The 61,018-nt window shown below is 38.3% G+C and overlaps 1 protein-coding gene across 6 annotated transcripts; it reads right to left on the reverse strand.

Moving 5' to 3' along the window:
- LOC109229468 (ultraviolet-B receptor UVR8-like) lies at positions 24,291-34,948 on the reverse strand. Of its 6 annotated transcripts, none has more exons than XM_019394918.1 (11): positions 34,621-34,948; positions 27,915-27,988; positions 27,739-27,820; positions 27,427-27,558; positions 27,086-27,319; positions 26,676-26,915; positions 26,345-26,388; positions 25,810-25,998; positions 25,353-25,443; positions 24,786-24,829; positions 24,291-24,712 (listed from the first exon to the last, which is right to left on the reverse strand). In XM_019394918.1, exons 1-11 carry the CDS (start codon positions 34,844-34,846, stop codon positions 24,590-24,592), a joined length of 1,479 nt encoding a protein of 492 aa, XP_019250463.1. In that variant the 5' UTR covers positions 34,847-34,948; the 3' UTR covers positions 24,291-24,589. The 6 variants fall into 6 exon arrangements, with proteins under 6 accessions (XP_019250463.1, XP_019250461.1, XP_019250462.1 ...); XM_019394916.1 differs by having other exon boundaries at positions 27,739-27,823; XM_019394917.1 differs by having other exon boundaries at positions 27,915-27,991.

The raw sequence follows: 61,018 nt of genomic DNA on the forward strand, positions 1-61,018 counted from the left end.
AACGCGGGTGGAAATGCTATGCAGGGTGGGGCGGATTGAAATTTGCGGGTTAAGGCAGAACCTGCCCCGCCTTGCCCCACTTGCCATTCCAAATGGAAGCACTATATTTTTATGATTAAAAATAATTAATTTTGGTATCCATTTTTACCATTAATTTAACATTGTAATAAGCATTACGTAAAAATATTTTATGCATATTCATCTTATGTGTTGAAATTCCTTCTTCCTCAGACTCCGTATTCAATCAAACAAGGGGGAATGACACAGTTACCCACAAAAACAAAACTATTTACCCTTGTCTATCCATTTGTTTTTCTACCCATAAACTAATTACATTTCCTACCCATAATAGTTTTTGTGGGGAATTTTCTCTTTTTTCTCCAATTCTTTTTTATTTCTATGCTTCTTTTCTTTTTTTTCTTTTTTTCTTTATTTTCTCCTTTTCTTTTTTCTCATTTTCTTCTTTTTTTTTTCTTTTTTCCTTTTCTAATTTCATTTAACTTTTTTTTTCATATTCTTTTTCTCTTTATAATCTAATTTCATTTACTGTTTTCACTATTTTTTATTATTCTTTTTTTTATACAATAAGAAAAAATAATTAATATAGTAAATATTTGTTCACCTTTTTTTTTTTTTAATATAACTAGTATAATATACCTTTTGTCTTTTTTCTCATTTTTTAAATTCAATTATTAAACTGAAATAATATCAGTTGTCACTTGATCTAATTCACTGAATATCACACTGACTGTTGCTGACCACCATAAATTACATAATCAGATTCTAAGAATCAACACGTGATTGTCATGCAAACCTTGATCTCCTTCCCTACAAATATCAGTACACACTCTACCATTAGTAGTAACACAACCAATTATGGAGAAAAAAACATAATCTATGGCCACCAAATCTCCATATATACTAGTTAGAATAGAAATGATAATAAAATATTGAAAAATGCAATAAAAGTATAAGCAGCAAAAAAGACTTCTAGTATCATATGATACCAATATGGTATACATGTATATCAACAGAGTATATGATTGCTCTATAATATTGCTACAACTATCTACGACTATACTACTGTACCAAAACTTTAAAGGATGCAATAAAAGTATGAGAAAATTACATGCTCGCATTGCAAGCTAAATATTCGTAAAGCAACTTGCTCATTCTGCATACTAACAGGGTATATAGTTGTATGGGGTCATTCCAACAATTGCCTATAACTATAAAAACTATTATATAATACACATAATCTATGTCCATCGACACAAAAAAAATTTCCAGCACCGCAAATCATGTTCATATAAATAATTTCAGAATAGTAATCACTTAAAAATGTAGCTAAAACAACCAAAAAAATATTCAAACTACCATACGATACCAATATGGTATATAACTATACCAACATGGTATACAGCTTTACTGGTTAATTTCTGGCAATTATATGACTATACTATACTATTTCATAACACACATGCATAAAGAGAAAAAAAAAATAGTGTACCAGATATTAATAAAATAAAGTATTTCAAGATATTGTACTATATTACTATTATTAAAAGAAAATCAAATAGTCTACCAATTAAATGCAGCTAATACAACCAAGAAATGATTCAACTATCATATGATACCAATATAGTATATAACTATACTAATAGTGTATATAGTTGTACGGGGTCGTTCCAACAACTGCACATAACTATAAAAACTATTACATAATACATAAAATCTATATCCATAGGTACAAGAAAATCCAACACAGCAAAACATGATCATATAAATCATTTCAGAATAGAATTCACTTAAAAATGCAGCTAAAACAATCAAAAATATTTCAACTACCATATGATACCAATATGACATATAATTATACCAATAGGGTATACAATTCTACTAATTAAATCAGGCAACTATATATGACTATAGTACTATTATATAAAGAGGAAAATCAAAAAATAGTGTACCACATATTAATATAAGAATGTATTTCAAGATATTGTACTATAATACAATTATATAAAACAAACGCATAAAGAAAAAATCAAAATGATTACACAAAAAAAATGCATAAAGGAAAACTAAAAAAAATTCAAGATAGTATACTATTCTACTGTTATTAAAGAAAAATCAAATAGTGTATCAATTAAAAGTAGCTAATACAACCAAAAAATATTTCAACTAACATATGATACCAGTATAGTATATAGCTATACCAACAGAGTATACAATTGTACGCAAAGAGTTTAATTTTTTTTAATTCAATTATTAAACTGAAATAATATCAGTTGTCACATAATCTAATTAACTCAAAGAGAGCTTATGCGATGAATAATACCTCCATGGAATTCCATTAAATAGTACATTTAGAAAAGTATTTAAAAAACAAACGAGAGCTTCGTCTAAATTTCAATATGAACTTTCCAAAAGGTACTATAAATAATATTTTATGATACCCAGTTAGAATCAAACAACAAAAATTCAAAAAGGATTTTTAAATTCAAGAGTTTCAAGCTCAACAATGGTGGGTCTTCAAACACACACAAAAGTCCAGATCTGGAGTTTGTAAAAGAGTTTAACAAGAAAATCTCTGAAAAATAACTTTGAACACAACATCCAATTAAGTAATTGGGTATTTTTAGGTAATTAGTACGAGGATCACGCGTGACGTTGAATAAAAATCTCATATAGAGAAAGCCAAAATCTATCGAACTCAATGAAATTGAGAATTTTGAGAAGAAACTATTGAAACCCTAATTTTTTTTATAGATTTACTTTCTAGCTTTGTTTTTCTGGAATACATGAAAAAAAAGAGGATAAAAAAAGTGGATTGATCAGAGATTATAGGGAGGGATATAATCCAATTAGAGAAAGTGAAGAAAGAGAAAGGGAGAAGAAAAATATAGAGAAAAAGTACAAGGCAACTTTAAACTGCATAGTTGCAGTGGAAGAATAAATAAGAAAAATGGGTACACGGGTAAATAGTTTTGGTCGGCTAGGTGTATAGTGTAACTATTTTGAGAGTAGGTAAAAGCGGATAATTAGTTTGTCTTTAGTAGGTATATAGCATAAATTGCAAACAAAGGAAACAAATTAGAAGATGTACTTTTAATAAAAATGTGCCACTTCAAACATATGTTAAACAAGTTTTCTTACGGACCCATTCAATCCTTTCTTCAAGAAAGAATTTGGGACTTTGACTAGGTCAAAGTTAAATAAGTAAGTTTGCGGTCTAATTATGATTTCCAAACTATCGGGAGCAAGAATCAAAGCATCCAAAAAAAAAGGGAAAAATGCTAGATTTGTCCCTCTACTTTAGTAAATTGTCCACGTTTATCCCTAATTCTATTATCCGTCTAAATATGTCCCTACCGTTAAGAAAATAGACAAAAATATTCCTAACCCTAACAGATGTCCACTGTGACAAGGGACCCCCTCAATTAAAAATGCCACCTAATTAAAAAAAATGCCACGTAAATCTCTCTTTTTCCCTACCATCTAAATCCATTGCCCTCCACCATTACGGCAACCTCTGCCAACCATCTTTCTCAAAAAGATAAATCTAGACCATCATCTCTCTCATCAATAAACCACCATCCTCATCTTCACCACCATTCATAGACGTCGTTTTCTTCTACTTACTGACCACTGCAACACTTTCTTCAACTTAGGTCGATCCACAATACTTCTCACTATGTCATGAATTCCATTAAGAAATTGAAGCCCATTTTTTCAATTTCAGTTCATATGTGACAAAATTTCATCGCAACCTCAATCTCGATCCTGCACTTTATATTGGATGTGTCGCTGATATGTGGGTCAATTAAGGAGCTCAGTTCATCATTGGATTTTTTTTGGTCAGTGGTCACTGATAACAAGATGGAGCGAATCAAAGTTTGAAGAACAACCGGTACCACTATCATCTTCAACTTTCATAGCTTTAGATGGTCAGAATTATCCTTGATTTTTATAGTGGTGGCCACCATTTTTTTGGTTGGCGGATGAAGGTTGGTGTGAAAATTTTATAGTTAGATTGAATCTTATTCTGGTCTAGCTATGGTGTTTGCAAAAAGTTTTAAAATTTGGGGGTGTTGCCACATGGTTGTGTTTGGTGATGGCAATTAGTAGGTGAAAAAGAGGTGGCAGATCTATGTATTGAGAAAGTGTAAGTCTAGGAGGTGTTTGTGGTGGAGATGGACTTGAAGTGGTGTTTATGTCTACAGACTCTACACCCCAGGTATATCAATAATTTGCAGCGGCGCCAATACTATTTTTTCCCGCGAAATTTCATTACTAGCTATTGGTGGAGTGCAAGAGAGAGAAAGTGGAGGAATTCTGATGATAGGTAAAATGAGAGAGAAAAAAGAGAAAAGGAAAAGAATAAATATTTGGAATAGAAAAGATAATTATGTGGCATTTTTAATTGAGGGGGTCCTTTGCTACAGTGGACATCCGTTAGGGTTGGGGATATTTTTGTCTACTTTCTTAACGGTAGGGACATATTTGGATGGATAGTAGAATAGGGATAAACGTGGACAATTTACTAAACTAGAGGGACAAATTTGGACCTTTTCCCAAAAATAAATTCATCTTCTCTTTCATTCTCTTCCTCATCCTCCTCCTCCTCTTGAAGATTTTTGTGAAAATAAGAAAATAGCGAAGGGAATTCTGTAGTCTGTCAAAAATCAAGCAAGAGTTGTTTAAACAAACTCATGTTATTAGTTCAAATTCGAAACATTGAAGAAATTCTACCGTCCGTAAGAAAACAACCAAAAGCCTCAAGTTTTTTAGCTCAAACAACCCAAAAATGTTAAAACATTCTTAAGTTATTACGTTAATATTATTTAAAGAGATGTTTAAGCATCTGTTAGTTGTTTGGAGGTAGTGGGAGGAGGAGCTGAGGAGCCGACAATGGCAAAGGAAGCGACATGTAATGGACTTCAAGGAATTCAATTAAAAACTTAACTATATTTTAGCAACTCTGAAATAGAACTTACAATCAAAAGTTCAACAAATTTCCAAACAACACCTTAACTATTGAAATTTATCTACCGAATTCAACAATTCGAAGATGTAATTAAAAATAAAAAAATATCTACTAATCCAGCAAGATGGATTCAACTCTAGCTCTGCGACCCAGTCAAATAATTCAAGAAAACATACCTAAAATAGAGATCAATTCACAACTCTCAGTGAAAGTAGTAAGAATATCTAAATAGTGACTTCAATTAGGGAAGAAAATGAGAAAGTATATGAAGAGAAAATGAGAGGCAGGATTCAAATTGAGATATAGAAAGAGAAAGAGTGGAGAGCACGAGTAAGGAGTGAACATACCCTTTTCCCTGCTATTTCTATCAATTATATTTTAGTTATATAATCCTTCTTTAAATGAACCTGAACCATCCGATAGAATTAATAAAGACCCTCCGCGTCACCAAACTACCATTTGAATATTCCAATTTTTATTAATTCTTTCACTTAATTAATAGCTAAACGACATCGTCCTCTCCTTAATGAACTCATGACCAGTTCATTACATTTAGCCCTCCTTCGATACATTCTTGTCCTCAAGAATGTAGATAGAGCTGTTGTATAGGAAATTACGCTTTGATGAAAGACCAATCTTCCCAGGTGAACTCTTCTAGTGCAAGGTTTTCCCAATGTATCAAGACTTTGATGGCGACTGCATTACTTTCTCTTACCATCCTCCTCTGTAATATTGCTACAGACTTGACAAATATCTGTCCATCTTCTTTAATAAGGACACATAAAATACATGATGTACCAAGGTAGTGCTAGGTAACTTCAGCTTGTATGCCATATTTTTAATTTTCTGCTCCACTAGTTAATGCCCATAATATTTGGGATACAGTTTAAGTTGTTTCCTGAGGGGAAGGGATGTATACCTGTAGGGTTGTATCTTCAAGTATACCCAATCTACCATATTTAACTATCTCTCAATTCTCCTCTAATCTACATACCTCTTCATTCTTGCTTATGATTGGATGGGGTGGTCTCTAAGTACCTGTTGGAACTGGATCCTTTGTTGTATCAGGTCCTGCACAGCCTTCACTAAATTTTGTAACATTGGCCCCATGGGAAGCTGTGGTGGATCATAATCGTAGAGAGCATGAAAAGGGGTGCTTTGCAAAGAGGTATGGCAATTAGTATTGTACCACCACTCACCGAATGTAATCCATTTTCCCATTATTTAGATTTGCTTATTGCCATAGCTCGGAGATATTCTTCTAGGCACCTATTCAACCTCTCAGTCTATCCATTTATCTCTGGATGATGGGCCTCATGCTAAGTGTAGTCCCAGCTGCTTTGAATATGTGCTACCAGAAAACACTAGTGAAAATCTTATCTCGATCAGAGTCCATAGTGTTTGGGAACCCATAAAGCTTGTAGACCTCTTTGATGAATAAATATGCTAGTTGCACAACTGTGAAAGGGTGTTGTACAGTTAAAAAATACAATTACTTAGTAGCCCTGGATGAGCCGCATATCACACCACAAACCTGGGGAGGCGTGGCCGGCACCCGGTGCCTTACTCGAGCATACCACTCTGTAACTGTGAACTTTGGAGGGGTATCCCTCAACTTAGGCCGACGAGGCCTACCTGCAAGCCGACAATACCAATCGAGGCCGGTGGGGCCATATTTTGAATCATCTAAAAATAATATCTCTCTCATTTGAGGGGTAAACATACCCAAAAGCTCATATACATAACTGTACAGGACGACGAGGCCGCCATGAATATCTCCAACCAGCAATACCAAACTAAACATATACACAGGGCTGGAAAGGCAATAATACTGATATACAAAATATACAGGACTCGTCTACAAGCCTCTAGAGATAACTGAACTATATCATGGTCGGGACATGGGTCGACCTACCCATCAAACCCGTATATATAAAATAGACTCCAAGGTCTAGACCTGGTAACTCCGAGGAAGTGGAGCTTACCAACCAAGATACTGTTTGACTCTATCTACTGGGAAGGTCTATCTAGTTGTCTATCAGGACCTGCAAGCATGCAATGTAGCGTCCCCGGCAAAAGGGACGTCAGTACGAAATAATGTACCGAGTATGTAAGGCAACAGAATAACTGAAAGCTGAAACTGAACTGATAATATAATAATTGAAAGTAACTGGGAGTCAAAGACAATCTGAAGATATGGTTACCTGCTGATACTGACTCAACTCTCTCAATATAGTAAGTAAAATAGTTGTCCGGCCCTATAAGGCTCGGTACGTGTAACTGCTCTATCGTAGTAGGCTCGCTCATAGGCGCTCGACCATACTAGGCTCTGTATCTCGGCCATTTTGGGCTCGCTCATAGGCGCTCGGCCACAGTAGGCTTGGTATATAACTTACCATCTGATCAGAGGTTGCTCAATAGGGGCCGGCCCACCGATTATACCTCGGTAGTGGTGAAAATACTGTAATACTGTATATATATAGACCCTCTACTCTCTTGACCGAAAGAGACAATACTTAACTGAATAGAAAGTCCCAATAAGGAAAAATACTGTAACTTATGAGACTAGGATAATGTGAATAAATTCAGGATATGAACTTCTCTTTATGTCTCGTTATCAAACACATGTAGTAACGAGATCATGCCAAAATGAAGAAGAGGTTTAGCATTAACATACCTTATCACAATCTGTCCAATAACCACGTTGAAATCATCTCGTTGCACCTTAATCTACAACAACTATAACAACACTATCATCACGTTACGAAAGGTACAACTATCGCACAACTAACGATAACCTTATTTTATAATAAAGCGGGCAACATCTCCCCTATAATTTTTACTTCCTCCCAATTCGACATAACACCACCAACAACAAGAATACAACAATAAAAACATGTATACATTATTTTTCAACCTTATATCCATTACAAAATACCACAAAACAGCCCATACCCCCCAATCAGTTCATACACAAAACGACAATCCTAGTGGTGTAAACAACCCGAAAATGTAACGACGACCGACCAGCCAACCACCCTGCCATTATGCGGTATTTCTCCACACTCTTTCTCCTCCTAAACTCCATAAAAATAGTAGCAAAAGAGAAAACCCAACAGCAACACGAAACAGCCCACAAAACAGTCCCACAAGTTCAATAACTCAAAACTGATTTTTCAGTTTAATAAAACACGTTTCGACTAGTCTTTTCTTTCAAATTAAGCAACACAACCAACAATGCATAATTAAGCCTCTTATCCTATAAACCAGCCATGAATTCAACTTAAAAATAAGTTCACAACCACCCAACAGTGACGGAACAACAAACAACATACCACTCTTTCGAAACTCGCTAGATCTAATCTTTACGATTGAGTTACAACTCGTAGAAGCATAGACAATGAAAGGAGAAGCATAAATTTACCTTGGACCGAGTAGAACCCACGAAACCTAGTCCTTATTCATCCAAAATCAGTCCCCCAATGCAGCTACAAGAAGGAGAAAGAGAAACTAGCAAGCTGTCCGGGGTTTTCGCTACTAGAATCACATCGTATCACCTGAAATTAACTAGGGTTTGTGTGGGATTTTTGGGGAGGAGTTGCAGGGATTATTTTGTTGGTCTGATAAATGAGTGAAAGAAATGAGTTAATAAATCCTTAAAATTCCCCTCTTGGCCACCCCTCTCTAGTCACTTTAGGAGCTTTTAATTGAGGCCTCTCCTTTTGGCAAGTAGGTGATGCACCTACTTGTTACCTACCAGTCTACGTGGTCTCGAGAAAATACAAATATTTATATACTCCAATGTTGTAACAATAAAAGGTTTAATCCGTTGGAAACTAGACTCGTAGTTCTTCAATTTGGTATCCAGATCATCCTGTAATTCCAAGTACATTGGGAGAAATGCTCAGCTACATTTGACCTAATTTTCAGCATATTTATGAATGTAACTTGTGATGACCTTTGCCAACTTTTGTTCCACAACTCGCTTGACTTCAAACATAACACACGACTATCATAAGACTAAAATAAGTCATAACATAACCTCCTTATCACTTTGAACACCCTAGTCTCACCCCAAAAGTACATGTTATAACATTCCCAACTTGTCGACTTTCGACAAAACTTTTTTTCTTCAATTCGTTTAGCTTCTGAGCCTTCCACCCCTCTTGGTACTTGTTATTCAAGATCTTAAATATTTGTAACCTCCAAGGTAACATGATTAACTTAATTTATGTACTTTCAAAGATGATCTCATTTCCGAGCTTACATCAATTGACTTACGACGTACTCTCACGTACGAAAACATGTGGTGTAACACCACAGTTTTATCTGTACACCTTTGGCAGATGTCATAAGTTGATACAGATTCTTGTACATCCTTCTCCACCGCAGGCCATAAAAAATAGAGTTGCAATCTTTTTAAGGTGCCTTGATGGCCTGAATGTTCTCCTATTGCTGAAGAATACATAGTATGTAGGATTTCCCGTCTAAGTATTGTAGTTTTCCCAACATAGACGTTACCATTGAACCTCAATATTCCTGAAGAAATGTTGTAATCAGGTTGTGTATCTGGATCTACTGACAAAGCAGTGATGAGGTAATCTGCTTAGGTGTCATCCTCATTGCTCTTCTCTATATCTCTCATCCAGGCAGGTTATATACCAGTAATGGCTTTCACTTCACCATGCTTTTCTATAACCCTGGAGAGTGCATCTACAACTCTATTCTTAACCCCCTTCCTGTACTGAAGCCAATCCCAATAGTCTTGTAAGGCTCTTATGTTGAATTGCAGTAGTTATCTTTTGCTCTATTAAGTACTTGAGGCTGAAGTGATCAATATTAATGATGAAATGTGCCCCTTGAATGTTATGCCTCCATTCGTCTATGGTTGCGATGGCAGCCATATACTCCTTCTCATATACATACTTGCTTAGATGCCTTGGTACTAGGGCCTTGCTGTAGTAAGCTATGAGTTTTTTCTCTTGTATTAACACAATTCCAATGCCACGGTTGCTAGAATCAGTCTCAATATAAAGGTCTTAGTGTAATATAGAATTGCTAGCATATGAGTATTGTTCATGGCCTGTTTCAACTGAATAAAATCTTCTCCTGCTTCTTGTCCCACTAAAAAACATTCTTCTTAATTAGTGAAGTCAGATATTTATTCAGATTCCCATAGTTATTAAGAAATCTTTTATAGTATCCTGTCAGACCCAAGAATCCCCTCAATCCTTTGATGTTTCTAAGCCAGGCCAGTTCACCATGGCCTCCACCTTGGCTGGATCAGTGGACACTCCTTTGGTTGTGATAATATATCCCAAATACTCCACCTGGAATATGAAAAAGGTACACTTGGACCTTTTGGCAAACAACTGATTTTGCCGAAGTATGTTAAAGATTTGTTTTAGATGCTCCACATAGTCTGATAGTGTCTTTCTGTACACTAGTGTATCATCGAAGAAAACGAATATGAATTTCCTCAGGAATGATCCAAATAGTGAGTTCATCAGCGCTTGAAAGGTAGCTGGTGCATTTATGAGTCCAAAAGGCATAACCTTAAACTCAAAATGACCATGATGTGTTCTAGAGCTTGTTTTATGTACATCCTATGGATTCATCCTGATATGATGATAGCCTGCCCTCAAATCCAATTTCGAGAAATACTAGGACCCTCCTAACTCATCCAGGAGATCATTAACAATAGGTATCAGAAATTTGTCCTTCACAGTTATTTTGTTAAATTCTCTTTAATCTATGCAGAACCTCCAGTTTTTCTCCTTCTTCTTGACTAGTAGCACATGTTTAAAATAAGGAGAGTGACTAGGTTGTATGATGCCCATTTGCAACATGTCTGAAACTTGCTTCTCTAATTCAACTTTCTGATAATGGTTGTACCTGTAAGGTCTTTGTAATACTGGTTTAGCTCCTAGACTAATAGGTATAGCATGATCATAATCTCTTGGTGGAGGCAATGACTTGGGTTCTTTAAAATAGCTATATGATATTCCAAAACCTGTTGCACCTGTTCTGGTATATCCTCAATTGCCTTCCTTGCTTTCTATGGTGAAAAAATAAGTAAGAAGTGCTCGTACTTTCCTTAGGAACTTTCCCATGGACTTGGTGTCATGACCCAAAATCCCACTTTAAGGATCATGATGGCACCTAGTCTCTAAAACTAGGTAAGCCTATCATTACAACAGCTAAACCAATTAAACATGACATAATAAAAGCAGGGTTCAATATAAATACCAAAATAAATGTGATACAAGCCAACGCGGCAATAATCACAACAATATTCGCAAGACTAGGTAGTACAGAGTCACGAACTCTAGCTGAATACATAGAAATATCTCAAAACAATAATACAATACTGTTTGGATAGAAAGTTGACAGTATAATTTAAAGGAAAGGACTCCAAGGGACTGCGGCAATCGAGCAGCTCTACCTTGAATCCTCGCGATCAAGAAGCTAACACTGCCTAGGTCCACCGCCTCCAACACCTAGGTCTGCACAAAAATATGCAGAAGTGTAGTATGAGTACACAACGGTCAGTACCAGTAAGTATCAAGACTGACCTCGGAGGAGTAATGACGAGTTTCAAGTCAAGACACTTACTAATCAAATAACCTGTGCAGAATATCAATATAAAGCTAACAACGGAAAGCAAAATAAATAAACGGTACAAAGAGAAGTCATGTGAAAAAACATCAAAATAATCAAACGGCAGATAAAATACAAGTGAACGCAATTAAGGAAAAACAACGACAGTTCTAATTAACAAACTGTTCCGACACAGGATTTACAATAAGAGTCATTTCGAGGCACCACACCTCATAACCACAAATGTCAAGTCACACATTACAAATCTTATGCATGGCACCCCATGCCTACATTATCAATCATACTCGCACGACTAAGACCTCGTGCCAAAACATAAGTTACAGTCGCACGGAAAACTCACGTGCCAATATCACAATCCACCTGACGTGGTCACAGGCTCAATATCACAATTTGCCCGGTATGGTCACATGCTCAATATCATAATCCGTCCGGCGTGGTCACATGCTACTAGTCTAAACCACATCGCAGAGAAAGTAGTTATACAAGAATACATGTACATGATCAATGAACATCAAGTTTCATACTCCTAGACTGGTATAAATAACATATTACCGTGTAAGCATGTGCATGTATACTATCATAGCTCAAATCATCAAGTAATATCAAAAATACCGAGTAGCACATTGGGAACAATACAACAAATTACGTAATATGCAAGACACACACAAGGAGGTCAAAAGCAACAACAAGAATACTTCTCTTTCATCAACAACAAGCTCCCAGTCCATCACATTACATCCCCATATAGCCACCCTTATCTGACCATGCTGACAATATCATAATAGCCACCCATATCGCTCCGTCAGACAATATAGCAATAGTCACTCGTATCGCTCCACCTTGACAATAACACAGTAGTCACCCGTATCACTCCGCCTAGACAATATACACAATAGCCACCCGTATCACTCCGTGCAGATAATATATCAATAGCCACCAGTATCGCTCCGCCCAGACAATATACACAATAGCCATCCGTATCGCTCCGCATAATCAACAATCGCGAAATTCCACCCTTATGATCCACACAACAACAACCAATCCACACAACAAGTCTACATATGCCATAATATTGCCAAAATAACAATACCAATATCACAATAAATTATAGCCGATGGCTCAACAACAATGTGTACAATAATTTCAATAACATCACAATGAAACGGCAAATAACTCAACAATGAAAGATATTCCATATAACAACTTCAGTTAAAAGCATATTAACAGCCTAATGTCATGACCCGCCACATCATCATGCCACGTAGGTGCCATTTTGCATATATTAATGCCACGTGGAAGCTTACATATAAAATAGAGTAGCACTTGTGAGAGGGTTCTAGAGAAATTTAGAGGTTTTCATAGGAAGACTCTAGAAACCTATGGATTTGCTAGGAAGTCCCTGGAAGATTCTAGTTATGTAGAGAATTCTAGAGAAGCGACTTACTTGTAAATAATAAGGGACTTATGCAACAATTAATATTTACATACTAGCCCCTAGGAGACTAGTATATAAAGGGGGCCATTCATTTGTAATTCACCAAGCAAAACAATGAACTTCTCTCTAATACAAAAGCCTCCTTTGGCAATTCTCCTGTGTTCTAACATTCTCTTAGCGATCTTGAGTGTAGTAAGGCTGACTTGGCATAGCAAGAACGTGAGCAAGTTGTGGAAGATCGTGAGCGAGTTGTCAAGTGTCGCACATGTACTTAGTTAACGACTAAGAACGTGACAACGTGGTATTAGAGAAAAGGTTATGACTAAGGAATTTTAGAAAGAATACAAGAGATTGCTAGAAGGAAGCTTTGTAAGGAACCATGGCCGGAGTTACCAAAGGCGTGGTACTTACAAAAGGGACCAATGTGAAGGTCCCTAAGCGAAAGCAGTATGGCGGTGCACGGGACGCACGTGAGGTGGCAGACTTACTTTGGAGGATGGACAAGTACTTTAAGATAGTCAAGGAGGATGACGAAGTTGTTAAGGTACACAACGCCTCAATGTACTTGACCGAGGTTGCCGCGTTATGGTGGCGTCGGAAGTGTGCCAACATGGAAAACAAAGGACTATGCAAGATTTATATGTGGGAGCAGTTCAAGAAGGAGTTGAAGAAGCAATTCTACCCCATGAATGTGGTGTATGAGGCTAGGCGGAAGCTAAGGGAGCTCCGACAGAGGCCACAATTCGGGAGTATGTGCGCGAGTTCACTACCTTAATGCTGCAAATCTCGTCATTGTTAGAGGAAGATTCCCTCTTCTACTTCATGGATGGGTTGGAAAATTGGGCAAAGCGGAAGTTAAGAAGACATCAAGTAGCCAACGTGAATGAGGCCATAGGAGTAACCGAGTCACTTGTTGACTTCAAGATGGAGCCTACCAAGTCCAAAGAAGGCAACACCGAGAGGGATGAGGGAGATCATGACGAGGACAACGGGAAAGGCATAGCTGAGGTATACAAGGGCAATGGCAAGGGGACATCCCATAACAGATATGGGTCCAAGAGAAACGGCAAGGGGCCGGAAAACGGTAGCGAGTGCGTGCCTAAGAGAGGGTGCTACTTATGTGAAGGATCACATCGGGCAAGTGAATGCCCAAAGTTGGGGAAGCTTGCATCAATGATCGGGAACTTCTCTCAAGCACATAAGGGTGACACAGGAGAAACTGCCTGCATTGGAGGGATGCGCTTGGAATCTAAGTAGAAAGTAGGGGATTACAAAGCCTATCTTGGCGCCATGCAAATGGAGCATGGTGGAAGCAAGAAAAGTTGGACGGACATAGTTGAAGAGGATGGCGAGTTACAAAGTGATGGCATGATATCAGACTCAATCGATGCACAAAGCAGAGGGTTAAAGTTTGCCAGTAAGGCTGGACCACAGAGGGCAGCCAAATAGGGAGTACAAGCATGAACTCGATGCTTGAGAAGCTGCTAGACTTGGTTGAGTCATGGGAAGATTCAGGCCAATAGCAAGGAGGGCCATCTGATGGGTAGAGGATCGAGGCCATCATTACTAGCCGTCCAAAGTACAAACGGGGTAAAAAGAAAGGTGACCAGTACCTTGTGACATGGGAAGGCGAAACGCTTCATAGAGCATCATGGCTAATGGACAAAGATCTTCGGGGACACCAAGGTGAGGTGCGCGCATACGTGTCGATGCTTTGTGCCGAGGGCGGCACAAAATTGGGTGGGGGAGAGTGTCATGACCCGCCACATCATCATGCCTCGTAGGTGCCATTTGGCATTTATTAATGCCATGTGGAAGCTTACATATAAAATAGAGTAGCACTTGTGAAAGGGTTCTAGAGAAATATAGAGGTTTTCATAGGAAGACTCTAGAAACTGATGGATTTGCTAGGAAAGTCCTTGGAAGATTCTAGTTATATAGAGAATTCTAGAGAAGGGACTTACTTGTAAATAATAAGGGACTTATGCAATAATTAATATTTACATACTAGCCCCTAGGAGACTAGTATATAAAGGGGGCCATTCATTTGTAATTCACCAAGCAAAACAATCAACTTCTCTCTAATACAAAAGCTTCCTTTGGCAATTCTCCTGTTTCTAACATTCTCTTAGTGATTTTGAGTGTAGTAAGGCTGACTTAGCATAGCAAGAACGTGAACAAGTTGTGCAAGATCGTGAGCGAGTTGTCAAGTGCCGCACATATACTTAGTTAACGACTAAGGACGTGACACTAAGATTCTAAACCGGTCAATTTTCACATATAAGCCTGGGTACACACTCGTCACCTTATGTACACGTCTTTCACATAATTCAAATAATGCAATCAGATTAAATCCTACGGGGTAGTTTTTCCCACAAAGTTAGGCAAGATACTTACCTTAAAGAAGCTAAATCAATACCATAAGAAGCCCTTCCCGTGTGAAACAACCTCCGGACGGCTTAAATTTAGCCAAAATAACTTAATATCATAATTAAAATCCATAGAAAATGGTTCCGAATAATAAAGCTTCGATCATTAATAAAATCAAAAAGTCAACCCCGGGCCGCACCTCGGAATCCGATAAAACTTATAAATTTCGAACACCAATTTTGCGAACGCGATGTACAAAATCGCCTGCCACCAAATTACCCTACGTAAACGCGACTCCTTACTCGCGATCGTGATGAAGAAAACTAGATACCGGCTGACAACAATCCAAAATAAGAGAAAATGGCATGTAGCCCATCCGAAATACACTCGAGGCCCCCGGGACCCCGTCCAATCACACCAAGCACTCCTAAAACATAACAGAAACCTACTCGGGGCCTCAAAGCACACCAAACAACATCAAAACTACGAATCACACCTCAATTTAAGCCTAATGAACTATAACATTTAACTTCTAAAACTCATGCCAAACTATATCAAATCAACTCGTAATGATCTCAAATTTTGCATGCAAGTCTTAAATGACACAACAGACCTATACCAAATCCCGAAACCATAATCCGAATTCGATATCAAAAAAGTCAACTCTGGGTCAAACCTATCAACCTTTCAAATCGCCAACTTTCTAACTTTCGCCAATTCAGGCCAATAACTTAGGAGCCTCCAAATCCACCTCTAGACATACGCCTAAGCCCAAAATTACTATCTGGACCTAACAAAATTCTGATTCGAGATTAAATACGCAAAAGTCAAATTTGATTAACTCTTCCAAATTAAAACTTCTAAAACCAACCATACACGCAAATCGTAATACTTCATTTGAAGCTACTGCGACCTCGAACTACCGAACAAAAATACAAATGATCAAACGACCGATCGGATCATTACACTTGGCTGTGATCTGATGCATATTACCTTGTCCTGTATCACCCTTCAATGTTACCATCCTGCTAGATTGTTTAATTCTAAACAAATAGGGCTCATAGTCTAATGTGAAAGGAGTGTGAGCTCTCATCCAAACCCCTCCCAGTATTATATCACAGTTGCCTATATTCAACATCCTTAACTTGTCTTCGAAGTCTATACCACTAGTTTTTTGTTTGACTTTAGTGACATTCTGGTGATTATATATCTGTTGGCCATTTGCTATTGTCACCCTCAAGGGAGTATCTAGCTGTGGTACTACCTCCAAGTACTTAGCAGTTTGACTATCCAAGAAGCTATGAGTGCTACCTGAGTCCACTAGTATAGTGACCGACTTCTTCTTAATCATTCCCTTAAGTTTGAAAGTGTTAGGAACATGTGTACCAGTCATAGCATTCAGACACACAACTTCCTTTTCCACTTCTTCATGTTCTTCTTCTTCTTCTTCTTCTTCTTCTTTTTCTTCTTCTTCTTCTTCTTCTTCTTCTTCTTCTTCTTCTTCTTCTTCTTCTTCTTCTTCTTCTTCTTCTTCTTCTTTATTCATAGTGTTTAGCTACTTATCCTTGCATTCATGCCCAGGGTGGTATCTACCCCCACAGTTCCAGCATGTACTAGTGATCTTCCTGTAGTCAGGTTTCACCTCTGTTATTAATTATTCTTTCCTGCGTCTTAGCAAAAGACAGAGCCTGAGTTAGAGTGTAGGGATCATGCATCTTCACAGTCTCTCCAATTTCTTCCTTGGGCCCACCAATGAAACATTCCAACAAGAAATCCTCTGGAACCCTTGTATTTCTCATCAACACCGATGTCATAAGGTCTTCAAACTTTTGAAAATAGGCATTCACTGTGTTGGTGAGAACCCACATCTTAAATTAAGTCACAACCCCATCACTATTTGCATCATCATACCTTAGGACTAACTATTCACAAAACTCTTCCCACCTTACTTGTGTTCTAGTAAGTGTGAATGAGAAATACCAAGATTCAACTTCCTCTTCTAAGTGCAAAGTAGTCATCTCCAGCTTCTTAGCTTGGTAAGTGATTTTGTACACATTGAAATACCTCTCACACCTTTTCAGCCAAGCTCTAGGCTCACCCTCACTACATAATGAAAAATGCAACTTAGGCGAAAATTTTTCCCATCCCATTGGTACCTCCCTCCATAACCTCAACTCCTCTAGGCGTAGGTAACTACACATCACCCTTGCTACACTCCTCACGATCAGATGGTGATTTGTTGTTCCCTCTCTCAATCAACTTTATTAACGCCATTTGTGTGCTCTCCATCATCTGTTTCATGTCAGACTGAGCTGAACTCATTTCAGCCGCTTTGCGTCTAGGGCGCTAAACTTAGAATCAGTTTCTAACTTGTTAGATTGGATCTAGCCTTTCAGTTTTCTCATTTGTTCCTCTGTTTGTTTCGGCCTAGTAGCTTCAGCCTATCTTTTCCCCATAATATAATCAAAATCATCGCTCTGATACCAATTGCAATGTACTTCAAGGAATTCAATAAAATTCATCCAGCAATATAAGTATATTTCAACAACTCTGAAACATAAATTACAATCAGAAGTTCAACAAATTCCCAAACAACACCTTAACTACTGAAGTTTATCTATTGAACACAACAATTCAAAAATGTAAATAAAAATAACAAAACATCTACTAATCCAGCAAGATGGATTTAACCCGCGGCCTAGTCGAATACTTCAAGATAACATACATAAAAAGGAGATCAACTCATAGCTCTCAGTGAAAGTAGTAAGAAGAACTAAACAATGACTTCAATTAGGAAGGAAAAGAAGAAAGTATCTCAGAAAGAAAGGAGAAGAATGATTCAGATTAAGATTTCGAGAGAGAAAGAGCGAAGAGCACAATAGAGGAGTGAACATACCATTTTCCTTACTATTTTCCTCAGTCAGATTTTAGTTAGATAATCCTTCTTTGAGTGAACCTAAGTCCTCCGATAAAATTAATCAGGACCTTCATGTCATCCAACTACTATTTGAATGATTCCCATTTTCTGTTGATCCTTTTACTTAATTAATAGCTAAACAACGTCGTCCACTCCTTAATGAACTCATGCCTAGTTCATTTATTATGGCTTGATTCAGTTTAGCACTTAATGACAATTAAAGAATCAAAAAGGAAAATTGGAACTCTTATTCAATATCAATGAATGGTAATCACCATCGTTACATGCAACTACTAGAATTGAAGAATTGGGAATTAAGAAATAAAGAAGAAGAAGAAGAAGAAGAAGAAGAAGAAGAAGAAGAAGAAGAAGAATCTAGAAGAAAGATTAAGAGAGAAGAATTGGTTGAGAGTGTAACTGATTATCCAACTAATTGCCTAACTCCTCTACCTAACTAATGGTATTTATTCATTTCCTTTTGGGTTGAATAAGAGTCAACGAAATTGGGCTTCATACTTGGACCAATTCACTGATCTGTCCGCCTATAGTGGCCCAGCCTACTTTATTACACAGCCTTTACCTACTTTCCCTTTCACCTACTTCCCAATTCATAACATTTCCTATCCCTTCGAGAATGATCTTGTCCTCAAGGTCGATGTTGAACCTGTTGAGCCACAAAATCTGGAAAATGACATTTGATATACCCCCAATCTTCCCATGTAGCATCCTCTTCCTTAAGATTTGCCCACTGAATCAACACTTTAACCCCCATACCATTATCAATCTTTACCATTTTCCGCTGCAAGATGGCCACTGGCTGAATCAGTACTTGACCGTTGGTATCACACATGGGTGGATGAAGTTGAGGTTCAATCGTTGGACCTATTCTCTTCTTAAGCTGAGATACATGAAATACTGGGTGAAGTTGAGAGCCTTCAGGAAGCTCCAAGAGGTAAGCCACTGTTCCAATTTTCTTCAATATCTTGTAAGGACCAAAATAACAAGCACACAACTTAACATTCTTACGAACCCCTATTGATGATTGTCTATACGGTTGTAGCTTAAGATAGACCTAATCCCCCCCCCCCTCCAAAGTTCTTTCTAACCTTGATTTGTCAGCAAAGAATTTCATGCGTGATTGTGCTCGAGTTAGGTTGTCCTTAAGTGTCTGCACCATGTGCTGTTGTTGTGCTAGACTCATACTTGCCATAGTCTGCCCAGAACTAGGTAATGAGCCCAGTGGTAGCTGGGGAGGTGCATACCCATATAATGCTTCAAAAGATGTGATCTTTAAAGCACTATGGTAGTTGGTGTTGTACCACCACTCTGCCATGTGAAGCCACTTAACCCATCGTTTTAGGATTATCAAAGACCATAGCTCTTAGGTAAGTTTCCATACACCTGTTGAGTCTCTCCGTTTGGCCACACTCTAAGGGTGATAAGATGAGCTTAAATTGAGTTTGGTGCCCATAGATCTGAAGAGATGCTGCCAAAAGTGGCTAGTGAAAACTGGATCTCTATCAGACACTATGGATCTAGGAATGCCATGCAATCTATAAATTTCCTTGAGAAATAATTCTGCTACATCCTGCTGTAAAAGGATGTTTAAGAGGCAAAAAATGACCATACTTAGTGAATCTATCAATCACCACCAAAACTGCATTCTTCTGATTTGAAGTAGGAAGTCCTTCTACAAAATCCATAGTGGTGTCCTGCCATGCTTGTTCAGGAATAGGAAGAGGTTGTAGTAACCCAGGATAATGCACATTTTCTGATTTCACCCTTTGACATATGTCACATTCACTGACCCATTTGCAACTGTCTGCCTTCATATTTGGCCAATAAAAGTTCATCTGTAACCTCTTGTAAGTACCTTGTTGTCCTGAGTGTCCCCCCACTGGTGATTGATGCAATGCTTCCCACACTTTCCTCCTCAATGTGTTTCCCTTCCCTACATATATCTTCTGTTTGTTCCTAATTATCCCTTGGTGTAGTGTATAGTCTGAATTGCTCTAGGAAGTTGCTATCAGTTCAGCCAATATCTGAGTAGCCTTAGGATCACCTTCATAGGATTGACTAGTTTCCTCTAGCCAAGCAGGTTGTGTAGTGGAAATAGCCAATAAGGTTGAGCTGTCAGAATCTTCTTGTCTCCTGGATAGAGCATCAGCTGCCCTGTTTTCAGAACCTTTCTTGTACTGAATTTCATAGTCAAGCCCCAAAAGTTTAGTGAGACCCTTTTGTTGCAACACTATGGTGACCTTCTGCTCTAATAAGTATTTAAGGCTCTGGTGATCTGTTCTCACAATGAAATGGCCACATTGTAAGTAATGTCTCCATTTATCCACTGCTGTTAGGACTGCCATGTACTCTTTTTCATAGGTAGATAATCCCCTATTCTTAGTAGCCAAAGCCTTACTTATAGGTTTGTCCTTTTGCATTAGTACAACTCCCATTCCTGTAGAGCATGCATCTGTCTCTACAATAAAGGTTTTGGTGAAGTCTGGAAATGCTAGGACAGGTGCCGTGGACATGGCCTTCTTCAGATTCTGAAAAGCCTCTTCTGCCTCTTCATTCTATTGGAATGAATTCTTCTTAAGTAGGTTGGTTAATGGCCTACTAATAATGCCATAGGACTTCACAAATCTTCTGTAGTAACCTGTAAGACCTAGAAATCCCCTAAGTGACTTGATTGACTTAGGTGTAGGCCAATTCATCATAGAGTCTATCTTGGCAGGATCAGTGCTACCCCTTGACCAGAGATAATATAGCCCAAATACTCCACCTTATCTTGCCCAAAGGCACACTTGTACAGTTTAGCATAGAGTTTTTCCTTCTGTAAAACTTGTAGGACTTGTCTAAGATGATCTACATGGATGTCCACTGTTGGACTGTAAACTAAGATGTCATCAAAGAAAACTAGGACAAACTTTCTTAGAAAAGGTCTGAAAACATGGTTCATCAGACTTTGAAAGGTTGCAGGGGCATTTGTCAAGCCAAAAGGCATGACTTTAAACTCATAGTGTCTCAGATGTGTCCTAAATGCAGTTTTATAGATGTCAGACCTCTCCATCCTAATTTGATGATACGCAGCCTTTAGATCAATCTTGGAATATATACAAGATCCCTTAAGTTCATCCATCAAATCATCTACTAAAGGTATAGGGAATTTATCCTTTATGGTCATCTTGTTTAGCTCTCTATAATCAATGCAGAACCTCCAACTCCCATCCTTTTTCTTCACTAATAGTACAGGTGAGGAAAAAGGAGAATGACTAGGCTGTATAATTCCACTATTTAACATTTCATTGACTTGCTTTTCTATTTCATTTTTCTAAAAGTGATTATACCTGTAAGGTCTAATACTCACTGCTGTTGCATCAGATTTGAGAGGAATGGAATGATCATGGCTCCTCTGTGCTGGCAAAGTCTTTGGTTCTTCAAACACATCTGGAAATTCCTCTAGCACTCCACTGATCCTTTGAGGTATGTTCCCTTGTATTTCAGCATTCTTAGTAGTGATTGTAAATAAATGAGCCCACAGCACCTTCCCCTTTTTGAGAAGTTGTTTCACTCCACCAGCTGTCATTCTATGGAGTTTCCCTTCTTCAGAATATCCCTTAAGGTCCACTCTTTTCCCCTTCACACTCACGTGTAACTTGTATTCAATGAAATCAAATAGAATGGGATTATGTTTTCTCATCCAATCCACCCCCAAGACCACATTACATCCCCCAATATCTAGTAACCTTAGCTTGTGTTCAAAATCTATCCCTTGAGTCTTCCAGCTAAATTGAGGACAAGATTGGTAACTCATCAGGTAGCCCCAATTAGCCACAGCTACCCTCATAGGTACATCATCTTTAACTATACACCCTAGGTGTTTGGCAGTCTCACTAGCTATGAAACTGTTGGTGCTTCCACTGTCTGCTAATATAGTCAACATGTTCTTCCCATACAGCCCTCTAAGCTTAATGGTAGTAGAAGTTATGGTGCCTGAAAGTGCATTGAAACTGATGGCCTCATCCAATATCTCTTCCATCATCCCATTAGGCATAGTCCCACCTTCTGTACTTAGCTCTGTAATTTCTTCCTCTTGTTTAGTACTTCCAGGTAGTGTATTCAGCTGCCTATTCTTGCACACATGGCCTGGGAAATACTTTTCTCCACATTTGTAGCATTCACCCCTTGCTTTCCTAGCTTCAAACAATTTAGTCCCTGATAAAGTTGTATTAGAACTGCCTTCTTTTTGTGAGTTTCCCACAGTTTTGTTCCCTGCTGCTAGATTAGAGCCTTGATACTGCCCTACACTCCTCACTCCACTGAACCTATTTTTCTTGGCCATGGTATCAATCAAGTTCTCATTGTGCCTAGCCTTTTCCACAGATGACTTAAGGAATATGGGTCAAGCATCTTCACAGTGTGCCTAATTTCTTCTTTCAAACCTTCAATAAAGAACCCTAGAAAAAATTCTACAGGCATAGTTGGGTATTTTATCAACACCCAGGCCTTCAAATCTTCGAACCTCTCTAAGTATTCATTGACAGTCCCTTTTTGTTCTACCCTTTTAAACTCCCCCAACAACTTCAAGTTACTATTATCATATTCATTAAATCTCTTGCAGATTTCTTCAATAAAATCTGACCATCTCACAATCCCTCTACTCAATTGATAAGAAAAGTACCAAGACTCAGCCCTCCCATTAAGATGAAGAATAGCTGATTCTAATTTCTGTTGTGGGTCTGTAATATGGTTGTAATGAAAATACCTTTCACATTTGCGCAGCCACGATCGAGGATCTCCTTCCTCAAAGTATGGGAACTCCACTCTAGAAGCAAAATTGTTCACCAGATTTCGCCCAGTCTGTTGCTCCGGTGGTTCTGCTCTTCTCACTCTGCTTCCAGAACCTTCCAATTGAAGACCATCAGCTGGTGGACTCCCCAGAATGTCGTCCCTGTGTGAAAAGAGTTTCTCCATCATCACATCAAATTTTCTGTTCAGATCATCCATGTTTGAGTCATTGTAACTGATTTTCCAATTTCTTTACATTCTCCTCAGTTGTTTTAGCTCTCGTCTCTGTAATAGTCATGGCACCAGGATACTGCTCTGATACCAAATTGTTATGGCTTGATTCAGTTTAGCACTTAATGACAATTATAGAATCAAAAAGGAAAACTGGAACTCTTATTCAATATCAATGAATGGTAATCACCATCGTTACATGCAACTACTAGAATTGAAGAATTGGGAATTAAGAATTGAATAAGAAGAAGAATCTAGAAGAAAGATTAAGAGAGAAGAATTGGTTGAGAGTGTAACTAATTATCCAACTAATTGCCTAACTCCTCTACCTAACTAATGGTATTTATTCATTTCCTTTTGGGCTGAATGAGAGTCATCGAAATTGGGCTTCATACTTGGCCCAATTCTCTGATCTGTCCGCCTATAGTGGCCCAGCCCACTTTATTACACAGCCTTTACCTACTTTCCCTTTCACCTACTTCCTAATTCATAACATCATTAAACGACGGTGGAGGAGGAAGATGGGCGTAGAAGGAGCGGGAGGGAGGGGGGAGGGGGGGAGAAAGAGGAGTACATTAGTTTTTAGAAAATAAGAAACTTTAGAATTTTTAATGTGTCATTAAAAATAATTAAAACAGAGTATCATTACCCAATTTTTGAAAACTCTGAGTGTTTGGCTCTTAAATAAAAGCTTCAAAAGACTCTTCTAATTCAACACCCCTATGCAGCTTTAAATGCTTCTCTTTGACCCAGTCATCGCCTTCTCCTGCAGCCACGTTGAAGCGTTACATGATTCTTCAGATCGCCACATTTTTCTTTAACGTGCTAAGATAATCATCCACATCATCTGACTCTAGAAAAATTACACCTGTATAAGATAAATTGTCCAAGGTAGTCATTGTCTAAACATGCAACTTGAGAATAGGTCACACCAGGTCTATACCAAAAGAGGATAAAGATCTTCATAAAATAAGTCCTGTTGAGACTATGAAATACATCAGATTTAAACTCGAAGACAATAGGCCAGTGAAATATATGTTACATTCAACATACTGTACATTGGTTCAACAAATACTGCAACTCTAAAAAAAATTTCTACAAATGTCTCTGGAATCCTTAAAGTGGACCTGAGACTTATGATAGATCCAGGTGACCACATGCCACTCCCTGATCTTGTGCAAATTCACTGTCAGTGGGTTACTTAAACAACAGACGTTCTCTCCAAATACTGGGCAGATCACTGATGGCTTTGAGCAAGTAATAGTGTGTGCCACCACCCACACGCTACATTTTTTGGTGTACAATCATCGATGGGTACTTCACAAGGATTGTTACGGTCAATTGTATCACTTAGGCCAAGCTGGAATAAAAAGCAACAGGTTAGATTGAATACTCATGTAAAATTCCTTAAAGAATAATAATCTTTCACATACCTGACCATACTTGTTCCATCCCCAGCTATACACTTTGCTATCCTCTAAAGGTTAAAGCAAAAGGTTTCTTTAGATACTAACATATAGCAAACGGATATTAGAGAAATTAACGCGTTACCCTACTAGTGACAGTTTAGCAATAGTAGACATATTATTGTTTTACTAGCAATAGTTTCACAATAATAGACACATTTAAGTGCTAGTTGCTTCCTATTGTTTAATTCTTGCCGCAGCTGATCGATTTAACACACATTTGATAATGACCAACAGGAAAAAAAGGTGTACCACATGGGTAAGACATAAGTATATTCAAACTCACCATCAAAAGTATACTTTGCTACTCATAAAATTCCAAAGATTCAGATATATATTTGGACAAGACTAGCTAGTCATAGTTATGCAAACAATATCTCCACCACAGATCACCACAAATGGAATAGGTGTGTGAGATCAAACTAAGAGAACTAAAGTTGTCCTCTATGAAAAAAAAAAAAAAAAAGAACTCAGGTTGTCCAGTGGATTAGAGGCCGAAATGCACTTCATCTTCTTGATAGTCGCGACACTTACCTGTCATTATGGCACTATGACGAGCTCCACAAGACACTACTTTGACATTCTTGTTTTCCAGTATTGAGTCATCCACAAGCCTAGGTGATGTCTGTAACAGAAATCTCCTGTTGAGTTTCTAGAGCCCTCAAACAATAAGGTTTAGAATAATGCAGCAGCAAAACTGCAAATATATAGGGAATTATATGGTCTAACTAATTGGCTGTCAGAAATTGACAATAATCTCTTCCTCAAGTGCTAGGTATATTTAAAGCCACCACTGCTGGTTGAAAGTTTCTGGACTGTGATTTCAACAAATCCTACTTCTGGGCACATCTCATGGTACGACTAGCCAAACTCTTAGATGACATCATAATTCAGCCTCAACTAGATATTACTATTGGACATTGAAACTGTTGAGTCCATAAACAAGAGTTTATTAGAAAGACACAAAACAAGTGATAAATCTTGGACGCACCTCTGCATGGTCCGCGCCTGTACCTAGACCCAATTGGCCAAACTGATTTCCCCCAAAAGTATACACACGGCCATGATCACATAAGCACACAGAATGCCATAGTCCACCTGCCACGGCTTCTATTCTAGTGTTCAATAGAGAAGAGACACAAGTTGGCCTCAGCACGTCGTTTGTATTACCTAGTCCACACTGAATACAACGAATGAGACTAGAGGACTTATAAAGAAAAGCAGTGAACAGTGAACCAGGCACACCAAGTTGATATTGCAGGTGTATATTTTCTGGTGTTTTAGATCAATTTCTAACAAGATTACAATTGTCTGCTTGTTTGAAAAAAAAACTGATATCAAGTGTGGACTTTCTATTCCGGCAACAAACATGAATAGAACTCTAGTTGAGAGAGTTGATGCTTACTTTAGAGGCTAAACGTCCCAAAATACATTTTGGACGGTAAGCACTTAAACACAGTTGCCTATGTATCAATTTGTCTCTGCTGTGCTTTGGATGGTGANAGTGTGATGATATAAACACTCACCTGCCCATACAATCCCCAGCCAAATGTAAGCAGCACCCCAGCATCTGACAATTGAAACAAATACCCAGGTGAGCAGCAAGATAATCGAGGATGAAGTATCATTTTAACTTCAAGGAGCAACAAGTAAAGACAATGATTTGAGATGGAGTCTGACTTTGTTGTAAACGGAGTAACTCAAAGCCATTCAAACTTGAAAAACTTAAACATATTTCCAAAAACATTTCTTCTTTTCTTCTCACAATGTGAAACTTAAATTTGAAAAGTGTCCTTATTAAAAGATATTGTACCCTATGTGGTCAGCAGAAGTACTAAAACTGAACTCAGTGCTAACCTGTGATTACTGCACTATGCCGGCCACCACAAGCAATTCTCTTTATGTAGCTCCCCAAAGCTTTACGTGTCTGATTCCCTGGGGTAATGCTTCCTTGAGGACTCCCAAGACTCCGGTCTGCTCCATGTGAAGACGTATCCAGACATGGTATAAGATGAGGGGTAGCCACTATTTTAATCCTGGAGCCTAAACCAAGCTGCCCTTCACCTCCATAGCCCCAACCCCATACCTGTCCCACATCTAAATCCGGCAAAAATATGATGCATCAGGTGTCTTGCTTTATATTAAAGTTCTTCCATATCTTCGTACTTCATAAGACCTAAAAAACTATATGGCGTAACCACAAAGCAACCGACCTCACTTCAAAATGACAGTAACAGGCTACAACATGCATGGAGGAGTGAAGTTACCTGACAATGCTAATGTGTGGCGCCCTCCTGCAGCAACTGAGGTTATCTTCACCCCAGGATCCAGTTCTACAATACAAGGTGGTGCAGAAAGGGATTCGTCAGCAGGTGGCGGGCTTTCAAGTTCTTGTTTAGCTGTCACTGTTCTTCTCCTCTTTGCAGTTTCTTCAGCTTTTTTATTATCTTGGTGAGCGACTGAACTACCAGTTAACTTGGAGCCTTGAGACTGAGGGCTCTCTGCAAAAATTAGTCTTTGTAGTATTAGTTAACTCTCCAGAGATAAACATGCAGATGAACTTACCAAAATCTTAACTGGTTCAAATTGGAAACCGAACTTCCATTACCTTGCTCAGTTAATACTGAACTTTCTTTCCGAAAAGCATCCCCTTCAACACTTCCTCCAGCAGCGAAATTTGCAACAAGCTTGGAAGAAGGCACGCATTCTTTCCAGCCCCATGTGTATACATCATTCTTTTCTGTACAGAAATATAAATATTTTATAAGCATATGTCTCCGCAATCTTTCTTATGGTTTGAAGTAGAAAAAAAAGAAAAGAAAAGAAAAGAAAAAGAGATTGAGAAGGTTCCTGCAAATAACATTCTGAATTAGCTGAAGGGTGACTGACAGCTCAGAAAGACTGGCAAACAGTATATCACCTGTAACAGATACAATATGTGCCCAACCAGCTGCAGCTTTCACGACTGGATCATCAGTTGGAAGCAGAAATGGCTCTGGAGTCTCCTTGATAAATGCAGTAATGAAAGAAGATAGCAACATCAATTTTATGTGATCTATATAAACGAGTCCACACAAGAAAGATTTGCCACAATACCCCATGTTTTCCTGAAGTCAAGTAGCTTTGGCCTTGATCATCTGCAGAACCCCACGTGATAAGTTTTCCAGACCCTGCTGCCATTTCATCATACTGTTAGAATTATGTTTATAAGTATGCTTAGTCCCACATTGAAATAGGTGTAGTATGTATTGTGTAGAGTATATAGGGATCCTTGTGTTACAGTATGTACATCAATAATATAGTTTTCCCGTGCTATTTCTCACATAAATAATACATAGGTAAACCACATAAAATCAACGTTCGTGGAGCTGTCATCATTTTAAAGAAGGAAATCACTGAGAAGATGTGGAAAAAGGAGTGAGATTGGAATGGATGGAGAGATCCAGTGAGGAATCTTTCCTTTTTTTTTCTCAAGATTATGTCCTCTGTGCCATGTTAAATATACCAAAACAGTGACCAATGGAGGCTGGAAAATCAATCAAGGCTCTGTAACTCAAACATAATTTATAGTGTTCATGATGGAACACTAATCTCAAAGCACAAGGATTAGTTGTTTTCCCTTGGTAGGTGCAATTCGAACTGTCTCTTATAGCTTGTGTATGTTCATAGACAGCTTACAAAGAAGCATCTCTCTCTTCTAACAAGCAACAATGCTCTGCTGAGTTGTGCTTATGTGAACTGCAATTCTTATCTTATGATAGTAGACATTGATGAATCAAAGCACAAGGATTAGTTGGTTAGCGTGGTTAGATGCAATTCCGACTGTCTGATTTGGTATTATAACTAGTATCTCTTCTATTGATCAAAAATGTTTCTTGAACAAAAATGCATCTCTCTTCAATTTTTACCTCCATTATTTTGCTAGCATTCCTTATCACATACTTATTGTAATACAGCATGTACAACAATAACTGATTGGGAGGGTGATCAGATGTCATGATGTATACATGTCATAATCATGATGTATACATTATAATTATTATGTATCAACGACACTTGAGTGCCAAGACGAGTCACCAAGGCTTACAAGCTCACTTATGTTTTGAACAGTCTTCAAAATTCAAATGATGATTTGAATGTTTATCTTATATGAAGCATTACATTGGAAATGCGAAATTTTCTTTAAAAAACTTGATTCAACTTTTAGAGGTGGTATATTTGACAAACTGAATTTTATACTGGCCCCATGCTTTTATGTCATACAGATTCTGTCAGCCTCGAACACCAGAGTTGAGCACCACATCCATAGTTTCAGCGGTAAACCCCATACTTGATCCATTGTGGCACCTTCCAGGGGCAGCCCAACGAATTTCGTGGCTAAAGCCAAACTTCATGAGGGGTCTTATCTTTTAATTTAAAAAATAATTATTTTTTATTTGAAGTCTAGTTTTTTTAGCTTTTTTAAGATGCAAAGTTATTAATAATTTTCTTATAATCAATTTCTCCTAATAAGTTTTTCTTAATTACAATATAACTAATTCATTTAACCTCTCTTGAGACATTGTTAATCTTAGGTAAGATTTTATCAAATTTAATTTTGAAAAACTTCTTTCGTCGAAGCAACAATAACAAGAGTTATTAACATTATTCTACAAGCAATATAGGCATTTAGAAAAGAATCAAATCCTTTATTTGATTGAGTATATCAATTAAACTGTCATCTTCTAATTGTACTATTTTTCTTAACACTTTTAATTCAAAAATAAATTTAAATGATCAATATCAAATTGATCATTATACTTTAAGGAACATTCAAAATTAAGTCAATATTTTTTCAAATTTCCATCATCTAGTGATCTGAGTTTTTTTACCGCTACATAGAAAACCAAAAATATTTTCATATGCTTCGAATTATTCAAATCTATTTTGAAGTGAAAAAATAACCTTGTCTACTATGTATAAAAAGTAATCAATTCTAAAAGACTCTTCGAGAGATTTTGAGATTTCATTATCAACATTCTCATCACATTGTTTCTTCCAATATAGCACATGTTTCTTACGAAATTCGGGTTCAATATTCATTTCAAATGCAATTTCCTTGATAGAAATCATAGCAATTGCAAATCTTTCTTCTCTATATTTGTTAAAGAAAAAAATCAAACATTTTTACTTCAGATAAATTTTCTTTTTAACTTATATATAGCCTATATGAAGGTATGGAGGTGGAGGATTAGGGTAGTAGAGTAGGTAGTCTAGAATGTTCATAACAGTAGTATTGGCACGCAGTCACACAGTCTCGCTTTCTGTTTGTAATAGGTTTTTATGACTAACCGTTGTTTTCTTTCATTGTTGATCACCTTATTATCTTGTTGTTTTTATTCTGCTTTTATATGGCTTGTTGGTACAGTTCCTTCTTGTCTATTTTTTCATTAATATGGTGCTCGTGCTTTCCTAAGCCGAAGGTCCATCGGAAACAGCCTCTTAAAAGAAAAGGTAGGGGTAAGGTCTGCGTACACACTACCCTCCCAGACCCCACGGTGTGGGATAATACTGGGTATGTTGTTGTTGTTGTATAGCCTATTAAGTGTAACGAAAAATGGGCCCCCCACAAACGTGGGGCCTAAAGCAAATGCTTTACCTGCTTTAGGGAAGGGCCACCCTTGGTACCTTCTGTTCTTCCTTTCTTTGACATTGTGGGGTTATGTTCTATCTCAAATTCATATTACTGTAGTCTTAAGAAGCTCCATGACCACTTGCGGGTAGATATTAGTTTTGGAATGAGCAGATATTCGCCTCATGATGACACCTCTCTTGATATGATTAAGAGGGTGTTTGGCTGAGCTTATAAACTGGTCAAACTAGCTTAACAGTACATTTTGATTTATCTGTATTTGGTAAACACATAAAGTGCTTATAAGCCAAGTACTTAAAAAGTCAAAAACAACAAAAATCTTTGGTCAACCCAACATAAAACTTTTGAGCTTATAAGCACTTTTGGTTTGTAGGTAATTTTTACTATTTTATCCTTACAAAACAACAACAACAACAATAACTAAGCCTCAGTCCCAACCAAGTTGGCGTCGTTTATATGAATCCTCGCTTCTAAGCTCAACTCATATAATCATCATACTAAATAGTAAATACTAAATAAAATAAAAGTGAAAAAAATAAATTGTACATAACAATAATAATAATAATAGTAATAATAATGATAATAATAATAATAATGATAATAATAATGATAATAATAATAATAATAATAATAATATTAGTCTATACCTTATTCTCAAGTAGTAGATATCACCTAGATTGATCTTTTTCTTCCATAATTGTATCATATCTTTAGCAAAATTTGCAATGATTCTAAGGACCGGTAAGTCTCTCAAGACAATTATCTTCCATGTGATTTTACGTCTATCCCATTCCCCTTAAACATCTTCATTCACCATTACTCCAAACCTACGAACCGGCAGTGTTATCAAAGGCACACTTGAAGTGCGCTTAAACCCTGAAGCGAGGCTCAAAACATGTTGAGCGCTTCGCCTCGCTCTGTGGGGACTTCAGTATTGTCATCAAGGCCCTAATGCATATATTTCCTTGCCAATGAGCGTAATCCTGAAGAGGCGAAAATCAACAATTGATATTTCACTTTATTGTAATTTTTTTTCAATTTCTTTGTTCATATATTTGGTATTCATGCTTATAGATATTAGTCTTAGACTATACATACACATTTATAATTTTTTTCCATTTGCGCCTTTCTCTATTAAAGCTTATGCCTTATTTGTGCTTTGCACTTAAAGCCCCAATAGACCTTACAACTTTTTTACGTTTGTCACCTTTGATAACACTACGAACCTGTGCATTTATAAATCGACGCAATATATGACTAAACCATCTCAAGCGGCCTTTTCTAATTTTATCCTCAATGCATCCTGCTTGCACCTTCTGGCAACTGTGGTCATTCTTAATCTTATCTAATCTTTTTATGATTAGATATTCATCGAACTATCCGCATCTCTGCAACACTCATATTGTGAATATGTTAAACTTTAGCGGCCCAACATTCGCTACCATATATCATGTCGGTCTTATAGCTATTCTATAGAACTTACCTTTCACTTTGGAAGAGGTGTTCTTTCATCACATGACACCCTAATAGCACTTTTGCATTTCAACCATTTGATTTTAATCCTACGAACATCTTCATCATCATTCCCATCTCTTGAAACAATGAATCAAGATATCCAAATTGTTAGCATTTTGGGACAGCAAACCCTTCTAGTCCCACCTTAACTTCTCACGCTGACTAAACTTGCAATGCGTGTAATCGGTCTTACTTTTACTTATTCTAAAACTCTTACTTAGTAAGGTACTTCTATGTAGTTCAAGCTTTTGGTTGACACCCTCACTAGTTTCATCAAATGACACAATATCATCAGCAAATAGAAAACACTATAGTTCTCATCTTGTGTTGTGTTGGTTAGCTCATCCATAACTTGGGTAAAAAATAGGGGCTCCATGTCGATCCTTAGTGATCCTTAGTGTGTAGACCCACTGGTACGAGAAACTCTTTTGTATCTCGTATTATGGTCTTCACACTAGTGACAACCCCTTTATACATATCCTTTATGACATGTATATATTTAATATGAATTCTTTTCTTCTCATCACCCACCAAAGGACCTTTCGTGATACTCTACCATATGTTTCCTCTAAATCGGTGAACATCATATTTTTGTCCTTCATATTATTTTTTAGTTGTCAAAATATCATTTTCAACTTTATTAGGGATTGAGGCGTAGTAGTTGTTGTTGTTGTCTCAAAATATCTTTCCCGAAACAAAGTTCCCAACTTCCTCTCCACTCTATATTTGTCATTCCTCATATTTCTTACAAATATTCTTTTACATTTTATAATTTTTTGTAAAAAATTCAAGCGTATTTTAGTCATTTTGATGGAAAAAAATTTATCCGTACTTTTTACCACACATATCAACTGTTTATTACCTGTTTCAACAACTCTGTCCATACATGTACATTGTTTATTCATAAAATCAATTTCAGAACTTAAACTTATCACTTATTTATAATCAGCTAGCCCAAACATGCTCTAAGCCTATGGGCTATAATTGTGGTTAAAACTTTGTTATTTGCATGATGGCACGGGCAGCCTAGAGCCCCTTTGGATGTGTATATGGTTAGGAGCATTACAAGCAAGAGCACCTTTGCATGGTGGCACAGGGAAACCTAAAGCCCCTTTGCCAAGTGCCTTTGCATGCTTTTATGGATTCGCTCGATAGATGTCGACCCCGTTGGGAGACAGTTAGAGCTTTCAATTCTCGGTCAAGGTAGAGAATTAACCTAAAGTTTGCACTATTTATCTGGATGTAGGAACAATCTAACTGTATAAGCTAAATTAGCCATGGTATATGGTTAGGAGTATTACAAGAATGATGGTTTCTTGAATTCATAGAATGAATTGTCTTCTACTTGTAAGATAATCAACTGCATGACCAACACTATGGCATCTATGTGAGGACAAGGAAGACTCAAAACTCACTCCAACAACCAAGCACGCATAGAACACGTCTTGAGGGAAGTCATGAGGTGAGATTTATTTAAGATCAAATAAAGGGACAACAACTCATACCTCAACCAATATGAGATTGACACCCGCCTACACACGGGAGGATGACTAAAACATGTACAAAATAAGATAGGGCTCAACATTAGGTAAACCAAAAATAAGAGATGAGTCTAACTTTGCTACCATATTAAAAAATGGACCTTTGACCTAACTCAACCACAAATTTAACCAACACTATATAATCAGACAACCGCTTATGCCCAAAAACTCATGCCCTCAACCATAAGCAAAAGTCCCCTAACTACAAATAGAAAAAGATATAGAGGTATGTGTCATACACCAGAAGGACTAAGAGAGACTAAGAAGCTGACCAAAAGACGAGATAGGCCATAGAGGCCATTTTCTACCTCTAACACATGGATACCAAGCTCATTTCATTAAGATTTTAGGACTCTTAGGCGATGTTGCTCGGACTTTCCAAAAAATTAACGTTGAATGCATGTCAGATCCTCAAAAAGCAGTGCTTTTTTGGAGGATCTAATACGGTTAAGACAATATTTTAGAAAAGTTCGAGCAACATAGCTCCTATGTCTAACTTCAAAGATGTATTTAATGTCCTATCGAAAAAATATTTGAATTTGGCAAGAACATATTAAAAAAACCTATCCTAATGCCGGGGAATCGGCCAAGTATATATTACTTCTACTTAGGGGTTCTACAGCACCGAGTAGGCTTGGACCAAACCATGTATTTATGTTAGGATCAAACCCTATATTTATGTTAAAAAATCCACTTAATATGTATAAATAATTTATCTAGAACCCAATAGGCTGCCTTTTCTAGAACTCAGAACCAATACTTAACTCTATCGAAGCCTCATAACCTCAACCAATGTGACGCTGTTACAAATAAAATGAAAGCTCACATAGGTCGGCGTCTACCTAATCGTCACATTTAGCTATTCCAAATTAACTTTCTTTTATTGATTGACTACGTTAATACGAGGAAAAATTCACGTCTAACTTGCTAAGATCTAAGTCAAACTTGCTACCAACATTCATAGTCGCAGATCTCACTATATGCATATCAATGAAAGCTTGCCACACAAAGCTAGAAGTAAGAGATCTACTTTTTCTAATTCATAAATCCGTAAACATAGAGAAAAGTTCTTGTAGGAACACAAATTCGTAGAAAACAAAAATACGTATATAACCTGAAATGGCCATGGCGAAACCACAACCTCCACCACAAACATCCTTCCACGATTGAACATCAATGCCGGTCTCTGGCGACTGAACAGCCACCGGAGAAGTTAACGGCGACTTATGAGTCAATACTCCGGGAAGATATCCCCACATTAACAACTTATACCTCTTCTCCTCATCATTCTCTTCCTCCATTTTCTCCTCTTCCTTTTCTCTTTCACCATTTCCGTTCATTGCTTCGGAAAATCGAAGTACAACATTCTCTGTAAAATTTTGGTTCCAGAAGCAACTGGAAGCTACTAGAAGATGAAGTTTTAAGATATTGAATTAATCGAGGTGGTGGAAATAAAATAATGTAAAAAATCGGGGGCGTATCATTAACAGGTTAATTCATAGTGCCACGTCGGATCTTACTGGTCCCAGAAAGACACGTGTTCGATACTGGGAGCTCTACTGTTGTAAGCCACGAATTCATTAGAAGTTTCTGGAAATCTAGGGGGTTAATACCTACCCCAGATATAACAGTCCCTCGCGTGCGTGCCATGTGATGTGTCTTTTAACTTAACTGACGTGGCATAACGTCATCCGTACGATGTGAGATGCATCAACGGACAGCGTGCCAGTAGCCAACTTAAGAGTAGATTAGATTATCGTTAGATCGGGATGATATTCTTTGTACTCAATTGATTATAGTTATTTTTTTTCAAAAGTTGATGATAGTTTTTGTCACACATACAAAGTTGGGGGAACAATTCGAGGACTTTATTCGTATTTGTGTTTTGTTCTTTTTTTTTTTTGATATGTGAAAGTGTATCATTTTTCCAGCTTGTAAATGAAGATTTATCGTCTCAGTTTCCGACGCCTCGAAACATACTATTTCGTCCGTTCCAATTTATGTGAATCTGTTTGATTGGACATGAATTTTAAGAAAAAATAAAGACTTTTAGAATTTGTGGTCCTAAACAAGTCAAAAGGGATCCAGAGTATTTATGTGGTTATAAAAACTTCTCATTGAGGATAGAATTGGAAGTTTAAGCTAAATTGTTTCCATATCTAGAAAGGAGTCTTCTTTTTGGAACGGACCAAAAAGAAAATAAGTTCACATAAACTGGAACAGAGGGAGTATTTGAATTCATTTTAAATAATGTACTTATAGGAAATTATAATTGAGAAAGACTTTTTGAAAATCAGGGTAAATAAGGGTAAACTTGAAACAATAAAATTAATATTTTTTTTATTAAGTAAAATACAGTACTTATTTTAGAATTTAAAAAAAAAAGACATTAGATAATGTGGACTAGAGAGCATAATATTTGTAAAGCATGTTATTAAGGCAATCATGGAAGCTAGCAGGACCTTCGCTTTTTATGAAAAAACAAAGTGAGTTAATTGTAGCAATGAAATAAAATAATGTGAAAAAATTAGTGCGTATCATTAACGGGATAATAATAGTGCCACGTTGGATGCGAACTGTTCTTGTAGGACAGGTGTTCAAAATTCCTTTAATTGCGTGCAAGGTGGTGGGTCTAACGTTGAATCGTCTCTTCAATTAAATACTTCCTCCCTTTCAATTTATGTGAACCTGTTTGACTGGACACGAAGTTTATGAAAAAATAAAGACTTTTGGAATTTGTGGTCCTAAGTCAAAAAGGGGTCTAGAGTATTTGTGTGGTTATAAAATCTTCTCATTAAGGGTCGAATTGTAAGTTTAAGCTAAATTGTTTCTAAATTTAGAAAGGGGTCATTCTTTTTGGAACTGACCAAAAAGAAAATAGGTTCATATAAACTGAAACAGATGGAGTAATATTTATGTCTGTCACTAGTTGGCATGTGCAAAATGGTATTGGCTGAATGCATAACACAGGCATTTAAAGTTGTGATTTTTCATTTAGACTCTTTAATTAAGTTTTGTTTCGATTAAACACGTTCAAAGTATACTAATTACACACATTTTGCACTGATTAAAAATATCCCAAGCGCATGTTTGCAAGCGCTTTTTATATGAAATAATTAGCCGATTAAAGTGTTGATTACACTTGGAATAAGTTATTTTCACAATTCTTTTGGAGAGCATCTTCAAATTTCTTCTCAGGTTCATCTTTCACACCAAAATGTAAAAATACATGTCTGCATGAGCTCCTTACGTGAAATAATTAGCCAATTAAAACGTTGATTACACTTGGGACAAGTCATTTTCACAACTCCTTTTGGAGAGTTTTTTCAAACTTCTTCTTAGGTTCATCTTTTACGCTAAAATGTGAAAGCACGTGTCTGCATGAGCTCCTTATGTGGAAAAATTAGCTAATTAAAGCGTTGGTTACATTTGGAACAAGCCATTTTAACAACTGTTTTAGACTACGTTTCAAACTTCTTCTTAGGTTCATGCTTCACCCCAAATAATTTAATTGGCTTATTATTCTGCATAACACGAGCATGAGGTATTTTCAACCCAGTGCGGAATATGCCTAATCAGTACACTTTGGGGCTACTACAAGTGTTCAATCTGAACAAGGATTAGTTATGTGTCTAAAAAAAAATCATAGCAACTTTAAGTGTCTTATATGTATTCAGCCAAATGATATTCCAGTGCAATGAATCATTAGTTTTACCATTTAAAGGTTTTAGTTCATGAGTCATAAGTACTTCTCAAACCTTAACTAGATATCTTGAATTTGAATTCTAAATAAGTACCCGCCTTTGATACGGAATAAATCCGAATTAATCGAGCCCCAAAACTGATATAGCACATCCGAATAACTAGTTCTGATATGTGAAATATATTCTTCAAGACTGATGGTACGTATATCATTTCAGTTCATGGTGGTAACGATTTATTTAAAATAATGAAGCTTAATTCTAGGCAATAATGATTATGATTTATTTAAAAAAGAGAAGGAAGAAACATCCAAATTTTGTGCAAATGAAATACTTAACAAAATTAACAATACTAGTTGAATGTTTTTAGTTTAGATTGTAGGATAAAATTAGCATCGATCATTTATAATAATGAGGCTTAATTCTGGTTAGTAGTTACATAGAGTTAGTTAATGCGGAATATCACTAGGTCATGTAGTCATCACCTTTTAGCGAGTTTCTACATAAACCTAGTCAATGATACTTTTTGAACTTAATTTTGCCAAATTACCTTGTAAATGAAACTCAAGACCCTTTGTGTCACGACCCGGAATTTTCATTATCGGAGTGATGGCGTCTAATATTTTCACTTGCTAGGCAAGCCAGCGTTAGCAATTCCAAATTAAATGACAACAATAAAACTGAATAGTCTAAAATTTGGTGAATAAACTAACAAGCGACGAAATCCAAATACAAATTCAGGAACTGGTATCACGAATACATGAGCGTCTAGAGTACTACAAGTAATGTTCTGAACAAAACATAACTGTCTGAAACAAGGTAAACAGCAAAAATGATGTAGAAGAGGACTTCAAGGCTACGAATGTCGTGCAGCTATACCTCAAGTCTTCACTGATATCTAGATTCGAGCAAACCTCACTCAACGCAACTGGGACCAACTCCGGTATCTGCACAAGAAGTGCAGAGTATAATATGAGTACAACCGACCCCATATACTCTGTAAATGCCGAGCTAACCTTGACGAAGTAGTGACGAGGCTAAGGCAGGTCACTAGAGAGTCCATAACTCATAACAACAAGCTCAAAAATCCAACTAACAAAGAGTCCAGAATAACAAGTCTTATAAACTCATCTCAAATACCGAGGCAACTCCAACAGTCACAAACAAATACAACGTATACAATCCGTTTGCGACGCGCAACCCGATCCCACTATATCATCATCTGTCAACATCATAATCCGTCCTTATTCCATTATTTTAATTCATTACCTTTCAATTCCGTTGCGCCGTACAAGCCGCTCCCCAAACAATTTCAATCAACAATAGCAATTCAACAATTAAAATTTAAAAGAATTTCTACTTCACGAGGGTAAATATACGAGGAAATGAAGAATCACATAATAATCCAAGCATCTCTAATAATTCGAGCGTCTCAACTTTACCAACTCATCGATATCTACCAATTAACAATTCATACAAATGAAATTATGCTATAGAAGGCAACAAATTCTACAAAACAATAAGACAAGTAAGACATATGACAATTTAAATATGTAAGTAAAGTAAATAGAGACAAGCAACAAATAAGCATAGAATTATGGAAGGGATGGACAATTTTATACATGGATAACCAAAATGACAAGTAACAATTATGGCATGGAAGTCAAATAAATATGTAGCAATTAAGGCATGTAACAAGATACACTATGAAGTAACAAAAATATGGAAGCACGTAACATAACGACACATATACACTCGTCACCTCGAATATACGTCGTTTCCCACGTAATTCACATAACATGTAGTTCAAGGGTTCCTAATTCCCTCAAATTAAGGTTAGACCCAACAGTTACCTCACTCCGCATCTCAAGTAATCAATCAACCACGGTCTTGCCTTTTGAACAAGCCTCCAAACCAACCAAATCTAGCAAATTATTGACCAAATGATTCAAAATAAGTTTTAAAAAATACCCACAAAAAAGAGGTTCAATATTGATCATTTTTGAAAAAAGTCAACAGAAGTCAACCTCGGGCTCGCTTGATCAAAACTCAAGATTCGAACAAAACCCAATTACCCATTCACCGTCGAGCCCGGTTATGTGATTTGTTTCGAAATTTGACCTAAATTCGAGGTCTAAATCTCAATTTTATAAAATTTTCAATTCTACCCAAATCCCTAGTTTCTAGCATGGAAATTCTAAATTTGATATTGAAATCTCATGAAATGTAATGGGTAACTAAAAATAGATTAAAGTCACTTACCAATGAATTTGGGAAGAAAAGTCTCTTGGAAAATCGCCTCTAGAGTGTTTAAGGTTGAGAATTGTGGGAAATAAGCTAAGTCCGTTCTCCCCTCGTTTACCCTGCTGCGGATGTCGCAATTGTGAAGTCTTGTTTGCAATTGCGAACAGCGCAAATGCGACATTTAGTTCATAAAATGCGAACTTACCACCATCGCAAATGCGACCAAAAGCTTCGCAAATGCGAAGTAGACTCTAGTGGTCAATGATCGCAAGTGCGACCACTTCCTAACGTGAAAGTCCACAGTTCGCAAATGCGAAAAATTTCTCGCAAGTGCGAGTTTTACCCAACCCAGCCCATGCTCGAAAATGCGAAGGTTTCTTCGCAAAAGCGAGGCTCGCAATTGCGAGCCAAACCTCGCGATTGTGAGATCTGCAATAGAGCACTAGCACTGGTATTGCACCAGCAAACGTTTCCTTTGCAAAACTCATCCGAAACTCACACGAGCCCCTTGGGCTCCAAACCAAACATGCACACACATGTAATAACCTCATACAAACTTGCTTGCGCAATCAAATCACCAAAATAATATCCGAATCTACAAATCGATCCTCAAACTAATGAAATTTCAAAGTGAAACTCAAGAACACTAGAATTACATTTAAGCGTCTGAATTATGTCAAATCAATTCCAAATTGAACCAAATTTTATAGACAATATGGAACTATTCCAAGTTCCAACATCAAAATTCGAACCCGTTAGCTAAGAAGTCAACTTACGGTCAAACTTAGTAACTTTCAACTTTCAAAAATGCTAGTTTTCGACAAAATGAGTCAAAACAAGTTAGGGACTTCCGAATTTAATTTCGGGCATACGCCAAGTGCCAAATCACAATATAGACCCATTGGGATCGTCAAAATATCGATCCAGACCCGTTTGCACAAAATATTGACCGTAGTCTACTCAAATCACTTTAAAGGCAAAAATTCACATTTTCTTTCATTTTTCACATAAAGGCTTTCTGGAATAAGACACGGACTGTGCACGCAAATCGAAAAATGCTAAACGGAGCTAATCAAGGTCTCGAAATCCAAAAATATAGGTTAGATCTCAAAGTGACCTATCGGGTCCTCACATTCTCCACCTCTAAGAGAAACGTTCGTCCTCGAACGAATATATAAAAGTACCTGGACTGGTGAAAAGGTGTGGGTATTTACTCCGCATATCGGACTCGGACTCCCACATAGCTGCCTCAATTGGCTGACCTCTCCACATGACTCTAACTGAAGGATAACTGTTAGACCTCAACTTTCGGACCTGCTAGGCTAGAATGGCCACCGACTCTTCCTCATAAGTCAAATTCTTGTCCAATTGGACTGAGCTGAAATCTAATACATGGGACGGATCACGTGATATTTTTGGAGCATGGACATATGGAACACCGGATGGACTGCTGATAAGCTAGGTGGCAATGCAAGCTTGTAGGCTACCTCACCCACTCTCTCTAGAATCTCAAAAGGTCCAATATACCTAGGGCTCAACTGCCATTCTTTTCAAACCTCATCACACCCTTCATGGGTAAAACTTGGAGCAAAACCCTCTCTCTAACCATGAATGCAACATCACAAACTCCACGATCAGCATAACTCTTTTTCCTAGAGTGAGTTGTGCGAAGTCGATCCTGAATCATCTTTACCTTTTACAAGGCATCCTGAACCAAATCGGTACCCAATAATTGAGCCTCTCCCGGCTCAAACCAACCAACTGGCAAATGGCACCGCCTCCCATATAGTGCCTTATAGGGAGCTATCTGAATACTCGATTAGTAGCTGCTGTTGTGGGAAAACTCCACAAGCAGCAAGAATTGATCCCAAGAACCCCCAAAATCCATAACGCAGGGGCGAAGTATATCCACCAATATCTGAATGGTGCGCTTGGACTGTCCGTCCGCATGGGGTGAAATGTTGTACTCAGCTCAACCCGTGTGCCTAACTCACACTGTACGACCCTCCAGAAGTGCGATGTGAACTGCAAACTCTGATTAAAAATGATGGACACCGGCATACCGTGAAGACGAACGATCTCGCGAATATAGATCTCAGCCAACCGCTCCGAAGAATAGGTAACTGCTAATGGAATGAAATGTGCCGACTTGGTCAACTGTCCACAATGACCCATACTGTATCAAACTTCTTCGAAGTCCGTGGAAGCCCAACAACGAAATCCATGGTAATACGCGCCCACTTCCACTCGGGAATCTCAATCATCTGAAGCAAACCGCCAGACCTCTAATGCTCATAATTTATCTACTGACAATTCAAACACCAAGCCACATATGAAACTATATCTTTCTTCATTATTCTCCACCAAAAATGCTACTTCAAATCCTAATACATCTTAGCTGCACCAGGATGAATGAAATACCGCAAACTGTGAGCCTCCTCAAGAATCAACTCACGAATCCCATCCATATTGGGCACATAAATGTGACGTTGCATCCGCAAAACTCCATCATCTCCAATTGTAACCTGCTTGGTATCACCGTGCCGCACCGTGTCCTTAAGGACAAGAAAATGGGGGTCGTCATACTGAGGCTCTCTGATGCGCTCATACAAAGAAGATCGAGAGACCGTGCAAGCTAGAACACGACTGGGCTCTGAAACATCTAACTTTACGAACTGATTGGCCAAGGCCTGAACATCTGATGCTAGAGGTCTCTCACCAACAGGAATATATGCAAAGCTATTCATACTTACCGCTTTTCTACTCAAGGCATCAGCCAGCACATTGGCCTTCCCGGGATGATACAAAATGGTGATATCATAGTCTTTTAACAGCTCTAACCACTTCCGTTGCCTCAAGTTGAGATCTTTTTGCTTGAAGAAATACTGTAGGCTTCAATGGTCTTTGAATACCTCACACGACATGCCATAGAGGTAATGCCTCCAAATCTTCAATGCATGAACGATGGTGTTATATCCCACATTTAGTACGTAAAAGTTTCATCGTAAGTTAATCGACGTAGACTCGGGGATGAGATTATCTTGAGGTTATAAGCATTTATGCTATTTATAACAAGCGATAAGTAAGTGTCGTAAAGGTTAACGGGTAAACGAATCAAAGAAAATGAGTTTTGCTGAAGGTTGTCGCACTACTGAAAAATTGGTCTACGGTAACGGTTGGAAAACCGTTCCCACAGACTGCAAAACCGTTGCCATAGGGATATTGGAACGGTTTAATGACCGTCACATCAGCCGGCGTACCCATAGGTCTACTGGAACGGTTCTTGCAACGGTTTGCATCGCCGTGACAATAGATACGTCTATCGCAACGGTTTTCCCTTTCTCTGTTGGAACGGTTATTTCTTTCAATTGGAACGGTTCAAAACCGTTACTGTATTGTTTATACAACGGTTTTTAACCGTTACCATATTATTTAAGGCAACACTTATGTAAGCTATTGCTACAGTTATGTTGGATATAGCCACGGTTTCTTTAGGCTATCGTAACGGTTATATTTGTATTTGGAACAGTTTATGGGACCTATTGCAACGGTTTACATTGTCTACTGGAACGCCATTTGTGTCCTATTGCAACGGTTCTGGTAGGTTATTGTATCAGTTAAGTTAAAACCAAAATATAGCACCTGTTATAAATAAGTATTTATACATATAATAAATTATAATAACACTAAAATTTAAATACATCATAAAATAAAACTATTAATAATACAAAATTATCCATAAAGCAAATATTCTACCCCATGAGTGCATAAGTTTAGTACATTTCAAAAGAGTAAATAAGTTTCAAAAATGTTGGTAACAAAAGATTCCTAGAACATTCATGTATAACAATACAAAATTCATTTCAAGTAAGGTCTAGTTCTTCATCGGCTTCATCATCCATTTCTTGATCTACTCCACCTACAAAAGAGGATAAATAAAGTTATTATCCTTCAACAGAATCCGGTTTAAGAATACTCAAGCATTTAACTGTTTTCGTTCTTCTTTTATTACTAGTAAGCCCGGGCCCAACGTGAATAAAGCTATATTGTTCTCGACAAGGAATGAGTTTGTATCTAGAAGAGAAATAGAAGATTACACATCTGCTACCAAAATGTTACTCATTTCCAATTCATATATTACCAAAAGAGTATGGCCTTCCCGTAGCACTGCTGAAATGGAGCTGTGTAAGACGACACCAATTAGAATTATTATCAACAAACATGATAAATTATTATGTCAAATAAACTTTAGCAACACTGAATAAATATATCTTTACGGATCAGTTTCTAGCCTAAGCATTTGTGTATCATGTCGATAATTTAGAACCAGTAAAAAACGTAACACGGTTGGTGTAGACATGCTTGTCAAGAAGGCATCAACAGGAAATAACTGTCAGTGATATAGATACTTGATATCATACAAATGATTTTACTATTAACCACTTGCGAAAGAAATATGCGTCAGTCATGACAATGTTTAGTTTAAAATTACAAAATGAACTAAAGCTTTCTTCTAAACATTCATATCGGTAGGAGTTCCGAAAAGCACCGTTACTCAAAATAACAAAACGCTACAAATTAAAATAAGCTATGAATAGTCAAACAGAATGCAATAAGTTAATACATGCTTCATAACAAACTATTCATCATCTACTACTAATGTATAATATGGAAGAATCGACATTCAGTTCTCAAGTTCTCATGAACAAAAAGACTGTTATTTAGCATTTATGATTCCCAACATAGGATCAAACTACAACCAAGGAAAAGTAAGCAGATAATAACAGACGACCAAAGCGTACAAGCTAAAAAAGAACACCAGAGATGAAGAAACTAAAATAGGTATGCACAGCACTCACAAAAAATTAAGATCACATTAATTTCTTGAAATGATCCATGATTTTCAGCAACAATGTGGTAGGTCATTTGCTTAGCCGAAATTGGAAAAAAATAAAGAATGCTTATAAAGCAGTATACATATTCATCGCGTGATAAAATTAAAATTAAGTCCTTTAATAAAGAACTTCGTACCTGATTTTTCTGCTTCTCTATAATTTCAATCTGCACGAAAAATTCAAAAGTGAAAGTTACAACAAACAACACTCATCAATAACATTTTGCGATTCTCGATCGTCTGAAACATACCTGTTTCTTTTGCAACTCTTCATTGATTTCTTTAGGCTTTGCCACTTCAACTTCCAACTCTAATTATAGCCTATCAAATCCCAAGTAGAGGTGCATTAATAAATCTATTCACAGTACAAACATTTAACAAATTCAAGTTGTTATTCATAGGATACCAAAACTTACAAACGTAATAACAACAAACTACTCCCTCTTTCACTCTCAAATTTCCCCACTTGTAATAAAGATCCAAATATCTAAAGCTGCAATTGAGTGCCTAAAAGCCAACCACACTTAATGTACAAGTGAATCTAGCACATAGGACATGTGGTTAACGATCAACATGTCATAATAACCAAAAATCACATAACAACAAGGCTGTAGGAAACAATAATACAACAAAGGTGTAGCAGAGAGAACAATAGTAGGATTCTACAAAGTTGAGAACTTCAAGTGCTGAAATGTAAACAGGTTAAAGAAGTTCACAAATTGTAACATATTTTCTGTACATAAAAATATAAAATAGGTAGAATTGTTACCTTTGTCAAAAAAAAAAATATATAAAATAGGTAGAACCTTTCTCTAATGAAAAATGAGTGAACTATATTTTCTTGAAACGGTGTTCTATGTAACAAAACTGGATCAAGTATATATCAGTAACATTTACATGGAGAAAGAAGATACACCTAACGCGAGAAAACAGTTCGTAGTTGCCTATAGACTTCCAGGAGCTAAAGTTTGCCATTCTAGTGACCTCATAATCGATTTGGAATAAATACGGCCCGAGCGATAATACCCGGTATTTATGGACTAGTGCCATACAAAGTACCACATGACCGCGATAGTAGGGTACATAAAGTGTGTTAAAAGTTCGTAGTATTTAAGTAATTTGAGATAATTCTTAATTATATGGATAATTGGGTAATTAATGATTTTTAGTGGGAGATTAATTAAAATCTTTGGATAATCAAAGATTTTGGATAAGTTAACCCCCCCCCCCCAAACGTGGCAGCACCCCTTTCCCATCTAATGAATCTTATTAAAGAGTGAAAGGTTTTGAGGAACAAATGTGACACAAGTCTTAAAAAGGTGGGCCCACACCACCAAGACTAAGATTAATTCTCCAATTATAAAATGAAGTGTATTATATCCAAAGAAAAGGCTTCAGCAAGATAACATCATGAGAAACGTGAGATTTCATAGTTCTTCAACAATTCAAAACGTATGATTTCATAGGTTCTTCGACAATTCAAAACGTGAGATTTTGCAATTATAAGGGAGTACGTTACAATCTTTCTCAAGAATATTATACGGATTTTTTCCTACTTCGATCTTGCCATCACGTGTTGTGTCGCAATTAACGTGTGTTAGAGGGATTGTCAAGAGAATCGGTTCAGGTATGTTAAGGCTATCCCTTCTTTCTTTCTGGCATGATCCGTACGATACAAACGAAATGAGCAAATGCACAACTTTCATAAATGACTCTATTCATAGAATTACTAAAGATGCCTATGTTCTTGATCTCCCATGTGAATTATCATTATATTTTCTGTTCATGGGTCTCAGAAAAATACGTAGTTGATAAAGTTATCCGAAAGGTATAATAATCTTATAACACTTCTAGAAAATCTTATTGACGTATTTCTTATGCATTTCAATCACTTATACGTGTACATTGACCCATGAAAAGATGGCGTTATATACGCGTATATTATATGTATATGGGATATGGGAAAAGGTTACGGCGTTATATACGCACCACCACCTGATCAGCTGGTATATGTTGATAATTTTGCCCATTGTGGCCGAGATGATATGATAGGATGCCCTCAGAGTCTTGATGATGTTACGAACACCTATACCTATGCATGACACGACATTTATATGCACATGCACGATATTATAAAAGTTTCAGGATATACAAAGCTATTTATAGCCTGTTTGGCCAAGCTTCTTTTTGGCCAAAAGTGCTTTTTTTGGCCAAAAGCACTTTTGGCCAAAAATTGAGGTGTTTGGCCAAGCTTTTGGAAGGAAAAAAAGTGCTTTTGAGGAGAAGTAGAAGCAGTTTTGGAGAAGCAGAAAAAAGTAGCTTCTCTCCAAAAGCACTTTTTTGAGAAGCACTTTTGAGAAAAATACACTTAGAAGCAGTTTTTTAAAGCTTGGCCAAACACTAATTGTTGCTCAGAAGTGTTTCAAACTAATTAGCCAAACACAAACTGCTTCTCACCAAAAGTACTTTTGAGAAAAGCACTTCTCAAAATAAGCCGATTTTTGCAGCTTGGCCAAACGGGCTATTAGACTTACATGCGGAATTCTTTATTCCATGTTTCATCTATGTCTTTTATGTACTGATTTTCATGCCTTACATACTCAGTACATTATTCGTACTGACGCCCTATTCCCGGGGCCTGCGTTTCATGCCTGCAGGTGCATGTAGACAAGTTGACGGTCCTCCTTCTTAGGATCCTTGATCAGCGAGAGTTGGTGTGCTCCATTTGATCCGGAGCTGCTTTGGATTTTGGTATGATATGTTTGTATACATATATGGGTATGACGGGGCCCAGTCCCCTCCTTGTGCAGTTGTATATTCTGTTAGAGGTCTGTAGACAGTATGTATAGTTGGATAGTATGTGGCCTAGCCAGCTTCCAGTTTTGGATATATAGTTGTCTATAGCAGCCTTGTCGGCTCGCCCTACGTATTTCGCACGCATATGTATATATGTATTTTGGACAGATTTTCCTCACACATGTTATTCACGTAATTCAGCAGATATTATCCATGTTCATATATTAGTCGCATGCTTAAGGGTGTTCGACAGGTAGGACTCGGGCACCCGTCGCGGCCCATCAGTTGGGTCGTGACAAAAGTGGTGTCAGAGCAGTTCTGTCCTAGGGTTATCTACAGACCGTGTCTGGTAGAGTCTTGTTTATGGGTGTGTTGTGCACCACACTTATAGACAGGAGGCTATAGGACACATAGGATGTTATCCTCTTTTCTTATCTTAGATCGTGCAATATAAGAATTCCTGTTCCTAACGATATGTTATATTTTCAGCGATGCCTCCAAAGACTACAGCCGCCCAGATGGGCAAGTCCGTGGCTGGTGAGACTACTAGTCCAGCGCCATGAGTTACCTGGGCTCAGTGAGAGTCTCATAGTGAGATTCCATCTCAGACTTCACATACCCCACTCTCTCCAGAAGAGCTCCGAGGGGCACCAGCTCCAGCGCCCGCCCTGTACGTCCAGCTCCTTAGCTAGATGCACCGGGTCAGGAGATGAGAGATGTTATTCAGCTAATAACTCGATTAGTATCCGCATAGGCTCGACGTCAGGAGGTAGGTATTGGCCATGCAGATAGGTCCGTCAGTGCGAGGGTTCGTGATTTCATTAATTTAGACCCTCCGCTATTCACTGGAGCAGATCCAAATAAGGACCCTCAGGTATTTATCGATAGAATGTAGAGGACTTTGAGGGTAATGAAGGCCACTGCAACTGAGTTAGTTGAGCTAGCTTCCTATAGAATCCATGATGTTGCAGTTAATTGGTACGAGTCTTGGGAATTGTCCAGAGGTGAGGATGCCCCTCCAGCAGTATGGCAGGAGTTTACAGAAGCTTTTCTTCGTCATTATCTGCCACTAGAGCTTAAACATGCCAGAGTTGATAGGTTCTTGACCCTTCAGCAGGGTAACATGAGTGTTCGAGAGTACAGTCTTTAGTTTGATTTGTTGGCTAGGTATGCTCCCACTATTTATCTAAGATGGAGGATCAGGTTCACCGGTTCGTGATGGGGTTAGAGCCACACTTGCTTAACGATTGTATGTCGGTCTCACTTCAGTCGGACATGGATATTTCTCGTATTCAGGCATACACTCAGGGTGTAGAGGAGCGTAAGAAGAAGCAGAGGGCCGATCGTGAGCATGATAGGGCCCAGAATAAGAGAGCGGGGTCTTCGGGTCCTTCTGGTGAGTTTCGAGGTGGTTAGAGACAACATTACCCAAGGTATCCAGCCCAGGCATCGGCTAGCGCACCCCCTTAGTTTGGCGGTAAGAGATTTGATCGTTCCACATATTCAGGGCCTGGTCAGAATTCCAGGGCCTCAAGTTCTCAGTATAGGGGTGAGTCAAGTTAGATAAGGCCGCCCCCGCCGCGATGTGCTCAATATGGTAAGCAACATGCCGGGCAATGACGTATGTGGTTGGGTGTTTGTTATACATATGGTTATCCGGACCATGTTGTGAGGGATTGTCCGACGAGAGGTGATTCAAGCATAGCTCAGCCAGCGGGATCTGTAGCTAGTTTGTCATCATCAGTACGCCCTCTTGGGCAAGGTTCACAAGCACCAATCGGTCGTGGTAGAGGCAGAGGCGGAGCACCTAGCTCGAGCGGTCCTTAGAACCGCATTTATGCATTAGCAGGACGACAGGATCAGGAGTCATCACCTGATGTTGTTACAGGTATATTATCAGTCTCCTCATATGATGTATATGCACTGATTGATCCAGGTTCCACCTTATCATATGTTACTCCGTTGGTTGCTAGTAAATTTGGAATAAGTCCTGAGTTGGTTAAACCTTTTGTGGTATCCAAACCTATTGGGGACCCAGTGATAGCTAGGCGGGTATAAAGACATTGTATAATAGTAGTTCATAGTCGATCTACAGTAGCGGACCTAATCGAGTTAGATATGGTAGAATTTGATGTTATAATGGGCATGGATTGGTTGTCTTCTTGTCATGCCAACGTTGATTGTAGATCGAAGAGGGTCCGATTCCAATTTCCAGGGGAGCCTGTTTTGGAATGGAAAGGTAATACGGCATCGCCGAGAGGTAGATTTATTTCCTATCTCAAGGCAAGGAAGATGATTACAAAGGGCTATATTTATCACTTAGTTCGGGTTCAGGATGTGAAAGTAGAGTCACCAACCATTCAGTCCATCCCTGTGGTTAATGAGTTTCCCGATGTTTTTCCCGATGAGCTTCCGGGTGTCTTCCGCCAGAGTGAGAAATTGAGTTTGCTATTGACCTACTACCAGATACTCATCCAATATCTATTCCTCCATATAGAATGGCCCCCGCAGAGCTGAAAGAGTTGAAGGAACAACTAAAGGACTTGCTTGAAAAAGGCTTTATCAGACCTAGTACATCACCATGGGGAGCACCCGTGTTATTTGTGAGAAAGAAAAATGGTTCCTTACGAATGTGTATTGATTATAGACAGTTGAACAAGGTGACGATAAAGGATAAGTATCCGCTCCCGAGGATTGATGATTTATTTGATCAGTTTCAAGGTGCCAAGTGTTTCTCAAAGATAGACTTGAGGTATGGGTACCATCAGGTAAGTGTTAAGGAGAAAGACATTCCGAAGACAGCATTTAGGACCAAATACGGCACTTTGAGTTTCGTGTTATGTCGTTCGGTCTGACCAATGCCCCAACAGTATTCATGGATTTGATAAACCGTGTGTTCAGACCCTTTTTAGATCTGTTCGTAATTGTATTTATTGACGATATATTGGTGTATTCTCGTTCAGAGACTGAGCATGCAGATCATTTGCGTACTATGCTCAGAGTTCTACAAAAAGGGAAATTGTATGCAAAATACTCTAAATGTGAATTCTGGTTGAACTCTGTAGCTTTTCTTGGGCATATCATTTTGGGTGAAGGTATCCGGGTTGATACACAAAAGATTGAGGCAGTAAAGACTTGTCCTAGACCCACGACACCGACGGAGGTTCGTAGCTTTCTCGATTTGGCAGGTTATTACAGGAGATTTGTAGAGGGATTTTCTTCCCTTTCAGCACCTTTGACAAAGTTGACTTAAAAGGGAGCAAAGTTTCAATGGACTGATACTTGCGAATAGAGTTTCCAGGTATTGAAGGACAGATTAACTTCAGCACCGGTTCTAACTCTCCCACAAGGGACCGATGGTTATGTTATCTATTGTGACGCTTCGGGCGTTGGATTGGGTTGTGTATTGATGCAACATGGTAAGGTTGTAGCTTATGCTTCTAGGCAACTAAGAAAGCACAAGAAGAATTACCCGACCCATGATTTAGAGTTAGCCGCAGTGATTCATGCACTAAAGATGTGGAGGAACTACTTGTATGGCGTTCATGTTGATATCTATACGGATCATAAGAGCCTCCAGTATATCTTCAAGAAGGAATTGAATTTACGTCAAAGGAGATGGTTGGAGCTACTTAAAGATCATGACGTTGATATTTTATACCATCCGGGAAAGGCGAACGTGGTAGCCGACGCCCCCATAGATCTATAGGTAGCATGTCATATTTACAGCTAGATAAGAGGGGAATAGCCCATACGATTCATCAGTTAGCTAGTCTTAGAGTTCAATTACTGGACTCGGGTGATATTGGAATTACTATTGAGGATACGACAACATCCTCTTTAGTAATTGAAGTGAAGGAATGGCAGTACAAGGATCCTGTGTTAGTTCATTATAGGGATGCAACCCCTCAGAAGGAGAAGGCACCGTATGGGGTCCTCAAATATCGAGGACGATTATGTGTCCCTAATGTTGTAGGGCTGCGTTGGCAGGTTATGGGAGAAACTCACTATTCTCGTTATTCTATCCATCCAGGAGCAACAAAGATGTATCATGATATCAAGGAAGTATATTGGTGGGACGGAATAAAAAAGGATATAGCGAAGTTTGTTGCTCAGTGATAACTGTCAGCAGGTTAAGATTAAGCATAAAAAACTGGTGGATTATTGCAGGCTATAGAGATTCCGACTTGGAAGTGGGAAGTAATCAATATGGATTTCATCGTAGGTTTACCTCGTACCCAGCTTAAGTTCGATTCTATATGGGTGATTGTTGATAGACTTACAAAATCAGCCCACTTTCTACCTGTTCAGACTACATGCTCCGCAGAGGATTATGCAAGGCTTTAAATTAAGGAGATAGTACGAATTCATGGTGTCCCTATATCTATTATCTCGGATAGAGGAGCTCAGTTTACAGCTAACTTCTGGAGGTCCTTCCAAAAAGGATTGGGGACTCAGGTAAGTCTTAGTACATCATTTCATCCCCAGACAGACGGACATGCTGAGCGTACTATTCAGACACTTGAGGATATGTTATGAGCTTGTGTGATAGACTTCAAGGGTAGCTGGGATGATCATCTGCCGCTTATTGAGTTCGCGTATAATAATAGCTATCATTCCAGTATTGAGATGGGTCCATACGAAGCACTTTACAGACGGAAATGTAGGTCGCCTATAGGATGGTTCGATGTTGGGGAAACTAAGTTAGTAGGACCAGAATTGGTACAACAGTCAATCGAGAAGATTAAGCTCATATAGGAAAGGCAATTAGCAGCTCAAAGCCGTCAGAAGTCTTATGCCGATAATCGACGACGAGACTTGGAGTTTTAGGTTGACGATTGGGTATTCCTAAAGGTATCACCGATGAAAGGCGTTATGAGGTTCGGTAAGAAAGGAAAACTTAGCCCTCGGTACATTGGACCATATAAGATCATAGGCAAGGTAGGCCAAGTAGCATATGAGTTAGACTTGCCTTCTGACTTGGAGTCTGTACATCCAGCCTTTCATGTGTCTATGCTTCGTAAATGTATTTGAGATCTTTCTAGGGTCGTGTCAGTTGACGATATTCAGGTCACAGAGCAGCTATCGTATGAGGAAACTCCCATTGCTATATTAGACAGACAGGTTCTGAGATTGAGGACTAAAGACGTAGCTTCGGTGAAAGTACTTTGGAGAAACAATAATGTGAAAGAAATGACTTGGGAAACCGAAGAAGACATGAAGTCTAGGTATCCTTGCTTATTTCCTCTCCCAGAGAAGGGTTCGATTGAGACATCACAGCCTTAAGGTACGTGTATGAAGGCTTGAGTTAGTTATTGTCAATAGTCGTATGAGGCCATTGTCGTTATTGATGATTGTGGTCCTATGTGGCATTGAATTATTGAGTATTCTACAGGAATGGTTGACAGTAGTACTGTTACAAAGGCGACTCTGCCAAGATTTTATAGATCCCGGGGAATTAAACATTCGAGGACGAATGTTTATAAGGGGGAAGGATGTTATATCCCGCATTTCGTACGTAAATGTTTCATCGTAAGTTAATCAATGTAGACTCGGGGACGAGATTATCTTGAGGTTATAAGCATTTATGCTATTTATAACAAACGATAAGTAAGTGTCGTGAAGGTTAAAGGGTAAACGAATCAAAGAAAATGAGATTCGTTAAAGATTGTCGATTTGGAATAAAATACGGTCCGAACGATAATACACTGTATTTATGGACTAGTGCCATAGAAGGTACCACATGACCGCGATAGTAGGCTACATAAAGTGTGTTAAAAGTGAGTAGTATTTTAAGTAAATTGAGATAATTCTTAATTATGTGGATAATTAAGTAATTAATGATTTTTAGTGGGAGATTAATTAAAATCTTTGGATAATCAAAGAATTTGGATAAGTTAACCCCCTCCCCCCCCAAACGTGGCAGCACCCCTTTCCCATCTAATGACTCTTATTAAAGAGTGAAAGGTGGAACATTTTGAGGAACAAATGTGACAGAAGTCTTAAAAAGGTGGGGCCCACACCACCAAGACTAAGATTAATTCTCCAATTCAAAAATGAAGTTTATTATATCCAAAGAAAAGGCTTCAGCAAGATAACATCATGAGAAACGTGAGATTCCATTGTTCTTCAACAATTCAAAACGTATGATTTCATAGGTTCTTCGACAATTCAAAACGTGAGATTTTGCAATTATAAGGGAATACGGTGCAATCTTTCTCAAGAATATCATACCAATATTTCCCTACTCCGATCTTGCCGTCACGTGTTGTGTCGCAATTAACATGTGTTAGAGGGATTGTCAAGAGAATCGGTTCAGGTATGTTAAGGCTATCCCTTCTTTCTTTTTGGCATGATCCGTACGATACAAACAAAACGAGCAAATGTACAACTTTCATAAACGACTCTATTCATAGAATTACTAAGGATGCCTATGTTCTTGATCTCCCATGTGAATTATCATTATATATTCTGTTCACGGGTCTCAGAAAAATACATAGTTGATAAAGTTATCCGAAAGGTATAATAATCTTATAGCATTCCGAGAAATTCTTATTAATGTATTTCTAATACATTTCATTCACTTATACATGTACATTGACCCATGACAAGATAGCATTATATATGCGTAAATTATATGTATATGGGATATGGGATAAGGTTACGGCGTTATATACGCACCACCATCTGATCAGCTGGTATGTGTTGATGATTTTGCCTACAGTGGCCGAGATGATATGATGGGATGCCCTCAGAGGCTTGATAATGTTGCGAACACCTATACCTATGCATGACACGACATTTATATGCACGTGCACGACATTATAAAAGTTACAGGATTTACAAAGATATTTAGACTTACATGCGGAATTCTTTATTCCATATTTCATCTATGTCTTTTATGTACTGATTTTCATGCCTTACATACTCAGTACATTATTCATACTAATGCCCTATTCCCGGGGCATGTGTTTCATGCCCACAGGTGCAGGTAGATAAGCTGACGGGTCCCCCTTCTTAGGATCCTTGATCAGCGAGAGTTGGTGTGCTCCATTTGATCCGGAGTTGCTTTGGATTTTGGTACGATATGTTTGTATACATATATAGGTATGACGGGGCCCAGTCCCTTCCTTGTACAGTTGTATATTCTGTTAGAGGTTTGTAGACAGTATGTACAGTTGGATAGTATGTGGCCTTGCCGGCTTCCAGTTTTGGATATATAGTTGTCTATAGCAGCCTTGTCGGCTCGCCCTACGTATTTCGCACGCACATGTATATATGTATTTTGGACAGATTTTCCTCACGCATGTTATTCACGTAATTCAACAGATGTTATCCATGTTCATATATTAGTCGCATGCTTAAGGGTGTCCGACAGGTAGGACTCGGGCACCCGTCGTGGCCCATCAGTTGGGTCGTGACAGATGGCCGCCGACTCTAAGTCATGAACAGGTAATTATTCTCATGAACCTTTAATTGCCGCGACACGTATGCAATCACCCTGCCACCCTGCATCAATACTGTACCTAACCCAATATGCGATGCATCACAATACACCGTATAGGATCCTAAACCAACGGGTAATACCAACACTGGAGTTGTAGTCAAGGCAGTCTTGAGCTTCTAAAAGCTCAACTAGCACTCATCCGACCACCTGAATGGGGCACCCTTCTGGGTTAATCTAGTCAATGTGGGTTGCGATGGATAAAAACCCATCCATGAACCGACGAATATACCCCGCCAAATTCAGGAAGCTCTAAATCTCTGTAGCTGAAGTAGGTCTAGGCCAGTTCTGAACTGCCTCAATCTTCTTAGGATCCACTTTAATGCCCTCGGCCAATACAACCTTCCCTAAAAAAGGCAACCGAGTCCAGCCAAAACTCACACTTCGAAAACTTGACAAATAATTGGCTATCTCTCAAAGTCTGAAGTACAACTCGAAGATGTTGTTCATGGTCCTCTCTACTGCGGGAGTACATCAAAATATCATCAATGAATACGATCACAAAAGAATCCAAATAGGACTTAAATACCCGGTTCATCAAATCCATAAATGCCGTCGGGCATTTGTCAACCCAAATTACATCGCTAGGAACTCATAATGCCAATACCGTGTCCAAAAAGTTGTCTTAGGGAGATCCGATGCCCTAATCCTCAAATGATATTAGCCAGACCTCAAATCAATCTTCGAAAATACTTTGGCACCCTGAAGCTGATCAAATAAGTCATCAATCCTCGGCAACTGATGCTTGTTCTTGATAGTGACTTTGTTCAACTGTCGATAATCTATACACATCCTCATCGAACCATCCTTCTTCTTCACGAACAACACGGGCGCACCCCAAGGCGAGACACTAAGTCTAATGAATCCCTTATCAAGCAAATCCTGCAACTGCTCCTTCAGTTCCTTCAACTCAGGTGGCCCCATACGGTATGGTGCAATGGAAATGGGTTGAGTGCCCGGAGCCAAGTCGATACAAAAATCAATATCTCTGTCGGGTGGCATCCTCGGTAGATCTGTAAGAAACACCTCTACAAACTCATGCACAATAGGTACTAAATCCATGGAAGGTACCTCCGCACTAGAATCACGAACATAGGCCAAATATGCTAGACATCCCTTCTCGACCATATGTCGAGCCTTCACATAAGAAATCACTTTGCTAGTAGAATGACCAGGAGTCCTCCTCCACTCTAATCGGGGCAACCCAGGCATGGCTAAGGTCACCGTCTTGGCGTGAAAGTCCAATATAGCATGATAAGGTGACAACCAATCCATGCCTAAAATAACATCAAAATCCACCATATCAAGAAGTAGGAGATCTACACTAGTCTCAAGGCTCCTAACAGAAACCACACACGAGCGATAAATACGATCTACAATAATAGAATCTCCTAAAGGCATGAACACATATATAGGAGCACTTAAGAATCACGAGGCACAATCAGATATGAAGCAAAATAGGAAGATACGTAGGAATAAGTAGAGCCCATATCAAATAGAACTGAAACATCTCTATGGCAAATCGGAACAATACCTGTGATAACGATGTCAGATGACTCTGCCTCCAGTCTCGCTGGGAATGCATAAAAATGGGGCCAGGCCCCACCACTCTGACCTCCGACCCTCGGGAGACCCTTAGCTGGCCAGCCTCTACCTCTAATGACCTGACCTCCACCTCTAACGACCTGACCCCTGCCTATAGCTGGCTGTGCGGGTGGTGGAGCAACTGGTTCCGGCATGATGGCACGGGCACCTTACTGAGGTCTGCTGCTCGACAATCGAGGGTAATACCTCCTGATGTGACCTATGCCCCCATACTCAAAGCACTCTCTTGACTGTTGAGGCTGCTGAAACTAAGACTGACCATGACGGCCTGGATAGCCGCTGTAGTAACTCTGAAGCGGTGGTGCACTAATAGGAGCTGAATATGCACTGAATGATAACTGATCAGGATGAGACCCATAAGAACCACGACTGCCAAAAACATTGTGGGCTACCTGGAGAGCTGACCAAATCGGCCTAGGAGGATGGCCTCTACCAAAAGAACCTCTGCCTCCAGATGAGACACCACTGAAGCCACCAAAATGACGAGGTCTCTTCTCAGATGTCGACCTTCCATTCTGACCACGAACCATCTCAATTCGTCTAGCGATCTCTACGGCCCTCTAAAAAGAAATATTATCCCCTGTCTCCTTGGCCATCTAAAGCCTGATGCCGAAGGTAAGATGTGATGATCCAAAAGGTCATCACTTGTTTTTAAATTTAATTCTGTGTTCCGAGGCCTTAAAATCCTCTTTTACCTTCACCTCGATTTGCATGCGCAGTCCGGGCATGTAGCCGGAAAGCTGTTATGTGAAAAATCTATGAAATAGTGAAATTTTGACTTAAAATGCATTTAAGTTGACTTCGGTCAACATTTTTGGTAAACGGACCCGGACCCGTGATTTGACGGTCCCACAGGGTTCGAAGGAAAATATGGGACTTGGCCGTATGCCCGGAATCGAATTCCGAGGTCCCAAGCCTGAGAAATAAATTTTTAAAAAAAATTATTTTCTGAAATTGTTTAAAGGATTTTGAAATGAAATTTGATTAGAACATATTGGTATCGGGCCCGTATTTTGGTTCCGGCGCCCGGTACAGATCTTATATATGATTTAAGATGATTCTGTGAAATTTGGTGAAAAACAGAATCCGTTTGACGTGATTCGGACTTAAAATGGAAAATTTGATGCTTTATGAAGTTTGAGAAAAATTCTTTGATTTTGAGGTTTAATTCGCTGTTTGAAAGGTTATTTTGGCGATTTGATCGCACGGATAAGTTCATATGATGTTATTGAGTTAGTAAGTATGTTTGGTTTTGAGCCCCGAGGGCTCGGGTGAGTTTCGGGTAGGTTCCGGGGTGTTTAAACTTAGGAAAATTCTGTTGTTGCACCAGTTCTGGTGTAACCGCATGCGGACTCGCAGGTGCGAGAAGCGCATCGCAGGTGCAGAAACCTTCGCAGATGCGGGAAAAATTCCGCAGAAGCGGTTCCGCAGGAGCGGATTCCTCCTTCGCAGGTGCGGCCCCAGCGGGGCCTAGCCATTTCCGCAGAAACGGCCATTTTTCCGCATGTGCGGTTGCGTAGATGCGACCCACGAGTCGCAGATGCGGAAGTCGAGCAGTGAGTCTTTTTAAAAACATAACTTCAGCGATTTCTTTCAAACTTTCACAAAAAAATAGAAGAACTAGGGCGATTTTCTCAATCTGTTTTCTTCCCAAATCATAAGTAAGCACTCACTAACTGATTTCTTTCAATTATCTAATGTTTTTCATCAATTTTTATCAATAATCTTAGGGTTTTAATGGTAGAAAATTGGGGAATTGGGTAGAGTTAGGGCTTTTTGATTATTTAGGAATTTGACCTCGTTTTGGGGGTCGGATTTAAAAACAAATGATATATTCGGGCTAGTGGGTGAATGGGTGATCGGGTTTTGGTCCGAACCTCGTGTTTTGACCAAGCGGGCCTGTCACACCTCCTTTTTTCACTACACCCCACAAGGGTATAAAAGAGTGTTTCCAATTAAAGGACAATCGAAACAGGATATATTATTAAGATTCAGAGTCGCCACTTGGGAGATTAATGGTGTCCCAAGTCACCGATTGAATCCCGGACCGAGGAAAATACGACTCTGTTAATAGTCCGCGAACCAGAAATCCGAGTAAGGAATTCTGTTAATCCGGGAGAAGGTGTTAGGCATTCCCGGGGTTCCGTGGTTCTAGCACGGTCGCTCAACTGTTATATTTGGATTTATCTGATTTCAAAACATGTTTTAGCTTATGCTTTTAAACCTTAAACTGCTTTATTATTATTTTTAACGAGAATTGCAACGTCATTAAAACACGTCTCGAACCACGTCACATAAATGCACCCGTGGTTTTTAACATATTTTAACATCGTTGAGATTTGGATTTGGGTCACATAAATGCGCACCCGAATTTAGGAAAGTAATATTAATAAACACGCGCCTAAAGCAACTACGCGTTTGCACTTTGCGAGGGCCATGGAATTTGCTAAATGGCACGCCTCGGAATCTAAGGATCAATTTAAGATCAAATAAAGCGAGGGCCATGCAATTGAGATTTTATTTATTTTAAGACTCCATTTCAGCTTTTATTAAATTTCTGAATAATTTTAAACTTAACACTAAATGTTCTTTCATGAAACGAGATATCAGAACAATGGAAAGCTAGCAACATATATCAAATAAAGCATAGAATGTTAACACACACGTTATTGATAAAAATGAATTTCCTTTAAAACATTGACCCATTTACGTTATAAGTCTAACATGGACTTGTCAAATAATATTAGCCTAAAGATATAGATGGAAAAACTTTACATTTTAGTTACTTCTATAATTAATCCCGATCAAACAAACAGAAACAAACTAAAGAAGAAAAAGGTAACAAAATTTAAATTGATCTAAAACTAAAAAAACAGAAGCATTGTAAGAAATAATTAGAAGATTAAAAGAACGAATCCCTCATTGATAGATTTCTAACCTTTGTTGCATACAGAGAAAACAAGAATTTCAGTTTTGGAAACAGAAACCACGCTACGACGTTCCACCCCAAACTCGCAGACCGGAGACCTCAACAAAACGTATCCCAAACCGGCGACCACGGACAGAACCGGAGACCAACAACTAACAACGACCTCAACGCTTGCCGGAAAGCTCAGACTACAACTTGTTCAAGGTATGTACTTGGAATTTGAATCAAATAAGAAGAAGGAAGGAAGTCAGCAGCAGTCAACAATACTCAGCCCAAAGCCAACAGGAAACAGCTCGTAATCAGATTTAGGTTCAACACACAATGTCAAAGAGCCCAGGAGAATGTAACAGAGGTTCAGCGTCACAAATGACCCCAAAATAACTCGATTGAAACCAAAAACCCACTCAAAATTAGTCCTAACAGATCTCTGAAACTTCAGCCATCAGAAACAAACCAAAAAGCTTTGAAATAACTCCTAAACGACTTGAAATTGAATCTAGGACCAAACTAGACTTGCAATTAATCTAAAATCTCAATGTAACAGTAGATTTTTGGATTTTCTGTTGTTTTTGTTGTTTTTTTTTTGGTTTTTTGGAGGAAAATAAGATCTAAGAGAAGTTTTTGAATTTGAAAGTCGAAATTTGAGCTGATGAATGCTAGTGAGGGGGGGGGGGGGGGGTTTCTAGACTAACTCCCAAACTTAGACTAATTAATTTTCTAAAATAAAATAAATCCTAATTTAAAAGGAAACTAAACCAAAAATGTGAAATGTAAAATTTAAAATTGTGAAAGGACTATCTTTGTTATTTTCTCTTATTTTAGTAATATTAATTAACTAGTAAATCTAAAAATGCAAAGTCGAATTCTAAATGCAAATGTACTATTTTTGTACCCTTTTTNCCTTAAACTTATTTGAAACTACCAGATTAGTCTAACCTTGCCCAATTTCTAACCATGATTATCTAATAACTAAACCTAGTTAAACTAACCATCTTCGGAGTAATCAATGAATCAAAGACTGATGATCAACAGAATAAGATTAAAATCCAAATTTATCAACAGAATTAATCAGTTATCAAAACCAATTTAAATCTGAAACCATGCTAATAATCAAGCTAAACTAAGGCAAACAAGACGAATTGCAATCGAATTAAACCACAATCAGACACCAAGTGGGAAAATCAACAGAACTCGAGATACATCTTAAACTAGAAATTAACGAAGATGATCAAAGAGCAAAAAATAAAGAAGCAAACAAGAAACAAGAAAAGAAACAAAAAAAACTCACTGCCATGGCTTGAAATCCGACTGAGTTCCATGTTTCAAATTCAGCCATTTGTGGTGATGTTTGGGCCCTGATGACGAATTCCTCATGAGAAGAGTCCGGAGACCCTAAGGTGCCAATTTGAAGGTTTTTGGGGCCATTAGGGTTTTGGCCGGAAAGTTTAAAATTGATATTCAAACATTTCCGGCCATGTTCGAGGGACGAGGTTAGGGGGGTTGGGTAAAGGAGGCTCGGGCGATTTAATGGTGTTAATTTGGGCCGATTTGGATGAAGTTGCGTCGTGGCCGGAAAAACTTCGATCCGATATTCGAAGCTTTTGGCTGGGATTTGAAGGGAATGAGTTATGGATTTGGGATGAGGGGGAAGAGGGGATCTCAGGGTGTCAATTTGGGAATGAACGGAGCCGGCGCCTAGGGTTTCAAGAATTCGGGAATTTTGAAAGGGATTTGAAGGAAATTGATGAGGGATATGGAATGGGGAAGTGAGGTAGAAGGGATGGTGTGAATTTGAGCGTCATTAGACGCCGGCCGCCGCCGTGAGGCAATTTCAGGCGG

Source organism: Nicotiana attenuata, chromosome 7 (assembly GCF_001879085.1).
Source record: "Nicotiana attenuata strain UT chromosome 7, NIATTr2, whole genome shotgun sequence".
Taxonomy (NCBI): domain Eukaryota; kingdom Viridiplantae; phylum Streptophyta; class Magnoliopsida; order Solanales; family Solanaceae; genus Nicotiana; species Nicotiana attenuata.

Excerpts from the sequence above, each read along its gene's own strand:
- LOC109229468 (XM_019394915.1), bottom strand. The coding sequence starts at position 34,846 with ATGAACGGAAATGGTGAAAGAGAAAAGGAAGAGGAGAAAATGGAGGAA. Across the intron at positions 27,559-27,738 it reads ACATATTGTATCTGTTACAG|AAAAGAATGATGTATACACA; the intron begins GTGATATACTGT and ends ATTTCTGTACAG. Across the intron at positions 26,916-27,085 it reads CCACACATTAGCATTGTCAG|ATGTGGGACAGGTATGGGGT; the intron begins GTAACTTCACTC and ends TGCCGGATTTAG.